This window comes from Apium graveolens, chromosome 8, assembly GCF_009905375.1.
Source record: "Apium graveolens cultivar Ventura chromosome 8, ASM990537v1, whole genome shotgun sequence".
NCBI classification, from domain to species: Eukaryota; Viridiplantae; Streptophyta; class Magnoliopsida; order Apiales; family Apiaceae; genus Apium; species Apium graveolens.
Window position 1 is genome coordinate 196957371 of NC_133654.1, and position 72089 is coordinate 197029459.

The following is a 72089-nucleotide window of genomic DNA, read 5'->3' on the forward strand; positions in this document are numbered from 1 at the left end:
ATCCATAGCTTCTCATACTGTTCTTGTATCAGAAGATAATGAAGCTGATGACTCTGTAAGTTCTGATGCTGCAAATGTTGATGCTACTGGTAATGCTGCTACAAATTTAGATGCTGATGCAGCTGGTCCTTCTGGACATGCACCTCTACAAACTCCTTCAAAAGCTGAGATAGTCAAAAGTTTGTTACAGGGGAAGCACCAGTACCTTGGAGAGAAACTCCTAGATGACAGGAGTGGACTAAGGAGTGGAACACAGTTACCTTTGTTCCAACTGAAAGAATTCTTGCTGAGCACTTGGCAAAAGCTGATGAGATGCTAGTTAATGATGATTTCAAGACACAACTGAGAGTTACTGCATTGAGTACTAGACACCTTCAAGGTCAACACTCAACAACTCATGTCGAGGTGCATAAAATTCAAGAAGCTTTACTCAAGAAAGAAATGACTATGAAACTTGAAAAGAAAAACTTTTTCAAACCTTCCTTTGACAGAATTGCCAATTTTGAGAAGACTTAAGAGAAGCAACAGTCTCAGATTGATGAAATTTTGAAAAATCAAGCTTCTCAGCAAACTCAACTCAATGAGATTCAATCCTCAGTGGAATTGCTTCTCTCTCTTCTTTTACCTGTTGATGCCAAAAAGGGGGAGAAAGTAATTAAGTCCAAATGCAAACCGACACTGAAGAAAAAGGATGATGGTAATGACCCGGGAAACTCTGGAATGGGTGGAGGTCGTGGTCAAGGTGGAGGTCTCTCATCAAGTAGAGCTGGAACTACAAGTCATAGAACAAGTTCTGATACTTGGAGAAGAATAACTTCTGATGCTGGTAAAAGGATAAGTTCTGATGAACTTTTGGATCTTGATGAAGAAATTTTAAGACAGTTATTTCTGAAAGAAAATCCAGGAATGGACTTTGAAAGTCTAATAGAAGAAGAAGCTAGACTTAAGTTAAAAAAGGCCAACTCCAAATCTGAAGCTTCTGTTGTTAAAAAGAAACTTCCTACGGCTAAAGGCATTATGATAAAAGAAAGGACAAATCCTGTGGCAACAAAGGCCAAATCACAATTGCAGATAGGTCCAAGGTCCAAGGGCAAAGAAAAAGTTGGTGAACTGATAAGTGGCATTTTATACCACTTAGAACATCTTAAAATGGCTTAAATTGGTGCCTTGAAATCAAGTATTTTGTGTATTTAATGCGTTTTTCTAGTGTTTATGCATTTCAGGGTATTAGTTGCATTTCGGAGGAGTAATCATCAAGAATAAGCCTTTGCATGTGTTCACCATTGAGACAGGAAAGAAAGGGGCAGATTACAGCGAAGAAACGGAGCAAACTCAGGATTTTTCCAGTAGGGTCCTGAGCGCCCGCTCAGCAATGCTGAGTGGCCGCGCAGAAAGCTGAGTGCCCGCTCAGCTATACTGAGCGGCCGCGCAGGGTCGGGAAATTAAATAGTTGTTTTTAGACTTCTACTTCTATTTGGCTTCCACTTCTATGTAATCTGAGTTTTATGTGTAATAACCCCCAAAATTTTGAACTTTTTGTAACCCTTGTGAATAGTGTTTTTGCTGAATGAGAAAACTTTTCATGCCACACTATGTAGGGGTTCTGTTATGGATATTCTGAGATTTTATTAGTACTCTAAATGGTATATAAGTGTATGTAAAGATCGTCAGAATCCAATTCCGAACACTTTAATTTTTCCCGGAAATCCACTAGATACGGAAAGAATTGAGTATAAGGTAACAGGATAAAAAGGATTTAAATTAAAGGATTATAACAGAGGATCATAAAAGGAATATAATATATTGAGAAAGGTTAAGGGAACCTAAGTAATAAGATCCCGGGTATGATCCCTCAAACGATAAACGAAAACGAAAGTTAAGCGAACCGTATAAAAGATCAGCGGTCATTAGGCAAACAATTAGGAAGTTAATCAAAGGGATTAGAGAGGATGATGTCACCCAACCAATGAGAAGAGGACAAGGAGGGAAAGATGACATCATAGCATGACATAAGCATGACATGGGAAGGAAGGAAATGTGGTGGAATATTAACCACACAAAATCAAGGGTAAATGGGTAATTGACCTAAAATAAAACAAATCTAATTTCATCCACCAAGCCAAACAAATCATTTCTCATCAAAACAAAATTTTATTCTTCATCACCAAGGCTTGCTCTCGGCTTTTGCCATTTCCAAGAGAAATAAATTTCAAAACTCAAGATCAAGGCTTCCTAAATTGGTAAGATAATTCCCTAGTCATCCTTATGCATAGTTATGGCTATCTTATGAGTTTAAGCCTTCAATTCTTTCTCAATCTTCTTCAAGAAATCAATGAAGAAGACAATGAATAGTGATTTCAAAGTTTTTAACTTGATTTTTTCTTGTTTTCCTTTAAGATCCAAGCATCCCTAAGACTTCTCAAGGCTTCTTAAGGCTTCCTAGCTACTCCCACTACTTCAAGGAAGGTATATCATCTCCAAACCCTAGATTCCTTTGTATAATAAGATGATTTTGATTGTTTGGTGATGAATTGGAGTGATATAAAATTTGGGTAATCGCGTAAACATAGCCGTCGTAATGTCCGATTTACCTTAGACTACTTTTGTTCATAACATTTGGACCCGAGAAACTCCCTGCTAGATTTTGACCATTGCCATGTTTAGATAGTTCATCTTACGAGCTTCGTTTTGATATGTAGTTCGTTCGATTCCGATGCACGGTTTAGGAGAAATGACCGTTTCAAGTAACGGCGTTTCGCGAACGAAACTTTTCCCCTCGCCTTACTTTGAAACATAGGTTAAAGACCAAAAAGGGTTAATTAATGTATGAAACAATTATGGTAAGTGTGTTAGGCAGTTGGTAAGACACCCGCGAAAGAATCGCCTTAAAACTCGTAATGGTTAATTTATTAAAAATGGTGGAGCCGAGGGTACTCGAGTGACTTAAGAGAATCAGTAAGCGCAAAACAAGCGTTAGAGTCTAAGTTAGTTAAAGTATAGATTTACAAGTGACTTTGGTTTAATTCCAACTTACTTGTTGTTTATAGGTTACCAGACTCATCCCAAGCCTTTTATCACCCCCAGTCGCTCAGGCAAGTTTTCTACCCGTTATAACTGTTGTTGTGATGTATATGTGTATATGCATGATCTTGCGATAAATGCATATTTGTTATTAGCAAATTCTTGCGATATATTGTAGCATGTGATATGGTACATATGCATGCCTGTTTCGTATTCTTGCCATATATATCTGTTGGTTCAGTTGATAATACCTATGCAAGAGGATAGCGGTAATTTGCATATACCCTTAGTATAGGGACCCCAAGGTGAAAACATTTTCTAAAACCGGGAGTCGAGGATCCCGAGTAGATTTTATATATATATATATTTATATATATATGGTTATAGTTTTCCAAACTATTAATCGAATAAGGTTTCTTCGATAAATTTATTTTATTTAATGAATATTATTTGAATATTCATTCGAGGACTTATGACTCTGTTTATTATATTTAATGATTATTAATTGGTTATTCATTGGAGGATGTATGACTCCGTTTATTTTATTTAATGAATATTATTTATAATATTCATTCGAGGTATTATGACTCCGCTTATTATTTAATAATATTCTTTATTTTATTAAAGAGTAATGTTTCGATAATCAAACTTATTTTCGATTATTCAAATAAAGATAGTACTTTCATATAAGTATATCTTTGGTTATTTAATATCCATTTCAAGTATAAGTTTTAAAACTTCTACTTCGATTATTTTTATAAGGATTATCTTTATGAGAATATTATTTAAATAATAATATTCAGATATTTTCTAATATATCGGGACTGATTTATTTTAATAAATCAGCAGTACTCCAAACATTCTTAAAAATGTTTTCGAGTCTTCAAAATGATTTTTAAAGTTAGAGTGGACCCCAAAACTCATTTTTTTATATTTAAGATCTTCCTTTCAAAGGGGATTTAAATACTCGCTCAAAACCTGGGGGATCCAGCTCTATGGTGCATTTTACATTCGCAACGTGGTTGCTGTTTTTAGAAAACAAATGAATTGATTACTTACCCAACGTTCGGGAAGTAAGCCCGTCTAATTGAGTCGGCATAAGCGACAGGCCGGGGTACGGTCTATCAAAGTGTAAGTGGCTGGGTGGCAGTCCATCAACGCGTAAGAGGCCGGGTGGCGGTCCAGCACAAGGTCCTTATGTGGCCAGGGTGATGACCGGTGGGGGATTCATCCATCTACTAGTAGAAAAGGTTACTTATTGGTATCTTTGCCTGATTAGCAAGATATCGGGTTTATGCCAAAATTCTTTTCCTTTCCAAAATTCATTGGATGTTACAAACTCTGTTCATACTTTACATAACAGAGGTTCCAGGAAATGTTTAAGAGATATATATGTGGATATATATCGGGACTAAATAAAGTATCTCGTAACTTTATTTCATTCAATAATATTTCAAAGATTGAATCTATTCAAGTCTTAACTTGTGGTCTCATCTATGGGATGACTTTTTTTTTTAAAACCTATAATACTTTGAACAGTGGTAGTTCAAGTAGCCTTATAAATGATATAAGTATAGTGAAGTATTTGGTAACTTCATCTTCCTTTAAGCTTATATCCAGTAAGTAATTATCTTACTTTTGATAAAGGTTTTCAGTAAGTTATCTATTAGATACTTGCATTATTGATTACACTATATATTATCTTGCGAGCTGTAATACTCACTCTTGCTTTATTTCTTCATCACACAACAACAGTTAGGAAGGATGGCCAGACTCAAGCAGACCCAGCGCAAGAGCGTGGGAAGCGCCCCACGCCTTCCCATTGAGATCATAGCTGCTATAGCTGCAGAGGTAGATCTATCTGTAGATCAGACCATCTACTTTTGAGAATCAATTATGTATAATTATAACTTGTGGCAGATAATGGCAATTAATTGTAAACTTATTAAGTAATCATTTTGGGTTGTAATAACTTTTAAATTGTTGATTCAAAGACTTGTACTTATTTCAATTTCATCTCTGAGACTATAACGGGTTGTGGTGTGTGTTAGTGTGGCGTCACAGCATGAGGTTAATTATTATTAATTAAGTGAAGTGATATTGTGGAAAGAAAGACCGTGACGACCCGGATCCCCGACCCCGGATCTGGGGGTGTTACATTATGGGACTATTATATAAGTAGATTTGGAGACGTTTTCACGAGAGAGGATCGTGGTATTAAGCAAGGAGTGAAGGAGATAAGGAAGAAGACCGTTTTAGCACACAGCAACGAAGAGGAAGCATATTTTCTTGTGATTCTTGTTCTGTTGTAACGTTGGATGCTAGTTTTCTTACTTCGAACCTATTTACTCTTGTGACGTACTCTGGTTTAATATAATTAGTTTAGTTATTATTTTCTTGTGTTTGCTTATCATGATTTCATATGAACCCAGAGGAGTCAGAGATAGAGGTCATTGCTATTCCAGATGAGGAGGACCCGGATGAGGTCCCAGTAGCTGAGGAGCGTGTCGGACCTATGGTAGTGTATGCTGGTACCCCTTTACCCACACTTTCGGTGATCAGAGCTCCTACCCCTCCACCACTATCTTGGATCCCTTATGATGACAGCTCAGAGACCCATACTTCCGAGCCTAGGCAGACTGAGGAGGCACCCCCAGCGGCTCCGGATTCACCACCTCTTGACCCTGCCCACAGGCAGTCTTCGTTAGCCCATGGCTATGTTCAGGATGTACTGAGGACCCGATTGGCTGTTGCTGAGGCCCGACTGGATGAGGCCAGGAGGGAGTTGGATGCGGAGAGGGCGGGTAGGCGTACCCGAGCTTATGAGACTAGGGCTGCTATACCCCAATCCTTGAGGAGGGAGCTGACGGGGATAGAGCTCACGTCCTGAGCGAGACTCAGATCTCTCCAGGGGGACAGGCATGGTAGGATCTCCAGGCGGCAGGCCGACTATATCTTCCGTCGTGCGATGGAAAGGGTATGGGAGCTGACCCGCTCCGGTGTGTGATTCAGGACCGACGATGGGATAGTCTAGCTGTCTAGTTAGCCGAGGCCTTAGTAAGAGCCAATTTTCCGGGATAGTTGACTTGTATATAGCATCCCTTTTTATGACTAGACAGATAGACTCTTGTGTATCACTTTTGGGACAGATGGCTGTAACACTGTTGTACTTTTGACCAGATCAAACTATGTATTTCTCGCATTATGTATATATTTGTTTCCTTTCGGTTGAGTTCCTTAGTGACGAGGTCAGTGTTTTTATCATTATTATTACTGCACTTCTTATTAGAACTGTGATAATGTAATAGAATTGTGAGATGCGTTCTCCCCATTATAGAGCTGTGCAAGGCACAATGTTGTATATGATTGTGACCTAATGTTGAATTTCCCAATAATTTTTTTTTATTATCAGTATCATGCCGCCAAGAAAGATTGGAACTAGGGCGAACCCTGGATCTGAGGACCAGGGAAGCCATAACCAGGATGATAGGAACCAGGAACACAGTGAAGAGGAAGACGAGGATTATGTAGAACAGGATGACTCCCTGTATGAAGAGGAAGAGGAAACATATGATGTTGAGGGATTTGAGATAGAGGCTGAAGAAGGAGAAACTGAGGTTGAGCAACCAGTACCAAACCCAGGCATGGATCCCATGGGCCAGTTCATGCAACTCCTAAGGCAGATCTTGGAACGTCAACCCAACCCACCCCCTCAAGGAAATAACAATGCCGTGGCAAACTCTTTCAGGGCTTTTAAGTCCCTTAAGCCCCCTGAGTTCCACGGATCAGCCGACCCAGTTGAGGCAAGGGCATGGTTAAAGGAAATGGAGAAATCCTTTGAGATTCTGAGTATCGATGAGGCACAGAAGACTGTATTTGCTACCTACCTTCTGAAAGGAGAAGCTAACTACTGGTGGGAGGCCAAGAAAAACATGGAGACAGATGCTATTATAACCTGGGAGAGATTCAGTCAGTTGTTTCTGGGAAAGTATTTCCCGAGGTTTATGGAAAACTAGATGGAGCTCAAGTTCTTGGAGCTAAAGCAGAATAACTTGTCTGTAGCAGAGTACGAAGTGAAATTTACTGAGTTATCAAGGTTTGTGCCGGAGTTTGTGAGCACCGAGGAAAAGAAAGCTAGGAGGTTTCAGCAGGGACTGAAACCGTGGATTCAGAATAGGGTGGCAATCTTTGAGCTTACGGATTATGCCACTCTGGTGCAAAAGGCAACAATTGTAGAAGCTGGAAGTGAACAGATGCAGAAGGAAAGAGAAAAGAAGGGAATAAAGAGGAAAAATATGAGCATGGGTGGGGGTTCAGCAGGAAGGAGCTTCCCAACTAGATTTAATCGAGGAGCAGTGTCCCTACCGGGAAAGAACACTGGGTTTAAGCGGCCCATGAGCGTGAATGTGAGCCAGAGTGGCTAGAAGTCAAGAATGTCCTATTCCAACCAGTCTCGACCCCCATTGCCAGCCTGTAACACTTGTGGAAGGATGCATTCTGGGGAGTGTAAAGGAAAGCCGATAATCTGCTTCAAGTGTGGTCGAGAGGGTCATTATTCGGACAAGTGCACTTCGCCAACCCCCATTACCCGCCCAACCACCACTTGTCATCAGTGTGGACGCCCGAGTCATTGGAAGAGGGAATGCCCAATGAACAAACCAGCAGCTTCGGGAGCAAGCAGGGCTGCTTCTAATAAGCCACCTAATGCAAGGACTTTCAACATGACAGTCCAGGATGCTATGAAAGATTCAGATGTGATAGCAGGTACCCTTTCTCTAAATTCAGTCAGTGCAAACGTTTTATTTGATTCGGGAGCAACTAAATCTTTTATATCAAGGGACTTTGTGCGTAAATTAAGACTTAAAGCTGAACCTTTGATAGAACCCTTACAAGTAGAAATAGCCAACCATGAAGTTATTCTTGTTAATCTGATTCACCCCGCCTGTGAGTTAGGCATAGGGGGACAATCTTTCAGTGTTGATCTGATTCCTTTTAAGTTAGGGGAATTTGATATAATTTTGGGAATGGACTGGCTATCTAGCAATGATGCTCAGATAGACTGTAAAGGGAAGAAAGTTAAGTTAAATATCCCAGGGAAGAAAGAAGTTATATTTAGAGGAAAGAGGCAGACGCAGAAATTTTTGACTATGGCCCAGGCCAGAAGGATGCTACGAAAAGGAAATGAGGCCTACCTAGCCTATGTGGTGGACACGCAGAAGGAGGTGCCCAACTTACAAGATATTCCAGTAGTCAACGAATTTGAAGATGTATTCCCACAATACCTTCCGGGATTACCACCCGATAGAGTGATTGAATTTGCTATTGAATTGGCCCCCGGGACGGCGCCAGTTTCAAAAGCACCTTACCGGTTAGCCCCATTAGAAATGAAGAAATTAGCTATCCAATTGCAGGAACTCTTGGATAAGGGTATGATAAGACCCAGTGTGTCTCCGTGGGGAGCACCAGTTTTATTTGTTAAGAAGAAAGATGGGAGCATGAGGCTGTGCATCGACTATCGGGAGTTGAACAAGCTAACCATAAAGAACAGGTACCCATTACCTAGAATAGACGATCTGTTCGACCAGCTAAAGGATGCTGTTTATTTTTCCAAAATTGACCTGAGAACTGGATATCACCAACTAAAGATTAAACCCGAAGATATTTCCAAGACAGCGTTCCGTACCAGGTATGGGCATTATGAGTTCTTGGTAATGTCCTTTGGATTAACCAACGCCCCAGCGGCTTTCATGGATTTAATGAATAGAGTATTTAAGAAGTACTTGGACAAGTGTGTGATAGTTTTTATCGATGATATTTTGATCTACTCAAGGATTGAGGAAGAAAATGCAGAGCATTTGAGGATAGCTCTAGGAATACTCAGAGAGGAACAGTTGTATGCCAAATTCTCGAAGTGTGAATTCTGGCGGAATGAAGTACAATTTTTAGGACATGTGATCAATAAAGAAGGAGTATTGGTCGACCCCTCCAAGATAGAGGCGGTCTCGAATTGGGAAAGGCCAACCACACCCACAGAGGTAAGGAGTTTCATAGGATTGGCCGGCTACTATCGTAGATTTGTACAGGACTTTGCGAAGATCGCAGCCCCTTTGACACGACTTACTCGTAAGACAAAGAAGTTTGAATGGGCGGAGAAATGCGAGAACAGTTTTCAGGAATTAAAGAAAAGGTTGGTAACGGCCCCGGTGTTGGCATTGCCGGATGGAAAAGGAGATTTTGTGATATATAGTGACGCGTCGCACAAAGGATTAGGGTGTGTGCTTATGCAGCACAGTAGAGTGATTGCGTATGCATCGAGACAACTGAAGGAATACGAGATTAGATATCCTACTCATGACCTTGAGCTTGCGGCAATAGTATTTGCCTTTAAAATTTGGAGGCACTACTTGTATGGAGAGAAGTGCGAGATTTTCACAGACCATAAGAGCCTCAAGTACATATTTACGCAGAAAGAGCTCAACATGCGCCAGAGGAGATGGTTAGAACTAATCAAAGACTATGATTGTGAGATTCTCTATCATCCGGGGAAAGCCAATGTGGTGGCTGATGCCCTTAGTAGAAAGGAAAGACTCAGAATGATAACGACTTCAGAGGAGTTAATCAGGGATTTTGAAAGAATGGAAATAGAAGTAAAGATAACCGGAACCGGAACTGAAAAGCTTTTTGAGATCTCAATGCAGCCATAGTTATTGGAAAAGATCCGATTGTGCCAAGAGAAAATAATGAATGAAGGCAGAAAGTCAATGACTGGAGAGGAGATCCATACTGAGAAAGATGATAAAGGGATAATGAGGTACTCTTACCGGATTTGGGTTTTGAATGTTCAAGAGCTTAAAGATGAGATTTTGGATGAAAGCCATAGTTCAAGGTATTCCATTCACCCGGGAAGTACCAAGATGTATAGGGATTTGAAGGAATATTACTGGTGGCCCAACCTGAAGAGGGACGTAGCAGAATGGGTAAGCAAATGTTTGACTTTCCAAAGAGTAAAGGCAGAGCACCAGAGACCCAGTGGACTTTTACGACCCCTGGAGATTCCCGAGTGGAAATGGGAACATATAGCGATGGATTTTGTTGTAGGCTTGCCAAGGACGAAAGCCAATCATGACGCCATATGGGTGATTATAGACCGACTGACAAAGTCAGCCCATTTCATTCCTATCAATGAGAGATACACAGTCGATAGACTGGTGGACATTTACCTTAAGGAAATAGTGATGCGACATGGAGTCCCAGCGTCCATTGTCTCAGACCGAGACCCCAGGTTCAACTCCAGATTTTGGAGGAGCTTTCAAGAATGTGCGGGGACCAAGTTAAATATGAGTACCGCGTACCATCCCCAGACGGATGGGCAGAGTGAAAGGACCATCCAGACACTAGAGGATATGTTGAGAGTCTGTGCAATAGACCTTAAAGGAAGTTGGGATGACCACTTGCCGTTGATCGAGTTTTCTTATAACAATAGCTTTCATGCTAGCATCGGAATGCCGCCTTATGAGGCCCTGTATAGAAGAAGGTGTCGATCTCCCTTATACTGGGATGAAGTAGGAGAGCGGAAGATGCTCGGACCCGAAGTGGTCCAAAGGACCAAAGACATAGTGGATCTTATCAGAGGACGGCTTGTAGCAGCCCAAGACAGACATAAGAAATATGCATACCTAGCCCGAAAGGACAAGGAATATGAAGTCGGGGAATTAGTACTGCTAAAGGTATCCCCTTGGAAGGGATTAATGAGGTTCGGAAAGAAAGGAAAACTAAGCCCAAGGTTCATTGGACCTTTTGAGATATTAAGACGGATTGGAAAGTTAGCTTACGAGCTAGCCTTACCCCCTAACTTGCAACAAGTTCATAATGTGTTCCATGTGTCAATGCCAAGGAAGTATCATCGGGATGCCAGACACATAGTGGAGTACGAGCAGGTGGATATGCAACCAGATCTGACTTACGTGGAGAAGCCAGTAAGGATTATAGATAAGAAGGAGCAGGTGCTTCGGAATAAAGTGATCAAGCTAGTCAGAGTACTGTGGCAAAATCATAATGTAGAAGAATCAACTTGGGAACAAGAGAGCGCAATGCTAGAAAAGTACCCCCATTTGTTTTCTATTTGATTCCGGGACAGAATCCTTTTAAGGAGGGGAGACTGTAATAACCCCCAAAATTTTGAACTTTTTGTAACCCTTATGAATAGTGTTTTTGCTGAATGAGAAAACTTTTCATGCCACACTATGTAGGTGTTCTGTTATGGATATTCTGAGATTTTATTAGTACTCTATATGGTATATAAGTGTATGTAAAGATCGTCAGAATCCAATTCCGAACACTTTGATTTTTCCCGGAAATCCACTAGATACGGAAAGAATTGAGTATAAGGTAACAGGATAAAAAGGATTTAAATTAAAGGATTATAAGAGAGGATTAGAGAGGATGATGTCACCCAACCAATGAGAAGAGGACAAGGAGGGAAAAATGACATCATGGCATGACATAAGCATGATATGGGAAGGAAGGAAATGTGGTGGAATATTAACCACACAAAATCAAGGGTAAATGGGTAATTGACCTAAAATAAAACAAATCTAATTTCATCCACCAAGCCAAACGGATCATTTCTCATCAAAACAAAATTTTATTCTTCATCACCAAGGCTTGCTCTCGGCTTTTGCCATTTCCAAGAGAAACAAATTTCAAAACTCAAGATCAAGGCTTCCTAAATTGGTAAGATAATTCCCTAGTCATCCTTATGCATAGTTATGGCTATCTTATGAGTTTAAGCCTTCAATTCTTTCTCAATCTTCTTCAAGAAATCAATGAAGAAAACAATGAATAGTGATTTCAAAGTTTTTAACTTGATTTTTTCTTGTTTTCCTTTAAGATCCAAGCATCCCTAAGACTTCTCAAGGCTTCTTAAGGCTTCCTAGCTACTCCCGCCAATTCAAGGAAGGTATATCATCTCCAAACCCTAGATTCCTTTGTATAATAAGATGATTTTGATTGTTTGGTGATGAATTGGAGTGATATAAAATTTGGGTAATCGCGTAAACATAGCCGTCGTAATGTCCGATTTACTTTAGACTACTTTAGACTACTTTTGTTCATAACATTTGGACCCGAGAACTCCCTGCTAGATTTTGACCATTGCCATGTTTAGATAGTTCATGTTACGAGCTTCGTTTTGATATGTAGTTCGTTCGATTCCGATGCACGGTTTAGGAGAAACGACCGTTTCAAGTAACGGCGTTTCGCGAACGAAACTTTTCCCCTCGCCTTACTTTGAAACATAGGTTAAAGACCAAAAAGGGTTAATTAATGTATGAAACAATTATGATAAGTGTGTTAGGCAGTTGGTAAGACACCCGCGAAAGAATCGCCTTAAAACCCGTAATGGTTAATTTATTAAAAATGGTGGAGCCGAGGGTACTCGAGTGACTTAAGAGAATCAGTAAGCGCAAAACAAGCGTTAGAGTCTAAGTTAGTTAAATATAGATTTACAAGTGACTTTGGTTTAATTCCAACTTACTTGTTGTTTATAGGTTACCAGACTCGTCCCGAGCCTTTTATCACCCCCAGTCGCTCAGGCAAGTTTTCTACCCGTTATAACTGTTGTTGTGATGTATATGTGTATATGCATGATCTTGCGATAAATGCATATTTGTTATTAGCAAATTCTTGCGATATATTGTAGCATGTGATATGGTACATATGCATGCCTGTTTCCTATTCTTGCCATATATATCTGTTGGTTCAGTTGATAATACCTATGCTAGAGGATAGCGGTAATTTGCATATACCCTTAGTATAGGGACCCAAAGGTGAAAACATTTTCTAAAACCGGGAGTCGAGGATCCCGAGTAGATTTTTTATATATATTTATATATATATGGTTATAGTTTTCCAAACTATTAATCGAATAAGGTTTATTCGATAACTTTATTTTATTTAATGAATATTATTTGAATATTCATTCGAGGACTTATGACTCTGTTTATTATATTTAATGATTATTAATTGGTTATTCATTAGAGGATGTATGACTCCGTTTATTTTATTTAATGAATATTATTTATAATTTTCATTCGAGGTATTATGACTCCGCTTATTATTTAATAATATTCTTTATTTTATTAAAGAATAATGTTTCGATAATCAAACCTATTTTCGATTATTCAAATAAAGATAGTACTTTCATATAAGTATATCTTTGGTTATTTAATATCCATTTCAAGTATAAGTTTTAAAACTTCTACTTCGATTATTTTTATAAGGATTATCTTTATGAGAATATTATTTAAATAATAATATTCAGATATTTTCTAATATATCGGGACTGATTTATTTTAATAAATCAGCAGTACTCCAAACATTCTTAAAAATATTTTCGAGTCTTCAAAATGATTTTTAAAGTTAGAGTGGACCCCAAAACTCATTTTTTTATATTTAAGATCTTCCTTTCAAAGGGGATTTAAATACTCGCTCAAAACCTGGGGGATCCAGCTCTTTGGTGCATTTTACATTCGCAACGTGGTTGCTATTTTGAGAAAACAAATGAATTGATTACTTACCCAACGTTCGGGAAGTAAGCCCATCTAATTGAGTCGGCATAAGCGACAGGCCGGGGTACGGTCTATCAAAGTGTAAGTGGCTGGGTGGCAGTCCATCAACGCGTAAGAGGCCGGGTGGTGGTCCAGCACAAGGTCCTTATGTGGCCAGGGTGATGACCGGTGGGGGATTCATCCATCTACTAGTAGAAAAGGTTACTTATTGGTATCTTTGCATGAACAGCAAGATATCGGGTTTATGCCAAAATTCTTTTCCTTTTCAAAATTCATTGGATGTTACAAACTCTGTTCATATTTTACATAACAGAGGTTCCAGGAAATGTTTAAGAGATATATATGTGGATATATATCGGGACTAAATAAAGTATCTCGTAACTTTATTTCATTCAATAATATTTCAAAGATTGAATCTATTCAAGTCTTAACTTGTGGTCTCATCTATGGGATGACTTTTTTTTTAAAACCTATAATACTTTGAACAGTGGTAGTTCAAGTAGCCTTATAAATGATATAAGTATAGTGAAGTATTTGGTAACTTCATCTTCCTTTAAGCTTATATCCAGTAAGTAATTATCTTACTTTTGATAAAGGTTTTCAGTAAGTTATCTATTAGATACTTGCATTATTGATTACACTATATATTATCTTGCGAGCTGTAATGCTCACTCTTGCTTTATTTCTTCATCACACAACAACAGTTAGGAAGGATGGCCAGATTCAAGCAGACCCAGCGCAAGAGCGTGGGAAGCGCCCCGCGCCTTCCCGTTGAGATCATAGTTGCTATAGCTGTAGAGGTAGATCTATCTGTAGATCAGACCATCTACTTTTTAAAATCAATTATGTATAATTATAACTTGTGGCAGATAATGGCAATTAATTGTAAACTTATTAAGTAATCATTTTGGGTTGTAATAACTTTTAAATTGTGGATTCAAAGACTTGTACTTATTTCAATTTCATCTCTGAGACTATAGCGGGTTGTGGTGTGTGTTAGTGTGGGGTCACAGCATGAGGTTAATTATTATTAATTAAGTGAAGTGATATTGTGGAAAGAAAGACCGTGACGACCCGGATCCCCGACCCCGGATCTCGGGGTGTTACATTACGGGACTATTATATAAGTAGATTTGGAGACGTTTTCACGAGAGAGGATCGTGGTATTAAGTAAGGAGTGAAGGAGATAAGGAAGAAGACCGTTTTAGCACACAGCAACGAAGAGGAAGCATATTTTCTTGTGATTCTTGTTCTGTTGTAACGTTGGATGCTAGTTTTTTACTTCGAACCTATTTACTCTTGTGACGTACTCTGGTTTAATATAATTAGTTTAGTTATTATTTTCTTGTGTTTGCTTATCATGATTTCATATGAACCCATAGGAGTCAGAGACAGAGGTCATTGCTATTCCAGATGAGGAGGACCCGGATGAGGTCCCAGTAGCTGAGGAGCGTGTCGGACCTATGGTAGTGTATGCTGGTACCCCTTTACCCACACTTCCGGTGGTCAGAGCTCCTACCCCTCCACCACTATCTTGGATCCCTTATGATGACAGCTCAGAGACCCATACTTCCGAGCCTAGGCAGACTGAGGAGGCACCCTCAGCGGCTCCGGATTCACCACCTCTTGACCCTGCCCACAGGCAGTCTTCGTTAGCCCATGGCTATGTTCAGGATGTACTGAGGACCCGATTGGCTGTTGCTGAGGCCCGACTGGATGAGGCCAGGAGGGAGTTGGATGCGGAGAGGGCGGGTAGGCGTACCCGAGCTTATGAGACTAGGGCTGCTATACCCCGATCCTTGAGGAGGAAGCTGACGGGGATAGAGCTCACGTCCCGAGCGAGACTCAGATCTCTCCAGGGGGACAGGCATGGTAGGATCTCCAGGCGGCAGGCCGACTATATCTTCCGTCGTGCGATGGAAAGGGTATGGGAGCTGACCCGCTCCGGTGTGTGATTCAGGACCGACGATGGGATAGTCTAGCTGTCTAGTTAGCCGAGGCCTTAGTAAGAGCCAATTTTCCGGGATAGTTGACTTGTATATAGCATCCCTTTTTCTGACTAGACCGATAGACTCTTGTGTATCACTTTTGGGACAGATGGCTATAGCACTATTATACTTTTGACCAGATCAAACTATGTATTTCTCGCATTATGTATATATTTGTTTCCTTTCGGTTCAGTTCCTTAGTGACGAGGTCACTGTTTTTATCATTATTATTACTGCACTTCTTATTAGAACTGTGATAATGTAATAAAATTGTGAGATACGTTCTCCCCATTATAGAGCTGTGCAAGGCACAATGTTGTATATGATTGTGACCTAACGTTGAATTTCCCAATAATTTTTTTTTATTATCAGTATCATACCGCCAAGAAAGATTGGAACTAGGGCGAACCCTGGATCTGAGGACCAGGGAAGCCATAACCAGGATGATAGGAACCAGGAACACAGTGAAGAGGAAAACGAGGATTATGTGGAACAGGATGACTCCCTGTATGAAGAGGAAGAGGAAACATATGATGTTGAGGGGTTTGAGATAGAGGCTGAAGAAGGAGAAACTGAGGTTGAGCAACCAGTACCAAACCCAGGCATGGATCCCATGGGCCAGTTTATGTAACTCCTAAGGCAGAACTTGGAACGTCAACCCAACCCACCCCCTCAAGGAAATAACAATGTTGTGGCAAACTCTTTCAGGGCTTTTAAGTCCCTTAAGCCCCCTGAGTTCCACGGATCAGCCGACCCAGTTGAGGCAAGGGCATGGTTAAAGGAAATGGAGAAATCCTTTGAGATTCTGAGTATCGATGAGGCACAGAAGACTGTATTTGCTACCTACCTTCTGAAAGGAGAAGCTAACTACTTTAGTGTGTGATGATTGTATGATATCTAGTATTGATTGTGCGTATTCGTCTTATGTGTGTCGCGAACATATAAGATAGGGTGTTAATCTCTTATGAAGCGACGGTGGATCTTGAGATTTAGAACTTGCCATTCTAGCATAGGTTCATGTATGATGTGCATGATTAGTGGGTAACTCTAACAGTTTTATTCGCCCTGTGTAATCAAAGGGAATAACTTGTACTTAAATCGTTGTGTTGTCAATTTCTGTAGACATATAGGAACTCAACATAATTGATGCCTATTCAACTTCTATCTTAATTGTGGATGTTTGGTAGAATGGTATTAGTACAATGAAAGTTGGCTTTTATCAGTTTCATGTTATTCGATTAATATCATCACTGTCACACGTTAAAGGTAATAACAATAACTATTGAAGGAAGTAGTAATGAAGTTGTGATCTCATGAGTGTTTTAATATTGATAATTGAAGTGTTAATTAAGTGATAAATTAAGTAATTAATTGTAGTTAATATTTAGTCAACAATTCTAAGTGTTAGTGTCTTAACATTGAGAAGTAATCATACATTGGTGCGTGAGTTTAATTAGACAAATATTAGTCTGAGTCTCTGTGGGAACGAACTAGAAAGTATTCTATATTACTTGCAAACGCGTATACTTGCGTGAATATTAGCGCGTGTTTTTGCCCTAACAAGTTTTTGGCGCCGCTGCCGGGGACTCGGCGTATTTGTTTAGTTTATGTACTTACCATCATTGGTCATTAGGACTCAATGATTAGGACGTAGTTGTTACTTATTGTTTCCTGTTGTGTTTCAGGTACTTAGCGAGCGTTTATGCAAACTCGTTCTCGTACTCGCAAGAGGACTTTAGATACAGCTGAGGAGACATACGAAGTTCTTGATATTCGGAGAAGTTAGATTTTGAAGATTCGAATTCAGGAACTGAGATGAAAGAACCAGTAATCATGGGTGATCGTATTGTTCAGGCTGATCCAGCTCTTATGGATTTTTCTCGGCCAAAAATTGATGACATTCAGTCAAGCATTCTTCATCCGGCTATTCAAGCTAACACCTTTGAAATCAAGCCGGGCACTATTCAGATGGTGCATAATTCTGTTTCTTTTGGAGGAGCTGCGACTGAAGACCCCAACATGCACATAAGGAATTTTGTCGAGATCTGCATCACCTTCAAGTATAATGGCGTCACTGATGAGGCTATCAAGCTGAGGCTTTTCCCATTCTCACTGAGGGACAAAGCTAAGGACTGGTTACATTCTGAACCAGCTGGGTCCATCACTACTTGGCAAGATCTTGCTTAAAAGTTTCTGGTGAAGTTTTATCCGATGGCAAAGACTGCTGCTATGAGGAGTGCTCTTACTCAGTTTGCGCAGCAACCTACAGAATCTATGTGCGAAGCTTGGGAACGCTACAAGGAAATGTTGAGGAAGTGTCCACATCATGGAATGCCCGATTGGATGGTGATCACTAGTTTCTATAATGGTTTGGGGGCCCAATCTCGGCCCATGCTCGATGCAGCAGCTGGAGGCGCCTTATGGGCTAAAAGCTATACTGAGGCTTATAATCTTATCGAGACTATGGCTGCAAATGAGCATCAAAACCCAACTCAGAGGATGATGCCTGGGAAGGTAGCAGGTATTCTGGAAGTCGATGCAGCCACCGCTATTGCAGCGCAGCTTCAAGCGCTGTCAATGAAGGTTGATTCTCTGGCTACATATGGAGTTAATCAAATAGCTATGGTTTGTGAGCTTTGTACAGGTTCTCATGCTATGGATCAGTGTTCTCTTATCAACGAATCTGTTCAGTATGTGAATAATTATCAGCGACAACAGCAGCCTGTGCCAGCTACTTATCATCCTAATAACAGAAATCATCCAAATTTCAGCTGGGGTAATAATCAGAATGCTATTCAGCCACCATATCAGCAAGGTGTGAGTAAACAGTTTAATCCACCTAGATTCCAGCAAACACGGCAGTATGCTCAAAGGCAATCATATCCTCAACAGGGAAGTGCAGCTGCACCTACTAGTTACTTCGGAACTCGATCACATGCTAATGTCTGATGCATTGGAAAAGGCCTTAGTGGGGGATTTTGACAGTGATGATGAAGATGGCAATGAGCAATTACAATATCTAAATGCTTCTCCCTGAAAGCGAAAGCTGGACATGCCGTTTGAATCTCTTGGTACTTCTGACCTCAAGAATGCTGAAGGAAAGCTCAAACCATCAATAGAGGAAGCACCTACCTTGGAGCTCAAGCCATTACCTGAACACTTGAGGTATGCTTTTTTAGGAGATGCATCTACTTTACCTGTTATTATTGCATCTGACCTTTCAGGTAGTGAGGAAGACAAGCTCTTAAGGATTTTGAGAGAATTCAAATCGGCTATTGGATGGACCATAGCAGATATCAAGGGGATCAGCCCTTCATATTGTATGCATAAAATTCTGCTAGAGGAAGGTAGTAAGCCGACTGTTGAACAACAGCGCAGACTTAATCCTATCATGAAGGAGGTGGTGAAGAAAGAAATTCTGAAATGGCTAGATGCAGGCATCATTTATCCTATTTCTGACAGTTCTTGGGTGAGCCCCGTACAATGTGTACCTAAGAAAGGAGGTATCACTGTGGTGGCAAATGAGAAGAATGAGCTCATCCCCACTCGAATAGTTACAGGATGGAGAGTATGCATGGATTATCGAAAGTTGAATAAAGCCACGAGGAAGGATCACTTCCCTCTTCCATTCATTGATCAGATGCTTGACAGGTTGGCTGGTCATGAGTATTATTGTCTTCTGGATGGCTATTCAGGGTATAATCAGATTTGTATTGCACCAGAGGATCAGGAAAAGACTACCTTCACTTGTCCATTTGGCACGTTTGCTTTTCACAGAGTTTCGTTTGGGTTATGTGGCGCCCCGGCCACTTTTCAGAGATGTATGATGGCTATATTCTCTGACATGATTGGAAATAATGTCGAGGTGTTCATGGACGACTTCTCCGTCTTTGGACATTCGTATGCTAAATGTTTGAATAATCTTCGCGCCGTACTCAAAAGGTGCGTGGAAACTAATTTGGTGCTCAATTGGGAGAAATATCATTTTATGGTGCGTGAAGGCATTATTCTTGGGCATAAGGTCTCTAGCAAGGGTCTGGAGGTGGACAAGGCCAAGGTGGGAGTCATTGAAAATTTTCCACCACCTATTTCTGTGAAGGGAATCCGTAGTTTTCTTGGTCATGCGGGTTTTTATCGGCGATTCATCAAGGACTTTTCAAAGATATCTAAGCCGTTGTGCAATTTGCTTGAGAAAGATGTGCCTTTCAAATTTGATGATGAATGTTTGGCGGCATTCGAGACTCTCAAGAAGAGTTTGATCACTGCACTAGTTATTACAACACCAGATTGGATAGAGCCGTTTGAGATGATGTGTGATGCGAGTGATTATGCGGTAGGTACAGTTCTGGGCCAGTGCAAGAATAATCTCTTTCATGTGGTCTACTATGCGAGTAAGACCTTAAATGGGGCCCAAATGAACTACACCACTACGGAGAAAGAGCTATTGGCTATAGTCTTTGGTTTCGAGAAATTTCGATCTTATCTGCTTGGGACTAAAGTAACAGTATTCACTGATCATGCGGCCATTCGCTATTTGGTTTCCAAGAAGGATTCGAAGCCGAGACTCATTCGTTGGGTGCTCTTACTTTAGGAATTTGAGTTAGAGATCAAAGATCGAAAAGGTACCGAGAATCAAGTAGCTGACCATCTCTCTAGGTTGGAGAATCCCGAGTCTGCTTCACAAGATAGGACATTAATCAATGAATCTTTTCCGGATGAGCAGTTGTTCACAGTTCAGGAGGAAGAGCCATGGTTTACAGATATTGTAAACTATCTTGTCAGCAATATAATGCCTCCTAACTTGACCTCAGCTCAAAAGAAGAAGTTTCTGCATGAGGTGAAGTGGTATAGGTGGTATGAACCATATTTGTTTAGACAGGGAGCTGACCAGATCATCAGGAGATGTATCCTGTTCTGTGAAGGGGATATTACGAGACTGCCACTCCACGGTTTATGGTGGACACTATGGTGGTGAGAAGACGACAGCTCGTATTCTGCAAGCAGGTTTTTTCTGGCCTACTTTATTTAAGGATGCTCATCAGTTTGTTTTAAGGTGTGATCATTGCCAAAGAGTGGGAAATTTGACGAGAAAGGATGAGATGCCGTTAAATGTGATGCTTGAAGTCGAGGTCTTTGATGTTTGGGGAATCGATTTTATGGAGCGTTTTGTCTCGTCCTGCAATAATCAGTACATCTTGCAGGCAGTCGATTATGTCTCAAAATGGGTAGAAGTCAAAGCTTTACCGAAAAATGATGCAAAGGCAATGCTGAATTTTCTTCATAAGCAGATTTTCACAAGGTTTGGAACACCTCGGGTAATCATAAGTGATGAAGGGTCGCATTTCTGCAACCGTAAGTTCACTTCTATGATGCAGCATTATAATGTGAATCATCGAGTTGCTACTGCCTATCATCCGCAAACAAATGGTCAAGCGGAAGTGTCTAACAGAGAGATCAAGCGCATTCTAGAGAAGGTTGTTTTTCCGTCAACGAAGGATTGGTCTTTAAAGCTCGATGAAGCTATTTGGGCTTACAGAACAGCATACAAAACTCCACTTGGTATGTCCCCGTTTCAGTTGGTGTACGGTAAGGGATGTCATTTACCTGCGGAGCTTGAACATAAGGCCTACTGGGCGTTGAAAAAGTTGAACCTGGATTTAGATGCAGCTGGTAAGAAAAGAATGCTTCAGCTTAATGAACTTGATGAATTTCTACGTCAAGCGTACGAGAATAGCAAAATGTACAAGGAAAAGGTGAAGAGGTGGCACGATAGGAAGCTACATCCTAAGTTATTCGTGTCGGGGCAACAAGTTCTCTTATTCAACTCTCGTCTCCGAATTTTTCCTGGGAAGTTGAAATCAAGGTGGTCTGGACCTTTTATTGTCAAAACTGTGTTTCCACATGGAGCGGTGGAAATTTTTGAGAATGATCCGGACCAAGCATTCAAGGTTAATGGTCAGCGTTTGAAGCACTACTATGGGGACATGGCAAACCGAGAAGTGGTTAGTGCCATTTTATTGACTACTTGAGAAAGGTACGCAACGCCAAGCTAATGACGAAAAAGAAGCGCTGCGTGGGAGGCAACCCATGATTTATTGTTACATGAACCCTTAGAAGTTAATAACCTATCCAAAAACACAAAAAAATCAGAAAAATAGGACTAAATTTTTTTTTTCCAGTGACCCCCTGAGCGCCCGCTCAGCTCTGCTGAGCGACCGCTCAGGGGTCGGCTGCCAGAATTTTTTTACAGTTCATAAAAATATAAAAAAAAATCAGTAAATAAAAAAAACCATCACAGCCCATAAACCCACAAATTCTTTTCCTATTACCCCATGATTTTATCCCTCAACCCCACTCCTAATCTAATTTAACATAATCCACACCCTATATATACATACACCTATCCTACATATCTCCCACAAACTTTCTACACTCAAACTCTCTCCCAAACACAAAAACTCAGTTCTTAAACACTTTTATTCAAGATTCAATGACACCCAAGAGGGCATGAACTATTGATAGAAGCAACACAGTCCCTACTGCTGATTCATCGAGGGGTACTGCTGCAAGGCCTCGGTTGAATGACAAAGCTGCGGAGGAGGAGTACACTAGGCTTTTGGGGAAGCCGATTTTGAAGGAGAGAGGGTTTTTACCATCGGGGAGGGATTGTGAGTTGCTACCCATGATTGCAGAGAAGGGGTGGATAGTTTTTTGTGAGTCGCCCGAAGCAGTGCCGATGAGCGTGGTTCGCGAGTTCTATATGAACACGAAGGCCGAAAAGAATGGGTTTTCTGTGGTCCGAGGGCTGACGGTTGATTATCACCCAGCGGCGATTCGCCGTGTGATTGGGCAGCGAGAGAGGAAGCCCGAGGAAGAGAACTGGAATGAGAAGACTGCTGAGGATTTTGACTTGGATTTGATTTGTGCTACTCTCTGTAGGCCGGGCACAGTTTGGACCTTCAAGACCGGCACTAATGAGTATCGTCACTTCCCGGCGATCGCTATGAACAGGTATGCCCGTGCATGGAATGTATTTATTTGTGCTAATATTTTGCCTTCTTCGCTTGCACACGAGGTCACAGTTGAGAGAGCACAGTTATTGTGGGGAATTCTCAATGAGGAGTACTATGTGGACCTTGGTGAGTTTATCTACCAAGGAATTCTAAAGTTTTTGAGGGGAGCTAAGCATATGAACATCCCTTATGCATCCACGGTTACGAAGCTTTGCCGAGCAATAGGATTGAACTGGCTGGCTCATGAGCAGTTGCAATTGTCGGCCGCTCCGATTGAGTCTGGGACTCTGAATGGGATGCAGGAGTGGACCGGTGGTGAGCCCGAGGAGCATGGGCTGGGTTATCATCTTCCAGGAGGGCGTCCAGCAAGAGGTGCTACTACGGCTAGGCCTAGGCGTGATGAGGCTGGTTTTTCGAGAGCTCAGGAGGGTGCTGGGATGGCTGATACCCAGTATAGGAGTCTTTCATGGCGGATGGATGCCATGTACGAGACGCAAAGCAGGTTTGCTCAGGAGCTCACCCTTGCGTTAGGGACTGCTTTTCGGGGCCTTGGAGCTGATATCCAGTGGCCAGTTTTTGGTAAGGACTCTGCATACCCGCCGCCTGATACTCCACCCATTGAGGGTGATGATGATGACTCTGAGTAGGTATACCCTGTGTTCCTTTCTACTACCTTCACTGGGGACAGTGAAGATTTTAAGTTTGGGGGTGGTAGTTAAGGAATATTTTATGTGTGTCATATAACTGCACATTCATGATAGTTTAGTTCATATAGTTGCATAATTTTTGCCATATAGTTTTTTTTTTATTTTATAGCTTTATTTGTTAATCATGTCATGTAGCTCATGCATATACCATGATCCCTTTTGCGATAATTTATCGACTGAATTGTGATATTGATGCGAGTGTAGTTATAACATTAAAGTGATATTGAGTCGTGTAGGTTGATATGCATGCTAGAAGCACTTGTAGTTTCACTATGTCTTAGAGAATGCTTAAGGGCTAGATTGTTGTTATGATCTGATTGTTTTCGAGGTTAATCTATTTATTATGCTTAGAATTCGATAATAGGTTCTTAGTGATAAAGGCATGAAAAAGAAAAAAAAATGGAGTAAAAATGGAATTTGTTGCTAGTTGTGGCTAGGCGTCAAATGGCTAGTAGCCGACTCGCATGTTATGCGAGTAGTCTAGGGTTGAGCAAGATGTAGCGAAACGCACTTGCTCAGAAATTTTGAAAAAAAAAAAGAAAAAAAAAAGAAGAAAAGAAAAAAAATTTGTGGTGTTATGCATAATTGATCACGAGTGGGCTCTTTGGTATTTGAGTTATTAAGTTCTTAAGGGACTTTGTGCCTAGTGACCTAAGGCTTTTAGAGTCTGGGATCCGCTAACCTAACGCTCGTTACATGGATTCCATTGTATAAGTCTTTTGTGGACCTCACTCATTGCACGGTCAAATAAGCATTGTTGTCGTAAATAAAAAACATGATTCCGTAATAAGCTCCAAAATTCTTGTAGTGTTATATGTCACTTTGTGCCTAGAATTTTTATTCTTTGTATAATCATGTGATTGCCTTGATCATAATTGAGTCATAATAATTGGTCTAGTTCCGAAGCATATCTGTTAAGCATCTGACACACCATGTTTCTGGCTGTATGTTCGTTTGCATGAGTTTATTGATCTTTAGTCGCCTAACTGCATTTGTTGAGATGTTGCAATTTGGTTGGTTTGTTCGTAGTAAGGGGGATCGCTGCATTTTCATATAGATTGCATTCATGCATGTTTTTATTTGTTTTTGAGTCTGTGACGCTTGAGGACAAGCATCGATTTAAGTTTGGGGGTGTGATAAGTGGCATTTTATACCACTTAGAACATCTTAAAATGGCTTAAATTGGTGCCTTGAAATCAAGTATTTTGTGTATTTGATGCGTTTTTCTAGTGTTTATGCATTTCAGGGTATTAGTTGCATTTCGGAGGAGTAATCATCAAGAATAAGCCTTGGCATGTGTTCACCATTGAGAGAGGAAAGAAAGGGGCAGATTACAGCGAAGAAACAGAGCAAACTCTGGATTTTTCCAGTAGGGTCCTGAGCGCCCGCTCAGCAATACTGAGCGGCCGCGCAGAAAGCTGAGTGCCTGCTCAGCTATGCTGAGCGGCCGCGTAGGGTCGGGAAATTAAATAGTTGTTTTTAGACTTCTACTTCTGTTTGGCTTCCACTTCTATGTAATCTGAGTTTTATGGGACTATTATATAAGTAGATTTGGAGACGTTTTCACGAGAGAGGATCGTGGTATTAAGCAAGGAGCGAAGGAGATAAGGAAGAAGTCCGTTTTAGCACACAGCAACGAAGAGGAAGCATATTTTCTTGTGATTCTTGTTCTGTTGTAACGTTGGATGCTAGTTTTCTTACTTCGAACCTATTTACTCTTGTGACGTACTCTGGTTTAATATAATTAGTTTAGTTATTATTTTCTTGTGTTTGCTTATCATGATTTCATATGAACCCATGATGAGGATAAGTGCTATTATGGGCTAATCGTGATCGTGGGGTTGCAACAGATTTACTATGGAATTCTTTAGTTAATTGTTTAATACTTTAGTGTGTGATGATTGTATGATATCTAGTATTGGTTGTGCGTATTCGTCTTATGTGCGTCGCGAACATATAAGATAGGGTGTTAATCTCTTGTGAAGCGACGGTGGATCTTGAGATTTAGAACTTGCCATTCTAGCATAGGTTCATGTATGATGTGCATGATTAGTGGGTAACTCTAACAGTTTTATTCGCCATGTGTAATTAAAAGGAATAACTTGTGCTTAAATCGTTGTGTTGTCAATTTCTGTAGACATATAGGAACTCAACATAATTGATGCCTATTCAACTTCTATCTTAATTGTGGATGTTTGGTAGAATGGTATTAGTACAATGAAAGTTGGCTTTTATCAGTTTCGTGTTATTCGATTAATATCATCACTGTCACACGTTAAAGGTAATAACAATAACTATTGAAGGAAGTAGTAATGAAGTTGTGATCTCATGAGTGTTTTAATATTGATAATTGAAGTGTTAATTAAGTGATAAATTAAGTAATTAATTGTAGTTAAAATTTAGTCAATAATTCTAAGTGTTAGTGTCTTAACATTGAGAAGTAATCATACATTGGTGCGTGAGTTTAATTAGACAATAATTAGTCTGAGTCTCTGTGGGAACGAACTAGAAAGTATTCTATATTACTTGCGAACGCGTATACTTGCGTGAATATTAGCGCGTGTTTTCGCCCTAACAAGTTTTTGGCGCCGCTGCCGAGGACTCGGCATATTTGTTTAGTTTATGTACTTACCATCATTGGTCATTAGGACTCAGTGATTAGGACGTAGTTGTTACTTATTGTTTCCTGTTGTGTTTCAGGTACTTTAGCGAGCGTTTATGCAAACTCGTTCTCGTACTCGTAAGAGGACTTTAGATACAGCTGAGGAGACAGACGAAGTTCTTGATATTCCGTAGAAGTTAGATTTTGAAGATTCGGATTCAGGAACTGAGCGAAAAGAACCAGTAATCATGGGTGATCGTATTGTTCAGGCTGATCCAGCTCTTATGGATTTTTCTCGGCCAAAAATTGATGACATTCAGTCAAACATTCTTCATCCGGCTATTCAAGCTAACACCTTTAAAATCAAGCCGGGCACTATTCAGATGGTGCAGAATTCTGTTTCTTTTGGAGGAGCTGCGACTGAAGACCCCAACATGCACATAAGGAATTTTGTCGAGATCTGCAGCACTTTCAAGTATAATGGCGTGACTGATGAGGCTATCAAGCTGAGGCTTTTCCCATTCTCACTGAGGGACAAAGCTAAGGACTGGTTACATTCTGAACCAGCTGGGTCCATCACTACTTGGCAAGATCTTGCGTAAAAGTTTCTGGTGAAGTTTTATCCGATGGCAAAGACTGCTGCTATGAGGAGTGCTCTTACTCAGTTTGCGCAGCAACCTACAGAATCTATGTGCGAAGCTTGGGAATGCTACAAGGAAATGTTGAGGAAGTGTCCACATCATGGAATACCCGATTGGATGGTGATCACTGGTTTCTATAATGGTTTGGGGGCCCAATCTCGGCCCATGCTCGATGCAGCAGCTGGAGGCGCCTTATGGGCTAAAAGCTATACTGAGGCTTATAATCTTATCGAGACTATGGCTGCAAATGAGCATCAAAACCCAACTCAGAGGATGATGCCTGTCTCAAGTTATTCAGAGTCAAGATATAGTTAGTTCTGATATAACAATGAAGCAAGCAACCTCTGACATAGCTCAAGTTGACTTGATATCAGAAGATAAGTCAAAGGAAACCTCTGACATTGCTCATGTTAAATCCTCAAAGTTACTCCTACCAGGATTCACTAAATCCAAACAGACTCAACCTTTGAAGACTGCAGCAAGTGGTTTTGAAGCAAGAGTGGTTACTGGAAAGGAAGAAAGAGATAAATCTGGATTGGGTAGTGCTGATGAAAGAGTGCAGAACACAACCAATGATCTAACTTCCTTAAGTGAACCAGGTGTTGGAGCAACTCCTGAAAGATTGAATCAACTAGAATATGTATGGTCTACCATACCTTCTTGAAAGAACACATCTTGTTATATTTCATGACAGATGGAAGGGTTTACCATATAAGGGAAAATGCTATACCACTGAAGTATTTTGAGGAACTAGAACATGTTTTATTCTTACTTCAAGTGAATGACAGAATAACATAAAGTGCTGCAAACTATTTGAAGACTCAAATTCAGAGACAGGAAAAGGCTTTATTCTATAAAGTCTGACATCACATACTGTCCCAAGTACAGAGATCACAAGGGTGATATTGTTAATATGAAGCCTAATACTGCAAAGATCAGAACATATCTTGGTATTAAGGGACTTGAATTCAATCTAGAGTCTGACAAAGCCTAAGTCATAAGACTAGATCAGGACTTGAGAAAAGCAAAAATTAATGATCTCGAATATGCTATCTTCCAAACTGGTGAAGATACTGCAGAACACAAAGATGCTAAAAGGAGGATGATTGATGAACTCAGATATGCTGAGAGATGTTTGTTAAAGAACTATCTCAGAACAACTCCTGACATAAAAGAGATCAGAAAGTGAAGCCAAGTCAAGATCTACAACTGCTCAAATTCTGATATGTATACAGACTGAAGTTGTTATCAGAAGTTAAATTCAGTAAAGCTTTAAGGATTGTAAGTTGTAGTTATCTAGTTAAATTCTCATGCATTTGTACTTAATGTTTTTGACATCATCAAATATCTGTTAAACTTGTATATTATGCTAATTTACAAGTTGGGGGAGATTGTTAGATATATTTGATAATGTCATGACTAATATAATTTATGTTTAGTTTTCAGATCTTACTTAAATAGGACAAATCAGTACTTAACTGAAATCAGCACTTATACTGAAGTCAGAACTTAAGTTATCAGTACTTAAGATTCAGGAGATAATATCAGGACTTAAAGGAAACTTTCAGATAAGGAAGACGGCTGATTGAAAGGAAAGAAGATCAAGACAAACGTAAGAAGAGATATGCATGAAGAAGGAATTCTGTGAAGAATGGAATACTTGGAAGAAAAGATAACTGATTGATATATTTTAGGAAGCAGAATTATATTCCATATCAATTAGCGATTATCTTGTAACTGTGTGATATATAAACACAGACATAAGGTTTACACTATAAGTGTTATCATTATCGAGAATATTATTCATTATAACCCTAGCAGCTCTCGTGATATTTGTTCATCACTGAGAGAGGACAGTTCCATATTGTAACAGATTTTATTATATTGAATAAAGTTTGTTTTCTGTTACTTGAGTTCTTTAATTTGATTTGATTGTGATAAACACTGTATTCAACCCCCTTCTACAGTGTGTGTGACCTAACAAGTGGTATCAGAGCCTATCTGTTAACACACAAACAATTTAAGATCCAAAAACAATCATGTCTGAAGCAGAAACTCCAACCAAGCCCACCAAAACTGAAGAACCCCCAAAGACTCAAATCCATAGTCGATATGAGGCTATTAGAGTTCCCATACTGAAACCATCTGAATATCCCATATGGAAGGTGAGGATGACTATGTTTCTGAAAGCTACAAATCCAGAATATCTTGACAGAATCAATGAAGGACCTCACAAGCCAACAAAGCTCGTTGTTGTAGTTGCAGGTGAAGCAGCAAAGTCTGTACCAAAGGAGAAGAGTGATTACACTGCTGAAGATATAACATCAATTGCTAAGGATGCTAAGGTACGACACTTGCTGCATAGTGCCATTGATAACGTAATGTCAAACAGGGTAATTAACTACAAGACTGCAAAGGAGATATGGGATGCCTTGGAGACAAGGTGCCAGGGAACTGATTCGATTAAGAAGAACAGGAAGACAATACTCACTCAAGAGTATGAACACTTTGACTCAAAGCCTAATGAGTCATTGACTGATTTATATGACAGATTTGTCAAACTCTTGAATGATTTGTCACTAGTTAATAAGGAGTATGATCTTGAAGATTCAAACCTTAAATTCCTGTTAGCTCTTCCTGAAAGTTGGGATTTGAAGGCAAAAATTATGAGAGACAACTATAATCTTGATGAAACAACTCTTGATGAAATTTATGGGATGCTCAAGACTCATGAACTTGTGATGGAACAAAGAAGTAAGAGGAAAGGAGGAAAATCAAGGACAGTTGCTCTTAAGGTTGAAGAAGAATTCCCCAAGGCAGCTACCTCAAGGAAAGGCAAGGGAAAAGCGCTCATCACAAAGTCTGATACTGAGTCATCAAGTTCTGATAGTGATGATGACTCAGAAACTGGAAGCTTGCCTGAGATGGATGCTGATGAAGAGATGATGAAGCTGTGTGCTCTTATGGTGAAAGGAATCACAAGGATTGCATACAGAAAGTTCAGGAAGGGAAAGAAGTTTTCCAGGAAAGGTGCAAGTTCTGATAAGAAGAGTTTCAGAAAATCTGAAGGCAAAGGAGGGAAGTCTGACAGAGGAGATTACACAAATGTCAAATGCTACAACTGTGGTGAGAAAGGACACATATCTCCTGATTGCAAGAAAGTGAAGAGTGACAAAGGCAAGTCTCTTGTCACAAAGAAGAAAAGCTGGACAGACACTTCAAATTCTGAAAGTGAAGAGAACTATGCCTTGATGGCAAATGCTTATATGGCAAATGCTGATAGCAGTTCTGAAGCTGCTGAGTTAAAGGTACCTCAAACTACTTATGCCTTTCATACTGATGATATTAATGAGTTGAGAAGATATCTTAAAACCATGTTCATTAGTTATAGAGATCAAACTTTAACATGAGAAAGATTAACTTCTGAAAATCTTGCACGGAAAAGAGTTGGGATGGATCAAAAATTGGTATCAATGATAATAACCAATCATTGGTGTCGCTGATAACACTTGAAGCATCTTTCTTGTTAAAGAATCAAGGCACAAATCCTCTTATCAAACAGTTCTGCATCAAAGGATAAAATGTCAATTCAATGAAGGATTAGTGTCTCATCTGAAGCAGGAAGGTTGAAAAGCTTGCTCTTCTTAGAGTAAGGGAAGAATATGCTCGTAGCTAAGCTGAAATCTCAAGAAAGGTGAAGTCAATGGTTTCTACTGTAAAGCTTCATCTGACAAAAGTTTAGCTATGGCATTAGAAGCTCTCACCCTTGAACATCAACTCAAGGAAATTGATAAGTGGCATTTTATACCACTTAGAGCGTCTTATAATAGCTTGAATTGGTGTCTTGAAATCAAGTATTTTGTGTATTTGATGCGTTTTTCTAGTGTTTGTGCATTTTAGGGTATTAGTTGCATTTCAGGAGAGAATTCATCAATAATAAGCCTTGGCATGTGTTTAGCATTGCAAGTGGGAAGATAGGAGCAGATTGCAGTGAAGAAACGGAGGAAAAATAGATCAGTTTCCAGAAGGGGGCTGAGCGCCCGCTCAGCTCTGCTGAGCGACCGCTCAGGAAGCTGAGCGCCCGCTCAGGAATGCTGAGCGGCCGCGCAGGGTCGTAATTTCATATTAATTATTTTAGACTCCTATTTCTATTTGGCTTCCAACTTCTGAGTTATCTGGGTTTATGAGACTCCTATATAAGTAGATTTCAGAGACGTTTTACAAAGGTTGGATCGTAGTATTAATTAAAGAGCGAGGAGATAAGGAAGAAGACCGTTTTAGCACACCGCAATGAAGAGGAAGCATATTTTCTTGTAATTCTTTATTTCATTATAACGTTGGATGCTAGTTTTCTTTACTTTGAACCTATTTACTCTTGTGACGTACTCTGGTTTAATATAAGTAGTTTTAGTTATTATTCTCGTGTGTTATTATCATGTTTTCATATGAACCCATGATGACGATGAGTACTATCATGGGCTAATCGTGATCATGGGGTCGTAATGGATTTACTATGGAGTTCTTTAGTTAATTTTTTAATACCGTAGTATGTGATGATTTTATAATATCTAGTATTGGTTGTGCGTATTCGTCTTATGTGCGTCACGAACATATAAGATAGGGTGTTAATCTCTTGTGAAGTGACGGTGGATCTTGAGATTTAGAACTTGCCATGCTAGCATAGGTTCATGTACGAGTATGCATGATTAGTGGGTAACTCGAACCGTTTTATTCGCCCTGTGTAATCAAAAAGAAAAACTTGTGCTTAAATCGTTATGTTGTCAATTTCTGTAGACATATAGGGACTCAACATAATTGATGCCTATTCAACTTCTATCTTAATTGTGGATGTTTGGTAGAATGGTATTAGTACAATGAAAGTTGGCTTTTATCAGTTTCGTGTTATTTGATTAATATCATCACTGTTGCATGCTAAGGGTAATAACAATAGCTATTGAAGGAAGTAGTAATGAAGTTGTTATCTCATGAGTGTTTTAATATTGTTAATTCAAGTGTTAATTAAGTGCGTAATTCTAGTAGTTAATTGTAGTTAATAATTAGTTAATCAAATCTAAGTGTTATAGTCTTAACATTGAGAAGTAATCATACATTGGTGAGTGAGTTTAATTGAACATAATTAGTCCGAGTCTCTGTGGGAACGAACTAGAAAGTATTCTATATTACTTGCGAACGCGTATACTTGCGTGTGTTATTAGCGCTTTTTTTCGCCTTAACAAGTTTTTGGCGCCGCTGCCGGGGACTCGGCATATTTGTTTTGTTTATGTACTTACCATCATTGGTCATTAGGACTCAGTGATTAAGACGTGTTACTTATTGTTTCCGGTTGTGTTTCAGGTACTTTAGTGAGCGTTTTTGCAAACTCGTTCTCGTGCTCGCAAGAGGACTTTAGATATGGCTGAGGAGACAGACGAAGTTCTTGATATTCCGGAGAAGATAGATTTTAAAGATTCGGATTCAGGAAGTGAGCAGAAAGAGCCAGTAACCATGGGTGATCGTTTAGTTCCGGCAGAACCAGCTCTTATGGACTTTTCTCGGCCCAAAATTGATGACATTCAGTCTAGCATCATGCACCCGGCTATTGAGGCCAATAACTTTGAAATCAAGCCGGGCACTATTTAGATGGTACAGAATTCTGTTTCTTTCGGAGGTGTTGCGACTGAAGACCCCAACATGCACATAAGGAATTTTGTCGAGATCTGCAGTACTTTCAAATATAATGGTGTGACTGATGAGGCTATCAAGCTGAGGCTTTTCCCATTCTCTCTGAGGGATAAAGCTAAGGACTGGTTATATTCTGAACCAGCTGGGTCTATCACTACTTGGCAAGATCTTGCACAAAAGTTTCTGGTGAAGTTTTATCCAATGGCGAAGACTGTTGCTATGAGGAGTGCTCTTACTCAGTTTGCGCAACAACCTACAGAATCTATTTGTGAAGCTTGGGAGCGCTACAAGGAGATGTTGAGAAAGTGTCCACATCATAGAATGCCTGATTGGATGGTGATCACTGGTTTCTATAATGGCTTGGGGGCCCAATCTCGGCCCATGCTTGATGCAGCAGCTGGAGGCGCCTTGTGGGCCAAAAGCTATACTGAGGCTTATAATCTTATTGAGACTATGGCTGCAAATGAGCATCAAAACCCAACTCAAAGGATGATGCTTGGGAAGGTAGCAGGTATTCTGGAAGTCGATGCAGCTACAGCTATTACAGCGCAGCTCCAAGCGCTGTCTATGAAGGTCGATTCTCTAGCCACCTATGGGGTCAATCAGATAACTATGGTCTGTGAGCTTTGTGCAGGTTCTCATGCTATGGATCAGTGTTCTCTTGTTAATGAATCTGTTCAGTATGTGAACAATTATCAGCGACAACAGCAGCCTGTGCCAGCTACTTATCATCCTAATAATAGAAATCATCCAAATTTTAGCTGGAGTAATAATCAAAATGCTATTCAGCAACCATATCAGCAAGGCGTAAGTAAACAGTTCAATCCACCTGGATTCCAGCAACCACAGCATTATGCTCAAAGGCAATCATATCCTCAACAAGGAGGTGCAGCTCCACCCTCTAGTGCTGATTTTGAGAAACTTAAGCTGTTGTGCAAAAGCCAGGCAGTTTCTATCAAGACCTTGGAAAATCAAATCGGTTAATTAGCCAATGCAGTGCTCAATCGTCAACCTGGCACACTTCCCAGCGACACTGAAGTGCCAGGAAGGAAGGAAGCTAAAGAGCAAGTCAAGGCTATTACTTTAAGGTCTGGAAAAGTTGCTGATGCTGAAAAAGCAAAAGAAGGAGAAGCTGAAGTTGGAGATGAAGAAGCTAAGCAAAAGGAGAAAGCGGCGGAATCAAGGAAGACTACTGTTGAACACACTCTGCCTGAGGGTAATACAGGGGAGAAACAGCTCTATCCTCCACCACCTTTCCCTAAGTGATTGCAACAACAAAAGCTGGATAAGCAGTTCGGTAAGTTTCTGGAGGTGTTCAAGAAACTTCACATCAATATACCTTTCGCTGAGGCTCTGGAGCAAATGCCTAGTTATGCGAAATTTATGAAGAGTATTCTTTCAAGGAAGGTGAAACTGGATGAACTTGAGACAGATGCTCTAACGGAAGAATGCAGTGCTGTACTACAGCAAAAGTTACCTCCAAAGCTTAAAGATCCAGGTAGCTTCACCATTTCTTGCACCATTGGCAAGTTGTCTTTTGATAAGTGCCTTTGTGATTTGGGAGCAAGCATCAATCTGATGCCGTTGTCGATCTTTAAAAAGTTGAATTTGCCTGATCTAAAGCCCACCTACATGTCTCTACAATTGGTTGATCGTTCTATTACTTGCCCAAGAGGCATAGTGGAGGATGTTCTAGTAAAGGTGGATAAGCTCTTCTTTCCTGCAGACTTTGTTATTCTGGATTTCGAGGAAGATAAGAAGATTCCCATAATCTTGGGAAGACCTTTCTTGGCTACAGGTCATACCTTGATAGATGTGCAGAAAGGTGAACTTACTATGCGGGTGCAGGATCAGGATGTGACATTCAATGTATTCAAAGTAATGAAATTCCCTACAGAAGATGAGGAGTGCTTAAGAGTGGATTTGATTGATTCTGCGGTTACTTCAGAACTTGATCATATGCTAATGTCTGATGCATTAGAGAAGGCCTTAGTGGGGGATTTTGACAGTGATGATGAGGATGGCAATGAGCAACTACAATATCTAAATGCTTCTCCCTGGAGGCGAAAACTAGACATGCCATTTGAATCTCTTGGTACTTCTGACCTCAAAAATGTTGAAGGAAAGCTCAAACCATCGATTGAGGAAGCACCTACCTTGGAGCTTAAACCATTGCCTGAACACTTGAGGTATACTTTTTTAGGTGATGCATCTACTTTACCTGTTATTATTGCATCTGACCTTTCAGGTAGTGAGGAGAACAAGCTCTTAAGGATCTTGAGAGAATTCAAATCGGCTATCGGATGGATTATAGCAGACATAAAAGGGATCAGCCCCTCATACTGCATGCATAAGATTCTTCTAGAAGAGGGTAGTAAGCCACCTGTTGAGCAACAGCGCAGACTTAATCCTATCATGAAAGAAATGGTGAAGAAAGAAATTCTGAAGTGGCTGGATGCAGGAATCATTTATCCTATTTCTGACAGTTCTTGAGTGAGCCCCGTGCAATGTGTACCTAAGAAAGGAGGTATCACTGTGGTAGCAAATGAGAAGAATGAGCTCATCCCCACTCGAACAGTCACAGGATGGAAAGTATGCACGGACTACAGAAAGTTGAACAAGGCCATGAGGAAGGATCACTTCCCTCTTCCGTTTATTGATCAGATGCTTGATAGGTTGGCTGGTCATGAGTATTATTGTCTTCTGGATGGCTATTCAGGGTATAATCAGATTTGTATTGCACCAGAGGATCAATAAAGGATTACCTTCACTTGTCCATTTGGCACGTTTGCTTTTCGCAGAGTTTCTTTTGGGTTATGTGGCGCGCTGACCACTTTTCAGAGATGTATGATGGCTATATTCTCTGACATGATTGGAAATAATGTCGAGGTGTTCATGGACGACTTCTCCGTCTTTGAACATTCGTATGATGAATGTTTGAATAATCTTTGTGCAGTACTCAAAAGGTATGTGGAAACTAATTTGGTGCTCAATTGGGAAAAATGTCATTTTATGGTGCGTGAAGGCATTATTCTTGGGCATAAGGTCTCTAGCAAGGGTCTTGAGGTGGACAAAGCCAAGGTGGGAGTCATTGAAAATCTTCCACCACCTATTTCAGTGAAAGGAATTCGTAGTTTTCTTGGTCATGCGGGTTTTTATCGGCATTTCATCAAGGACTTTTGGAAGATATCTAAGCCGTTGTGTAACTTGCTTGAGAAGGATGTGCCTTTTAAATTTGATGATGACTGCTTAACGGCATTTGAGACTCTTAAGAAGAGTTTCATAACTGCACCAGTTATTACAGCACCCGATTGGACAGAGCCTTTTGAGATGATGTGTGATGCAAGTGATTATGCGGTGGGTGCAGTTCTTGGGCAGCGCAAGAATAACCTCTTTCATGTGGTCTACTATGCTAGAAAGACCTTAAATGGGGCCCAAATAAACTACACCACTACTGAGAAAGAGCTCTTGGCTATAGTCTTTGGTTTCGAAAAATTTCGATCTTATTTGCTTGGGACAAAGGTGACAGTGTTCACTGATCATGCGGCCATTCGCTATTTAGTTTCCAAGAAGGATTCGAAGCCGAGACTCATTCATTAGGTGCTCTTACTACAGGAATTTGAGTTAGAGATCAAGGATCGAAAAGGTACTAAGAATCAAGTAGCTGACCATCTCTCTAGATTGGAGAATCCCGAGTCTACTTCACATGATACGACATTGATCAACGAATCTTTTCCAGATGAGCAGTTGTTCGCAGTTCAGGAGGAAGAGCCATGGTTTGCAGATATTTTGAATTATCTTGTCAGCAATATAATGCCTCCTAATTTGACCACAGCTCAAAAGAAGAAGTTTCTGCATGAGGTGAAGTGGTATATGTGGGATGAACCGTATTTGTTTAGACAGGAAGCTGACCAGATCATCAGGAGATGTATCCCATTCTGTGAGACGGAGGGGATATTACGAGACTGCCACTCCACAGTTTATGGTGGACACTATGGTGGTGAGAAGACGGCAGCTCGTATTCTGCAAGCAGGTTTATTCTGGCCTACTTTGTTTAAGGATGCTCATCAGTTCGGTTTAAGGTGTGATCATTGCCAAAGAGTGGAAATCTTACGAGAAAGGATGAGATGCCGTTAAATGTGATGCTTGAAGTCGAGGTCTTTGATGTCTGGGGAATCAATTTCATGGGGCCTTTTGTCTCGTCCTGCAATAATCAGTACATCTTGCTGGCAGTCGATTATGTCTCAAAATGGGTAGAAGTCAAAGCTCTATCGACGAATGATGCAAAGGCAGTGTTGAATTTTCTTCATAAGCAGATTTTCACAAGGTTTAGAACGCCACGAGTAATCATAAGTGATGAAGGGTCGCATTTCTGCAACCGTAAGTTTACTTCTATGATGCAGCACTACAATCTGAATCATCGAGTTGCTACTGCCTATCATCCGCAAACAAATGGTCAAACAGAAGTGTCTAACAGAGAGATCAAGCGCATTTTAGAGAAGGTTGTTTGTCTGTCAAGGAAGGATTGGTCTTTAAAGCCCGATGAAGCTGTTTGGGCTTATAAAACAGCATATAAGACTCTACTTGGGATGTCCCCGTTTCAACTTGTGTATGGTAAGGGATGTCATTTACCTTCGGAGCTTGAGCATAAGGCCTATTGGGCGTTGAAGAAGTTGAACCTGGATCTAGATGCAGCTGGAAAGAAGCGAATGCTTCAGCTTAATGAACTTGATGAATTTCGACTCTAAGCATACGAAAACAACAAAATGTACAAGGAAAAAGTGAAAAGGTGGCACGACAGGAAGCTACATCCTAAGTTATTCGTGCCGGGGTAGCAAGTTCTTTTATTCAACTCTCGTCTCTGACTTTTTCCTGGGAAGTTGAAATCAAGGTGGTCGGGACATTTTATTGTCAAAACTGTGTTTCCACACGGAGCGGTGGAGATTTTTGAGAATGATCTGGACCAAGCATTCAAGGTTAATGGTCAGCGTTTGAAGCACTACTATGGGGACACGGCAAATCGGGAAGTGGTTAGTGCCGTTTTATTTTCAACTTGAGTAAGGTACGCTATGTCAAGCTAATGACGAAAAAGAAGCGCTTCGTGGGAGGCAACCCATGATTTATTGTTACAGGAACCCTTAGAAGTTAGTAACCTATCTAAAAGCACAAAAAAATCAGAAAAATAGGGCAAGGAAAAAAAAATTCCAGAAGACCCCTGAGCGCCCGCTCAGGGGCCGACTGGGAGAAATTTTTTAAGTCCAATAAAAATCCAAAAAAATCTGAAAAATAAAAAAATAAAATACAGCCCATTACCCACGACCTATTTCCCCATTATCCCATGTTTTTAACCCTCAAACCCACTCCTAATCAAATTTTACCCTAATCCCTACCCTATATATACATACACCTATTCCATATACTCCCCATACACTTTCAAACCTTAAACTCTCTCCTGAACCCAAAAACATAAATCTTTAACACTTTTACTCAGTTTCAATGGCACCCAAGAGATCCAGGACTATCGGTAGTAGCAGCACTGTCCCTACTGCTGATTCTTCGAGGGTACTGCTGTGAGGCCTCGTTTGAATGATAGGGCTGCTGAGGAGGAGTACACTAGGCTTCTGGGGAAGCCAATTTTGAAGGAGAGGGGGTTCTTACCATCGGGGAGGGATGGTGAGTTGTTGCCTATGATAGATGAGAAGGGTTGGATTGCTTTTTGTGAGTCTCCTGAAGGAGTGCCGATGAGCGTGGTTCGCGAGTTCTATGCGAACATGAAGGCTGTGAAGAATGGGTATTCTGTGGTCCGGGGGATGATGGTTGATTATCACCCTGCGGCGATTCGCCGTGTGATTGGGCAGCGACAGAGGAAGCCCACGAAGGAGAATTGGAAGGAGAAGACTGCTGAGGATTTTGACTTGGATTTGATTTGTGCCACTCTCTGTAGGCCGGGCACAAATTGGACCTTCAAGAATGGGACTAACGAGTATCGTCACTTTTCGGCGATCGTGATGAATAGGTATGCCCGTGCATGGACTGCTTTTATTTGTGCTAATATTCTGCCTACTTCGCATGCACATGAGGTCACAGTTGAGAGAGCACAGTTGTTATGGGGAATTTTGAATGAGGAGTACTATGTGGACCTTGGTGAGTTCATCTACCAAGGAATTCTGAAGTTTTTGAGGAGAGCTAAGCAAATGAACATCCCTTATGCATTCACAGTTACAAAGCTTTGCCGAGCAGTGGGAGTTCAGTGGCCGTCTCATGAGCAGTTGCAGTTGTCGGCTGCTCTTATTGACTCCGGAACTCTGCATGCGATGCAGGAGTGGACCGGTGGTGAGCCCGAGGAGCATGGGCTGGGTTATCGTCTTCCAGGAGGGCGTCCACCACGAGGTGCTACCATGGCGAGGCCAAGGTGAGATGAGGCTGGTTCTTCTAGAGCTCAGGAGGGTGCTGGGATGGCTGATGCCCAGTATAGGAGACTGTCAAGAAGGATGGACGCTATGTACGAGACACATAGCAGGTTTGCTCAGGAGCTCACCCTTGCACTTGGGACTGCTTTTCGAGGTTGGAGTTGACATCCAGTGGCCAGTTTTTGGTGAGGACTCTGCATATCCGCCTCCTGATACACCACCCTCTGAGGGTGATGATGATGATGATCTCTCCGATTAGGTATACCCTGTGTTCCTTTCTACTACCTTCACTGGGGACAGTGAAGATTTTAAGTTTGGGGGTGGTAGTTAAGGAATATTTTGTGTGTGTGTCATATAGTTGAATATTCATGATAATTTAGTTCATATAATTGCATTTTTTTTTGCCATTTAGTTTTTATGTAGCTTTATTTATTTATCATGTCATGTAGCTCATGCATATACCATGATCCCTTTTGCGCTGATTTACCAATTGATTTGTGATGTTGATGCGAGTATAGTGATAGCGTTAAAGTGATATTGAGTCGTGTTGGTTGATATGCATGCTAGAAACACATGTAATTTCACTAAGTCTTAGAGAATGCTTAAGGACTAGATTGTTGTTATGGTTTAATGGTTTTCGAGGTTAATCTATTGATTATGCTTAGAATTTTATAATAGGTTCTTAGTGATAAAAGGCATGAAAAGAAAAAAATAGAGTGAAAAATGGCATTCATTGCTAATTGTGGCTAGGCGTCAAATGTCTAGTAGCCGGCTCGTATTTTTATGCGAGTAGTCTAGGGTTGAGCAAGATGGAGCGAAACACACTTGCTCAGAAAGTTTAAAAAAAGAAGAAGAAAAATATAGAAAAATAAAAGAAGAAAAAAAGAAAGAAAAAAAAGAGAAAAAAATACAGAATTAATGCATAATTGATCACGAGTGGGCTCTTTGGTATTCGAGTTATTAAGTTCTTAGGGGACTTTGTGCCTAGTGACCTAAGGCTTTTTATAGTTTGGGATCCGCTAACCTAACGCTCGCGACATGGATGCCATTGTATAAGTCTTTTGTGGACCTCACTCATTGCACGATCAAATAAGCATTGTTGTTGTAAATAAAAGCATGATTCTGTAATAAGCTCCATATTCTTGAAGTGTTATAAGTCACTTTGTGCCTAGAATTTTTATTCTTCGTATAATCATGCGATTGCCTTGAGGATGGTTGAGTTATGATAATTGATCTAGTTTCGAAACATATTTGTTAAGCATCTGCACACACCACATTTTTGGCTGTATGTTAGTTTGTATGATTTGATTGATCTTTATTCACCTAATTGCATTTGTTGAGATGTCGTAAGTTGGTTGGTTTGGTCGTAGTAAGAGGGATCGATGCATTTCATATAGATTGCATTCATGCATGTTTTTGTTTTGTTTTTGAGTCTGTGACGCTTGAGGACAAACATCGATTTAAGTTTGGGGGTGTGATAAGCGGCATTTTATACCACTTAAAACGTCTTATAATAGCTTGAATTGGTATCTTGAAATCAAGTATCTTGTGTATTTGATGCGTTTTTCTAGTGTTTGTGCATTTCAGGGTATTAGTTGCATTTCGGGAGAGAATTCATCAATAATAAGCTTGGCATGTGTTTAGCATTGCAAGTGGGAAGATAGGAGCAGATTGCAGCGAAGAAACGGAGGAAAAACAGATCAGTTTCCAGAAGGGGGCTGAGCGCCCGCTCAGCTCTGCTGAGCGACCACTCAGGAAGCTGAGCGCCCGCTCAGGAATGCTGAGCGGCCGCGCAGGGTCGTAATTTCATATTAATTATTTTAGACTCCTATTTCTGTTTGGCTTCCAACTTTTGAGTTATCTGGGTTTTATGGGATTCCTATATAAGTAGATTTCAGAGATGTTTTACAAAGGTTTGATCGTAGTATTAATCAAAGAGTGAGGAGATAAGGAAGAAGACCGTTTTAGCACACCGCAACGAAGAAAGCATATTTTCTTGTGATTCTCTATTTCATTGTAACGTTGGATGTTAGTTTTCTTTACTTTGAACCTATTTACTCTTGTGACGTACTCTGGTTTAATATAAGTAGTTTTAGTTATTATTCTCGTGTGTTATTATCATGTTTTCATATGAACCCATGATGACGATGAGTACTATCATGGGCTAATCGTGATCATGGGGTCGTAACGGATTTACTATGGAGTTCTTTAGTTAATTGTTTAATACCGTAGTATGTGATGATTGTATGATATCTAGTATTGGTTGTGCGTATTCGTCTAATGTGCGTCACGAACATATAAGATAGGGTGTTAATCTCTTGTGAAGCGACGGTGGATCTTGAGATTTAGAACTTGCCATGCTAGCATAGGTTCATGTACGAGTATGCATGATTAGTGGGCAACTCTAACCGTTTTATTCGCCCTGTGTAATCAAAAAGAAAAACTTGTGCTTAAATCGTTATATTGTCAATTTCTGTAGACATATAGGGACTCAACATAATTGATGCCTATTCAACTTCTATCTTAATTGTGGATGTTTGGTAGAATAGTATTAGTACAATGAAAGTTGGCTTTTATCAATTTTGTGTTATTCGATTAATATCATCATTGTTGCATGGTAAGGGTAATAACAATAGCTATTGAACGAAGTAGTAATGAAGTTGTGATCTCATGAGTGTTTTAATATTGTTAATTCAAGTGTTAATTAAGTGCGTAATTCTAGTAGTTAATTGTAGTTAATAATTAGTTAATCAAATCTAAGTGTTATTGTCTTAACATTGAGAAGTAATCATACATTGGTGAGTGAGTTTAATTGAACATAATTAGTCTGAGTCTCTGTTGGAACGAACTAGAAATTATTCTATATTACTTGCGAACGTGTATACTTGCGTGTGTTATTAGCGCGTGTTTTCTCCTTAACAGAAATCTTTTGTGAAAAGGGGTTAATGAGAGGACTGCCTCATCGGGAATTCAGAAGATGATGAATGTGAGGCATGTCAGGAAGAGAAGTCAAAGACTACATCACATCAAAGTTAAAATATACCTTAGTGATGGTGGATGACTACTCTTAATAAACAAAGTTGTTGTTTGTGCGTTCTCAAGAAAAGACATCATAGATGGTTATTGATCATATCAGAGAAGATCAAGCTGGAAGCAACTGTAACATAAATGATCTTATGAACATATAATGGGACTGAATTCAAGAAGCAATTCTGATTAATATCTGTAACATCAAGAATATTCTGAGACATATTCAGCACTGGGAACTCTGTGTCAGAATGTAGTGGTACAAAGAAAGAACCGAAACTTGAATAAAGCTACAAGGGCAATATCAAGCTAATCAAGACTTTTTAAAAACCAAAGGGCTGGAGCAGTCAACACAGTTTGCAACAAGTAAGATCAAGCCTTGATCAGGATGTATACAGGAAGGTTCTGAAGTCAACCCAACAGCTCTGTCTCCTACAAAGTTGAGTAGTATAAAAAATAAGACAACTGCTAACCCCCCATACATCTTCTCAAAAGATATAATGGTTGAAAAGGCACAAAAACAGTTACTAGATTCATCCTCTCAACAGGGTGCGTCTATTAAAATTCTCTTGTCATCCAGGGTATCCGATGTAGTGTCACCACCTCAAACATAAACAATTCTTGATGCACAAGGATAGGTTACACACACAAAGGAAGAGTTGACGGAAACAAGAGTTTCGACCATTTTAAGGTCAGATTCGATTGTTCAAGGTTCTTTTATGGACCAATTGCCTTTACATGTATTAGGAGAGGATACTGATCCAATAGCCATATGTCAGTGGTCAGTGTCTACCTCCCCAGGATTAAATCCCCTGGATGTATCTGCGGATAGTGGATCTGACATAGGTGCAGATCGGCAACTTGTTGACAATAATTCAGATCTTACCTGATGAGTCACAAGGAAATGTCTTCACAGACATTAGAAGGGAAATTTGAGCTTTATGCTAAATTCTTTGGATCATTGTTTACCTTCCCAGAGTTCAAATCTGGAACCCTAAAGGGAAACTAGCAACTTGTTATTTATGACTCAGATTCATCTAACGAGTCTAACAAGGATGGGGATTTGCGAACTCCCATTGCACCACATGTGACCTCCTTGAGGATGGCTAAGGTGATTTTCCTTGCAGGTACAGCTGGATTTTGGAGCTATGAGATGAGTGATACACTTTTGAGAATAAGTGTAAACATGAGCGGAGAGAAGAGTGAAACACTTGTGAGGTACACAAAACAGAATCACACACTCACAGTGAGGAAGAAAGAGAAACACCGTGTCCCATTCCCTATCCCTAAACATGGTTCTTGATACTCCGGGTCTCGAATTTGTTTATAATTGGAACCTAACTCTCAGGGACCTAACATTTACAGATTAGATTAGAATTCTTCGGGACCTAACAAGTTGGGAGCTAACAATTGGTAACAATTGGTGATCTCACAGTTGGGAGGTATAAGGAGTTGAGAAGATTAGTGAACATGATGATCAATAGTGAAGTCATTCTTGCAGCATTTAAAGGGACATGGTTGATCAGACTCTGACTTGTTATTTTTTCCAATTAAGTGAAATATGAGAACTCCTTCAGACAATGGCATACATCCCTTCTCTAACGGGGAGATAAAAGCTTAAGTAATAGTTTGGAGGATTTCTCAACCAAGGGGGAGAAATAGCAGGCAGGAGGAAAAAGGTAAAGCACATGTACACTACACCACACCATTGTTGTTTGTAACTACGGATCCTATTGTACGGGAGAGGTGGTAAACACGAAGGTGATTTCCTAGTGATCAGAAGAAGTTATTTGGTTCATCACTATTCTTCATAATGGGAGAAGCTGTTTTCCAAAAAGGAGAGTACCACTGGTTTTTATCTGCGGATCCTATTATACGGGAGAGGTGGTAAACGAATGTGATCTCCTTTAAGCAGTTGATTCTCATAGGGGGAGAAGCAAGAGAGATATTGTTAGGGCGAAAACACGCGTTAATAACACACACAAGTATACGCGTTCGCAAGTAATATATAATAATTTCTAGTTCGTTCCCACAGAGACTCAGACTAATTATGTTCAATTAAACTCACTCACCAGTGTATGATTACTTCTCAATGTTAAAATAATAACACTTAGATTTTATTAACTAATTATTAACTACAATTAAGCACTAGAATTACACACTTAATTAACACTTAAATTAACAATATTAAAACAATCATGAGATCACAACTTCATTACTACTTCCTTCAATAGCTATTGTTATTACCCTTAGCATGCAACAGTGATGATATTAATTGAATAACACGAAACTGATAAAAGCCAACTTTCATTATACTAATACCATTCTACCAAACATCCACAATTAAGATAGAAGTTGAATAGGCATCAATTATGTTGAGTCCCTATATGTCTACAGAAATTGACAACATAACGATTTAAGCACAAGTTTTTCTTTTTGATTACACAGGGCGAATAAAACGGTTAGAGTTGCCCACTAATCATGCATACTCGTACATGAACCTATGCTAGCATGGCAAGTTCTAAATCTCAAGATCCACCGTCGCTTCACAAGAGATTAACACCCTATCTTATATGTTCGCGACGCACATAAGACGAATACGCACAATCAATACTAGATATCATACAATCATCACACACTAAGGTATTAAACAACTAACTAAAGAACTCCATAGTAAATCTGTTATGACCCCATGATCACGATTAGCCTATGACAACACTCATTGTCATCATAGGTTCATATGAAAACATGATAATAACACACGAGAATAATAACTAAAACTACTTATATTAACCAGAGTACGTCACAAGAGTAAATAGGTTCAAAGTAAAGAAAACTAGCATCTAACGTTACAACGAAATAAAGAATCACAAGAAAATATGCTTCCTCTTCGTTGCGGTGTGCTAAAACGGTCTTCTTCCTTATCTCCTTCGCTCCTTGATTAATACTACGATCCAACCTTTGTGAAACGTCTCTGTAATCTACTTATATAGGAGTCCCATAAAACCCATATAACTCAGAAGTTGGAAGCCAAACAGAAATAGGAGTCTAAAATAATTATTCTAATAATACGACCCTGCGCGGTCGCTCAGCATTCCTGAGCGGGCGCTCAGCTTCCTGAGCGGTCGCTCAGCAGAGCTGAGCGGGCGCTCAGCTCCCTACTGGAAAATGCTCTATTTTTGCTCCATTTCTTCGCTGCAATCTGCTCCTATCTTCCCACTTGTAATACTAAACACATGCCAAGGCTTATTATTGATGAATTCTCTCCCGAAATACAACTAATACCCTGAAATGCACAAACACTAGAAAAACGCATCAAATACACAAAATACTTGATTTCAAGACACCAATTTAAGCTATTATAAGACGTTCTAAGTGGTATAAAATGCCACTTATCAGATATGTGCTTCTCAACAGAAAATATGGTTGTACAAAAGAAGCTGTTGATGATTACTTCAATATTGAGAAGTGTTATCTGGCAGAGATTTGAAGAACCAAGGAAATGAAGATGAAACTACTTGATATCACTTCAGTGCTAGAGGAACAAGCATCTTTCATTTCAGTTACTCAAAAAATCTGGAAATGCAGTATTTGATCCAGAAAACCAGCAGCATTATTTACAAGTCCTGGTACTTTACTTTTTCCAAGTTGTTAGTCGGGTTATCCTCTCTATTTAATTTGTTTGTTAGGTTTAACAATCAAATAGGGGGAGATTGTTGGTGAGACTGCGTAGTTGTATGAACAGTTACGTGATAACTCAATATGAGAACAACACTAGAACAAGACAGGTTAATAATAACACGAGTACGCAAGAAATCAAAAGAAATAAAGACAAGGCAAATACAAAGAATCAAGATTAGAAGAAAGCTTGAAGTCTATTTACAGGTCACTGAAAGAAGCTCATTAATATGTTCATGCCTCGGTGAAGAATAAAGGTTAAAGACTTTCAGTGTTTCAGAAATGATGAAGATTCAGTGTATAAGTGTCACAGGAATATTTCAGTGTATTGGCATTGATTGAAGATAGACAGTGTATGAAGCATAGAAATCTGAAGAATTGAAGATAGAGTATAGACAGAGGTTAAAGAAGACAGTTGCAGTCTTGAAGTTATACTCACTGATAGGAGTTCATTTATATGTTCAAGCGTCGGTGAAGAATAGTGAATCGAGTATTCAAGATTGTAGTAGCAATGAGAATGTTATCTAAAGTACCAGAAATGATTCCAGTGAAAGTACATTTGTTTATTGACAATCAGTGTTTAAAGCGATAAAGTTGTTGCAAGCTTAACAATGTAATCAAGGCCATAATACGAAGACCTAAATCGGGGTTAATCGTCTGTGAACCAGACCAGTTGCACTAGGCGTCAACCGCTCGTGAAAGGAATCTGGGTATTATTTTTAAAAGGATTGTTAAGTTGAGGAACGTACTTGGATTGAACGTTTATCTGATAAAGTACGAGAAGAGGTGCGCATGGTATACAGCTGAATGACTCGAGGAATTGGCCTAGTTCAAAGTTTAATTATTAAATTAAATTAATTTATTTAATGGACTTTAATATAATTAAATTAATAAACTTAAAATAATTTATTTTATAAACATTAAATAAGTTTATTTGATAAATCTAAATTTGTTTATTTTATATAAGTTATATTTAAGTTTAGTTTATAAATTAATTTAGTTACAGTTTAAACTTAAATAAAAACAAGAAAAACAAAAACAAAAAAAGAAAATCAAAAAACAAGGTGGCGTTTGTTTTATGTGCAAAAGAAACCACATGATACATATTTTGTTTAAGTACAAGTGGTTGTACATGTACTATTAGAGTCGCAAGTACGTTATACTTGCAAAGGGAGGTTGTAAGTAACTCACTAGAGTTACTTGGTCGCAGGTAATAGGAGCTGAAAATTCTAAGGCAACTTACACTCCTACATCCCGGTCGCAAGTAACTCTTGTTAGAAAATAAACTAAGTATAATTATTCCCTCTGTGTGCGCAAGTAAGTGATAAAAGCCCTGGACGCAACTCTCTCCTCAACCACACATTATTGATATAAAATCTACACAAAGCAGCAAAAGCACTAAGAAATTTTAATTTAGTTATTCTGTTCATCTTCTTCTCTCCCAAAGAGCTGAAGATTTGCAGCAAAGAGATACAGAGGAGATATACACACAAATCCATACCAATTATTCTTCTCACCGGAGTAATGTTATAATGCCCAATTTAACTTTTGTATATTCATAGGGGCATTATAATCTTTACCCGATAATTAAATCCTTAGACAAACAAAAGCTAGATTATTGTATAGGATTTGATTTGTAAATCTTTGTAGAAGCTAGGAACTTTATTGTTCTTAGATTGTAGCCGGTTAATTTATTAACCGGAGTGTAGCAACACCCCTCGCAGATTTATATATGAATATTTATATTTCCCCAAATATCTTGTTTTCCTCGTTTTACTGTCCCAAACACTATTCAGCTCAAGAACACGGAACCACCAACTGAACACTAAATTTTATATCCGTAAAATATTCGAAAGAATTTTTTAATTTAGTGATTATTGTATTCAACCCCCTTCTACGATAATTCGGGACCTAACAAAAGGAATGTGGCAGCCTGTAATCAGGATTATGAAGATCAAGAAGCATTTCTAATTCCCTGCAAAACAGGGACGTTCAAAGATGCCATATCTATCTGGATTGCATTGGACTGAGAAATGAAGAAACATGTGATTAGACTTAGATAATAGACTTATGTTTTGTCTTACTACATATATAACTTTGTGATATATAAACCAAGTGTAGAAAAGAGTTAATTATCAATTGACACAGTAAAAAACAAGCAAGAACTAGAGAGCATTTGTAAGCTGTATCTTTTAGAACTCTCAAGTTTAAGTTTGTAAAAATTCTTGTAAGCATCTGTGTGCTTTTGCATCACAGAGATCTTCTATATTTATATATATCTCTGGTGGAAATAACAATCCACCAGAAAGTTTTAAACATCCTTGTTTATTTACTTTATGTTTGAATACTTGAATATTTCTTATCCGCAATTAGCCTATTCAAACATTGTTATATTTATATTTGTAAGAAGTTTTAAAATCGAAAAGAAATCAGAATTCCATTCAACCTCCTTCTGTAATTCAGTAGTTAGATTGTCTAGGAATAATAACCCTTCCAGGAGTGGTCGCCGTCTAGGCGATCACGGCTGAAAAACCTTCAATTATTATAAATCAGTTTTCTTTGAAGTTCAGTTCAAAATTTCCTAATTTGTTTTCTTAATTAGGGAGATTAGCGTTGTTAATTTTAATCAAAAATGAACACTTGATTTTGGATTTAATTAAGCGTACTCGGGACTGTCTCCATGAATTCAGCTATTGTTCTCCGACTTATTATTCAAATAGAGCTTTTACTCGTTATTTATACGCTTTTTCAACTTTCCTTGAGTAGTTTTAGTCGTCTGTCGGCATTCAACCTGTAAACAACCTACAAACGCGAACCGGCCTGAGTTATGACCCACTTTAGCAAGTCACCCTTTTCCTATAAAAGAAGGGAGAAGCATTCATTTTCATTCACCCCTTACTTTCTATTTCTCAAGTTCTCTCTAGTTTTATCTTCTTCAAGCTTTTTAAGATTTCACCAAGCTCTTCTCGAAGATGTCTGAAGGACACAGCGACCCTTCGTATGATGGCAACAACGGGAATGATGGCGGGAACAACTGTCTTTCTCCCTCCGTGTCCGAGATGCTTGCTCGTCGAGCCAAGGAAAATTCACAGTGAGGTATGCTTCTCAACTGCTCTATGTCTTTGAAACCTTGTTCGACAGGTTTTAGTTCGACAAATATGTTCCAAGAATTCGCTGAAGAATTCTGGTCTAGTGTTCACCTTGATGCTTTTAGCCACTCTAGTAAACTCAAAAAGAAGAAATTTAGGAATATCAAGCAAACATAAAGCTTCCCTCCCGGGATGAGAGTTCGTTTGGAACGCGAAAATGACCGGACTTGTCACTGGAGTCCAACTCGTCTATGTGTGTTTAAGAGCTCTATCCTCACTGGACTAAGATTTCCCGTCCATCCTTTTATCGTGAAGCTACTTTCAGAGATAAGAGCTCATCCTTGTCAACTTTATCCAAATGCATGGACTTTGATCATCATTTTCATATTGAGATTCCATGAACTCGGGGTTCCTTTAGGCACCACCATCTTCAAGAGCATTTTCTTATTCAAGAACTTCCCCTTGGTGAGGGTTGGATGGGTTCAAATTAGTCACCGACCTGGTGTAACACCCCCAGATCCGGGGTCGGGGATCCGGGTCGTCACGGTCTTTCTTTCCATAATATCACTTCACTTAATTAATAATAAATAACCTTATGCTGTGACCCCACACTAACACACACCACAACCCATTATAGTCTCAGAGATGAAATTGAGATAAGTACAAGTCTTTGAATCCACAATTTAAAAGTTATTACCACCCAAAATGATTACTTGATAATTTATAGTTAATTGCCATTATCTGCCACAAGTTATAATTATACATAATTGATTCTCAAAAGTAGATGGTCTGATCTACAATAGATCTACCTCTGCAGCTATAGCAGCTACAACATCATCGGGAAGACGCGGGACGCTTCCCCCGCGCTTGCGCTGGGTATGCTGGAGTCTGACCATCTTTCCTAACTGTTGTTGTGTGATGAAGAAATAAAGCAAGAGTGAGCCTTACAGCTCGCAAGATAGTATAAAGTGATAACAATAATATAAGTATCTAAATGGATACTTATTAGAATCTTTTATCATGTGTAAGATAATTACTTACTAGATATAAGTAAAAACAAGGGATGAAGTTACCAAATACTTCACTACACTTATATCATTTATAAAGCTACTTGAACTACCACTGTTCAAAGTATAATGAGCTTTTACCAGTTCATCACATAGATGAGACTACAAGACAAGATTTGAATAGATTAAACCTTTGAAATATTATTAAAGGAAATGAAGTTATGATATACTTCATTAAGTTCTGATATGTATATATATCCACATATACATCTTCTTTATACATTTCCTGAAAACCTCTGTCATGTAAAGTATGAACAGAGTTTGAAACATCCAATAAATTTTGGGAAAGGAAAAGAATTTTGGCATAAACCAGGTATCTCGCTGATCAGGCAAAGATACCAATAAGTAACCTTTTCTACTAGTAGATGGACGAATTCCCCACTGGTCATCACCCTGGTCGTAATAGGATCTTATGCTCGACTACCACTCAGCCACTTATGCATTTGATGGACTCCCACTGAGCCACTTACACTATCATGGACGCCCACTGAGCCCATGTTGCTTATGCCGACTCAATAGATGGACTTACTTCCCGAACGTTGGGTAAGTAATCAATTCATTTACCAAAACTGCAACCTTGTTGCGAATATAAAATACACCACCGAGACGGATCACTCAGGTTTTGAGCGAGTATTTAAATCCCCTTAAAAAGGAAGGTCTTAAATATAAAAATGAGTTTTGGGATCCGCTCTAACTTTTAAAAATCATTTTGAAGACTCGAAAACACTTTACAGAGTGTTTGGAGTAAAGCTGATTTAATGAAGTAAATCAGTCCCCAGTATATTTAGAAAATGTCTGAATATTATTATTTAAATAATATTCCCATAAAGAATAATCTTTATAAAAATAATTGAAGTAGAAGTATTAAAACTTATACTTGAAACGAGTATTAAATAACCAAAGATATACTTATACGAAAGTACTATCTTTATTTAAATAATCGAAAATAAGTTTGATTATTGACACCTTATTCTTTATTAAATAAAGAATATATTGCAGTAATAAGCGGAGTCATAATACCTCGAATGAATATTATAAATAATATTCATAAAATAAAGGAGTCATACATCCTCAAATGAATATCCAAGTAATATCCAATAATAATATAAAAGAGTCATAAGCCCTCGAATAATATTCGAAATAATATTCAATAAATAATATAAAGAGTCATAAGCCCTCGAATGAATATTCAAATAATATTCATTTAATAAAATAAAGAAGTCATAAGCCCTCGAATGAATATTCATAATAATATTCATTAATAAAATAAAGTTATCGAATAAACCTTATTCGATTAATAGTTTTGAAAACTATAACCATATATATATATAAATATATATGTATATATATACATATATAGAAAATCTACTCGGGATCCTCGACTCCCGGTTTTAGAAAATGTTTTCACCTTTTGGGTCCTTATAATAAGGGTATATGCGAAATACTGCTATCCTCTAGCATAGGTATTATCAACTGAACCAACAGATATATATATGGCAAGAATACGAAATAGGCATGCATATGTACCATATAACATGCTACAATATATCGCAAGGATCTGCTATAACAAATATGCATTTAACGCAAGATCATGCATATACACAAATACATCACAACAACAGTTATAATGGGTAGAAAACTTGCCTGAGCGACTTGGGGTGATAAAAGGCTCGGGACGAGTCTGGTAACCTATAAACAACAAGTAAGTTGGAATTAAACCAAAGTCACTTGTAAATCTATAATTTAACTAACTTAGACTCTAACGCTTGTTTTGCGCTTACTGATTCTCTTAAGTCACTCGAGTACCCTCGGCTCCACCATTTTTAATAAATTAACCATTACGGGTTTTAAGGCGATTCTTTCGCGGGTGTCTTACCAACTGCCTAACACACTTACCATAAATGTTTCATACATTAATTAACCCTTTTTGGTCTTTAACCTATGTTTCAAAGTAAGGCGAGGGGAAAAGTTTCGTTCGCGAAATGCCGTTACTTGAAACGGTCGTTTCTCCTAAACCGTGCATCGGAATCGAACGAACTACTTATCAAAACGAAGCTCGTAACACGAGCTATCTAGAGATGGCAATGGTCATAATCTAGCAGGGGGTTCTAGGTCTTAATGTTATGCACAAAAACAGTCTAAAGAAAATCGGACGTTACGACAGCTATATTTACGCGATTTCCCAATTTAAAACCATTCAAAACCAACCCAATTCAACCTCAATCCAACATACAACCAACATCCATCCTTATCACATCATAACAACCCCAACCAATTCAATTTTAACATTCATACTTATGCCTAAGATTGAATTTAACTATACTACATTCTTTTAACCAAAACAACAAGATTTACCAATCCGATTCAATACCATTTCAATCCCAAACTCTAAATCACAAACATCAAGCTACAATATCACCCTACTAATCAAAATCATCTTATAATACATAGGAATCTAGGGTTTGGAGATGATATACCTTCCTTGAAGTGGTGGGAGGAGCTAGGAAGCCTTAAGAAGCTTTGAGAAGTCTTAGGAATGCTTGAATCTTCAAGGAAATCAAGAAAAATTTCAAGTTAAAAACTTGAAAACACTATTCATTGTCTTCTTATTTGATTAAATGAAGAATATTGAGAAGGAATTGATGGCTTAAACTCATGATATAGCCCTAACTAAGCATAAGGATGATTAGGGAATTAACTCACCAATTTAGGAAGCTTGGATCTTTGATTTTGAAATTCCTTGCCTTTAAAATGTTAAAAAGCCGAGAGCATGAAGAACAATGCCTTGGTTTCTTTTTTTTTGATTTTGATGAAAGTGATTTGCTTGGCTTGGTTGATTGGTTTTGTGTTTGATTTAGTTAATTACCTTGTTGCCCTTGATTTTGTGTGGTTAAAAAGCCACCACATCTCCTTCCTTCCCATGTCATGCCCATGTCATGTGGTGATGTCATCCTTCCCTCCTTGTCCTCTTCTCATTGGTTGGGTGACATCACTCTCTCTAATCCCTTTGATTAACTTCCTAATTGTTTGCCTAATGACCGCTGATCTGTTATACGGTTCGCTTAACTTTCGTTCTCGTTTATCGTTTGAAGGATCATACCCGGGATCTTATTACTTAGGTTCCCTTAACCTTTCTCAATACATTATATTCCTTTTTATGATCCTCTATTATAATCCTTTAATTTAAATCCTTTTTATCCTGTTACCTTATACTCAATTCTCTCCGTATCTAGTGGATTTCCGGGAAAAACCAAAGTGTTCGGAATTGGATTCTGACGATCTTTACATACACTCATATACTGTATAGAGTACTAATAAAATCTCATAATATCCATAACAGAACCCCTACATAGTGTGGCATGAAAAGTTTTCTCATTCAGCAAAAACACTATTCACAAGGGTTACAAAAAGTTGAAAATTTTGGGGGTTATTACAATCTCCCCTCCTTAAAAGGATTCCGTCCCGGAATCAAACAGAAAACAAATGGGGGTACTTTTCTAGCATTGTGCTCTCTAGTTCCCAAGTTGATTCTTCCACATTATGATTCTGCCATAGTACTCTGACTAGCTTGATTACTTTGTTCCGAAGCACCTGTTCCTTCTTATCTATAATCCTTACTGGCTTCTCCACGTAAGTTAGATCTGGCTGCATATCCACCTGCTCGTACTCCACTATGTGTCTGGCATCCCGATGATACTTCCTTAGCATTGACACATGGAACACATTATGAACTTGTTGCAAATTAGGGGGTAAGGCTAGCTCGTAAGCTAACTTTCCAATCCGTCTTAATATCTCAAAAGGTCCAATGTATCTTGGGCTTAGTTTTCCTTTCCTTCCGAACCTCATTAATCCCTTCCAAGGGGATACCTTTAGCAGTACTAAGTCCCCGACTTCATATTCCTTGTCCTTTCGGGCTAGGTCTGCATATTTCTTCTGTCTGTCTTGGGCTGCTACAAGCCGTCCTCTGATGAGATCCACTATATCTTTGGTCCTTTGGACCACTTCGGGTCCGAGCATCTTCCGCTCTCCTACTTCATCCCAGTATAAGGGAGATCGACACCTTCTTCCGTACAGGGCCTCATAAGGCGGCATTCCGATGCTAGCATGAAAGCTATTGTTATAAGAAAACTCGATCAACGGCAAGTGATCATCCCAACTCCCTTTAAAGTCTATTGCACAGACTCTCAACATATCCTCTAGTGTCTGGATGGTCCTTTCACTCTGCCCATCCATCTGGGGATGGTACGCGGTACTCATATTTAACTTGGTCCCCGCACATTCCTGAAAGCTCCTCCAAAATCTGGAGTTGAACCTGGGGTCTCGGTCTGAGATAATGGACGCTGGGACTCCATGTCGCGTCACTACTTCCTTAAGGTAAATATCCACCAGTCTATCGACTGTGTATCTCTCATTGATAGGAATGAAATGAGCTGACTTTGTCAGTCGGTCTATAATTACCCAAATGGCGTCGTGATTCGCATTCGTCCTTGGCAAGCCTACAACAAAATCCATCGCTATCTGTTCCCATTTCCATTCGGGAATCTCCAGGGGTCGTAAGAGTCAACTGGGTCTCTGGTGCTCTGCCTTTACCCTTTGGCAAGTCAAACATTTGCTTACCCATTCTGCTACGTCCCTCTTCATGTTGGGCCACCAGTAATATTCCTTCAAATCCCTATACATCTTGGTACTTCCCGGGTGAATGGAATACCTTGAACTATGGCTTTCATCCAATATCTCATCTTTAAGCTCTTGAACATTCGGAACCCAAATCCGGTAGGAGTACCTCATTATCCCTTTATCATCTTTCTCAGTATGGATCTCCTCTCCAGTCATTGACTCTCTACCTTCATTCATTATTTTCTCCTGGCACAATCTGATCTTTTCCAATAACTCTGGCTGCATTGAGATCTCAAAAAGCTTTTCAGTTCCGGTTCCGGTTACCTTTACTTCTATTTCCATTTTCTCAAAATCCCTTATCAATTCTTCCGAACTCGTTATCATTCTGAGTCTTTCCTTTCTACTAAGGGCATCAGCCACCACATTGGCTTTCCCTGGATGATAAAGAATCTCACAATCATAGTCCTTGATTAGTTCTAACCATCTCCTCTGGCGCATGTTGAGCTCTTTCTGCGTAAATATGTACTTGAGGCTTTTATGGTCTGTGAAAATCTCGCACTTCTCTCCATACAAGTAGTGCCTCCAAATTTTTAAGGCAAATACTATTGCCGCGAGCTCAAGGTCATGAGTAGGATATCTAACCTCGTATTCCTTCAGTTGTCTCGACGCATACACAATCACTTTACCGTGCTGCATAAGCACACACCCTAGTCCTTTGTGCGACGCGTCACTATATATCACAAAATCTCCTTTTCCGTCCGGCAATGCCAACACCGGAGCCGTTATCAACCTTTTCTTTAATTCTTGAAAACTGTTCTCGCATTTCTCCGTCCATTCAAACTTCTCTGTCTTACGAGTAAGTCGTGTCAAAGGGGCTGTGATCTTCGCAAAGTCCTGTACAAATCTACGATAGTAGCCGGCCAATCCTATGAAACTCCTTACCTCTGTGGGTGTTTTTGGCCTTTCCCAATTTGAGACCGCCTCTATCTTGGAGGGGTCGACCAATACTCCTTCTTTATTGATCACATGTCCTAAAAACTGTACTTCATTCCGCCAGAATTCACACTTCGAGAATTTGGAATACAACTGCTCCTCTCTGAGTATTCCTAGAGCTATCCTCAAATGCTCTGCATGTTCTGTCTCAGTCCTTGAGTAGATCAAAATATCATCAATAAAAACTATCACACATTTATCCAAGTACTTCTTAAATACTCTATTCATTAAATCCATGAAAGCCGCTGGGGCGTTGGTTAATCCAAAGGACATTACCAAGAACTCATAATGCCCATACCTGGTACGGAACGCTGTCTTGGAAATATCTTCGGGTTTAATCTTTAGTTGGTGATATCCAGTTCTCAGGTCGATCTTGGAAAAATAAACAGCATCCTTTAGCTGGTCGAACGGATCGTTTATTCTAGGTAATGGGTACCTGTTCTTTATGGTTAGCTTGTTCAACTCTCGATAGTCGATGCACAGCCTCATGCTCCCATCTTTCTTCTTAACAAATAAAACTGGTGCTCCCCACGGAGACACACTGGGTCTTATCATACCCTTATCCAAGAGTTCCTGCAATTGGATAGCTAATTCCTTCATTTCTAACGGGGCTAACCGGTAAGGTGCTTTTGAAACTGGCGCCGTCCCTGGGGCGAACTCAATAGCAAATTCAATCACTCTATCGGGTGGTAATCCCACAAGGTCTTGTGGGAATACATCTTCAAATTCGTTGACTACTGGAATATCTTGTAAGTTGGGCACCTCCTTCTGCGTGTCCACCACATAGGCTAGGTAGGCCTCATTTCCTTTTCGTAGCATCCTTCTGGCCTGGGCCATGGTCAAAAATTTCCGCGTCTGCCTCTTTCCTCTAAATATAACTTCCTTCTTCCCTGGGATATTTAGCTTAACTTTCTTCCCTTTACAGTCTATCTGAGCATCATTGCTAGATAGCCAGTCCATTCCCAAAATTACATCAAACTCCCCTAATTTAAAAGGAATCAGATCAACACTAAAAGATTGCTCCCCTATGCCTATCTCACAAATGGGGTGAATCTGGTAAACAGGAATAATTTCATGATTGGCTATTTCTACTTGTAAGGGTTCTATCAAGGGTTCAGCCTTAAGTCTTAACTTACGCGCAAGGTCCTTTGATATAAAAGATTTAGTTGCTCCCGAATCAAATAAAACGTTTGCACTGACTGAATTTAGAGAAAGGGTACCTGCTATCACATCTGAATCTTTCATAGCATCCTGGACTGTCATGTTGAAAGTCCTCGCAGTAGGTGGCTTATTAGAAGCAGCCCTGCTTGCTCCCGAAGCTGCTGGTTTGTTCATTGGGCATTCCCTCTTCCAATGACCTGGGCGTCCACACTGATGACAAGTGGTGGTTGGAATGACGGCAGAGGTTGATGATGGGCACTTAGTTGAATAGTGACCTTCCCGACCACACTTAAAGCAGGTTACTGGCTTTCCTTTACACTCCCCATTATGATTCCTTCCACATATGTTACAGGCTGGCAATGGGGGTCGAGACTGGTTGGAATAGGACATTCTTGATTTCTGGCCGCCCTGGCTCACACTCACACTCATTGGCCGCCTAAACCCAGTGTTCCTTCCTGGTAGGGACACTGCTCCTCGATTAAATCTAGTTGGGAAGCTCCTTCCTGCGGAACCTCCACCGATGCTCATACTTTTCCTCTTTATTCCTTTCTTCTCTCTTTTCTTCTGCATCTGTTCACTTCCGACTTTTACAATCGTTGCCTTTTGCACCAGAGTGGCATAATCCGTAAGCTCAAGGATTGCCACCCTATTCTGAATCCACGATTTCAGTCCCTGCTGAAACCTCCTAGCTTTCTTTTCCTCGGTGCTCACAAACTCCGGCACAAACCTTGATAACTCAGTAAATTTCGCTTCGTACTCTGCTACAGACAAGTTATTCTACTTTAGCTCCAAGAACTTGAGCTCTATCTGGTTTTCCATAAACCTCGGGAAATACTTTCCCAGAAACAACTGACTAAATCTCTCCCACGTTATAATAGCATCTGTCTCCATATTTTTCTTGGCCTCCCACCAGTAGTTAGCTTCTCCTTTCAAAAGGTAGGTAGCAAATACAGTCTTCTGTGCCTAATCGGTACTCAAAATCTCAAAAGATTTCTCCATTTCCTTTAACCATGCCCTTGCCTCAACTGGGTCGGCTGATCCGTGGAACTCAGGGGGCTTAAGGGACTTGAAAGCCCTGAAAGAGTTTGCCACAGCATTGTTATTTCCTTGAGGGGGTGGGTTGGGTTGACGTTTCAAGTTCTGCCTTAGGAGTTGCATGAACTGGCCCATGGGATCCATGCCCGGGTTTGGTACTGGTTGCTCAACCTCGGTTTCTCCTTCTTCAGCCTCTATCTCAAATCCCTCAACATCATATGTTTCCTCTTCCTCTTCATACAGGGAGTCATCCTGTTCCACATAATCCTCATCTTCCTCTTCACTGTGTTCCTGGTTCCTATCATCCTGGTTATGGCTTCCCTGGTCCTCAGATCCAGGGTTCGCCCTAGTTCCAATCTTTCTTGGCGGCATGATTCTGATAATAAAAAAATTATTGGGAAATTCAACGTTAGGTCACAATCATATACAACATGGTGCCTTGCACAGCTCTTATAATGGGGAAAACGTATATCGCAATTCTATTATTTTAAGAAAGTTCTAATACGAAGTGCAGTAATAATAATGATAAAAACAGTGACCTCGTCACTAAGGAACTGAACCGAAAGGAAACAAATATATACATAATGTGAGAAATACATAGTTTGATCTGGTCAAAAGTACAACAGTGCTACAGTCATCTGTCCCAAAAGTGATACACAAGAGTCTATCTGTCTAGTCAGAAAAAGGGATGCTATATACAAGTTAACTATCCCGGAAAATTGGCTCTTACTAAGGCCTCGGCTAACTAGACAACTAGACTATTCCATCGTCAATCCTGAATCATACACCGGAGCGGGTCAGCTCCCATACCCTTTCCATCACACGACGGAAGATATAGTCAGCCTGCCGCCTGGAGATCCTACCATGCCTGTCCCCCTGGAGCGATCTGAGCCTCGCTCGGGACGTGAGCTCTATCCCCGTAAGCTCCCTCCTCAAGGATCGGGGTATAGAAGCCCTAGTCTCATAAGCTCGGGTACGCCTACCCACCCTCTCTGCATCCAACTCCCTCCTGGCCTCATCCAGTCGGGCCTCGGCAACCGCCACTCGGGTCCTCAGAACATCCTGAACATATCCATGAGCTAACGAAGACTGCCTGTGGGCAGGGTCAAGAGGTGGTGAATCCGGAGCCGCTGAGGGTGCCTCCTCGGTCTGCCTAGGCTCAGAAGTATGGGTCTCTGAGCTGTCATCATCGGGAATCCAAGATAGTGGTGGAGGGGTAGGAGCTCTGACCACCGGAAGTGTGGGTAAAGGGGTACCAGCATACACTACCATAGGTCCGACACGCTCCTCAGCTACTGGGACCTCATCCGGGTCCTCCTCCTCTGGAATAGCAATGAGCTCTGTCTCTGACTCCTCTGAGGGGTCCTCCTCATCTGAAATAGCAATAACCTCTATCTCTGACTCCTCTGAGGGGTCCTCCTTATCCTCCTCCATCTCAGGCTCCTCCTGATCCTCAACATCTAGCAGTGCCTCATCATGCTCACGCTCGAACATCTCAGGGTCCTCTATCTCAGGCGCCTACACATTAAACGAGCTAAGTTACTATCATGATACTTATAAGGGTTCCCGTAAGGGTTTTAACTGTCAGCACTACTTTAAGTAGTACGACCATGAACTTGGCAAGAGTTCTTATTATCTTTGTGAGTTTATTATTATATCGTCGCATCATCTCTGAGGTTTATAACGCTTAGCTCTAATACCATTTCTGTAACACCCCCAGATTCGGGGTCGGGGATCCGGGTCGTCACGGTCTTTCTTTCCATAATATCACTTCACTTAATTAATAATAAATAACCTTATGCTGTGACCCCACACTAACACACACCACAACCAGTTATAGTCTCAGAGATGAAATTGAGATAAGTACAAGTCTTTGAATCCACAATTTAAAAGTTATTACAACCCAAAATGATTACATGATAATTTACAGTTAATTGCCATTATCTGCCACAAGTTATAATTATACATAATTGATTCTCAAAAGTAGATGGTCTGATCTACAATAGATCTACCTCTGCAGCTATAGCAGCTACAACATCACCGGGAAGACGCAGGACGCTTCCCCCGCGCTTGCGCTGGGTCTGCTGGAGTCTGGCCATCTTTCCTAACTGTTGTTGTGTGATGAAGAAATAAAGCAAGAGTGTGCCTTACAGCTCGCAAGATAGTATAAAGTGATAACAATAATATAAGTATCTAAATGGATACTTACTAGAATCTTTTATCATGTGTAAGATAATTACTTACTAGATATAAGTAAAAACAAGGGATGAAGTTACCAAATACTTCACTACACTTATATCATTTATAAAGCTACTTGAACTACCACTGTTCAAAGTATAATGAGCTTTTACCAGTTCATCACATAGATGAGACTACAAGACAAGATTTGAATAGATTAAACCTTTGAAATATTATTAAAGGAAATGAAGTTATGATATACTTCATTAAGTTCTGATATGTATATATATCCACATATACATCTTCTTTATACATTTCCTGAAAACCTCTGTCATGTAAAGTATGAACAGAGTTTGAAACATCCAATAAATTTTGGGAAAGGAAAAGAATTTTGGCATAAACCAGGTATCTCGCTGATCAGGCAAAGATACCAATAAGTAACCTTTTCTACTAGTAGATGGACGAATTCCCCACTGGTCATCACCCTGGTCGTAATAGGATCTTATGCTGGACTGCCACTCAGCCACTTATGCATTTGATGGACTCCCACTGAGCCACTTACACTATCATGGACGCCCACTGAGCCCATGTTGCTTATGCCGACTCAATAGATGGACTTACTTCCCGAACGTTGGGTAAGTAATCAATTCATTTACCAAAACTGCAACCTTGTTGCGAATATAAAATACACCACCGAGCCGGATCCCTCAGGTTTTGAGCGAGTATTTAAATCCCCTTAAAAAGGAAGGTCTTAAATATAAAAATGAGTTTTGGGATCCGCTCTAACTTTTAAAAATCATTTTGAAGACTCGAAAATACTTTACAGAGTGTTTAGAGTAAAGCTGGTTTAATGAAGTAAATCAGTCCCCAGTATATTTAGAAAATGTCTGAATATTATTATTTAAATAATATTCCCATAAAGAATAATCTTTATAAAAATAATTGAAGTAGAAGTATTAAAACTTATACTTGAAACGAGTATTAAATAACCAAAGATATACTTATACGAAAGTACTATCTTTATTTAAATAATCGAAAATAAGTTTGATTATTGACACCTTATTCTTTATTAAATAAAGAATATATTGCAGTAATAAGCGGAGTCATAATACCTCGAATGAATATTATAAATAATATTCATAAAATAAAGGAGTCATACATCCTCAAATGAATATCCAAGTAATATCCAATAATAATATAAAAGAGTCATAAGCCCTCGAATAATATTCGAAATAATATTCAATAAATAATATAAAGAGTCATAAGCCCTCGAATGAATATTCAAATAATATTCATTTAATAAAATAAAGAAGTCATAAGCCCTCGAATGAATATTCATAATAATATTCATTAATAAAATAAAGTTATCGAATAAACCTTATTCGATTAATAGTTTTGAAAACTATAACCATATATATATATATATATATAAATATATATGTATATATATACATATATAGAAAATCTACTCGGGATCCTCGACTCCCGGTTTTAGAAAATGTTTTCACCTTTTGGGTCCTTATAATAAGGGTATATGCGAAATACTGCTATCCTCTAGCATAGGTATTATCAACTGAACCAACAGATATATATATGGCAAGAATACGAAACAGGCATGCATATGTACCATATAACATGCTACAATATATCGCAAGGATCTGCTATAACAAATATGCATTTAACGCAAGATCATGCATATACACAAATACATCACAACAACAGTTATAATGGGTAGAAAACTTGCCTGAGCGACTTGGGGTGATAAAAGGCTCGGGACGAGTCTGGTAACCTATAAACAACAAGTAAGTTGGAATTAAACCAAAGTCACTTGTAAATCTATACTTTAACTAACTTAGACTCTAACGCTTGTTTTGCGCTTACTGATTCTCTTAAGTCACTCGAGTACCCTCGGCTCCACCATTTTTAATAAATTAACCATTACGGGTTTTAAGGCGATTCTTTCGCGGGTGTCTTACCAACTGCCTAACACACTTACCATAAATGTTTCATACATTAATTAACCCTTTTTGGTCTTTAACCTATGTTTCAAAGTAAGGCGAGGGGAAAAGTTTCGTTCGCGAAACGCCGTTACTTGAAACGGTCGTTTCTCCTAAACCGTGCATCGGAATCGAATGAACTACATATCAAAACGAAGCTCGTAACACGAGCTATCTAGACATGGCAATGGTCATAATCTAGCAGGGGGTTCTCGGGTCCTAATGTTATGCACAAAAACAGTCTAAAGAAAATCGGACGTTATGACGGCTATATTTACGCGATTTCCCAATTTAAAACCATTCAAAACCAACCCAATTCAACCTCAATCCAACATACAACCAACATCCATCCTTATCACATCATAACAACCCCAACCAATTCAATTTTAACATTCATACTTATGCCTAAGATTGAAGTTAACTATACTACATTCTTTTAACCAAAACAACAAGATTTACCAATCCGATTCAATACCATTTCAATCCCAAACTCTAAATCACAAACATCAAGCTACAATATCACCCTACTAATCAAAATCATCTTATAATACATAGGAATCTAGGGTTTGGAGATGATATACCTTCCTTGAAGTGGTGGGAGGAGCTAGGAAGCCTTAAGAAGCTTTGAGAAGTCTTAGGAATGCTTGAATCTTCAAGGAAATCAAGAAAAATTTCAAGTTAAAAACTTGAAAACACTATTCATTGTCTTCTTCTTTGATTAAATGAAGAATATTGAGAAGGAATTGATGGCTTAAACTCATGATATAGCCCTAACTAAGCATAAGGATGATTAGGGAATTAACTCACCAATTTAGGAAGCTTGGATCTTTGATTTTGAAATTCCTTGCCTTTAAAATGTTAAAAAGCCGAGAGCATGAAGAACAATGCCTTGGTTTCTTTTTTTTTTGATTTTGATGAAAGTGATTTGCTTGGCTTGGTTGATTGGTTTTGTGTTTGATTTAGTTAATTACCTTGTTGCCCTTGATTTTGTGTGGTTAAAAAGCCACCACATCTCCTTCCTTCCCATGTCATGCCCATGTCATGTGGTGATGTCATCCTTCCCTCCTTGTCCTCTTCTCATTGGTTGGGTGACATCACTCTCTCTAATCCCTTTGATTAACTTCCTAATTGTTTGCCTAATGACCCCTGATCTGTTATACGGTTCGCTTAACTTTCGTTCTCGTTTATCGTTTGAAGGATCATACCCGGGATCTTATTACTTTGGTTCCCTTAACCTTTCTCAATACATTATATTCATTTTTATGATCCTCTATTATAATCCTTTAATTTAAATCATTTTTATCCTGTTACCTTATACTCAATTCTCTCCGTATCTAGTGGATTTCCGGGAAAAACTAAAGTGTTCGGAATTGGATTCTGACGATCTTTACATACACTCATATACCGTATAGAGTACTAATAAAATCTCATAATATCCATAACAGAACCCCTACATAGTGTGGCATGAAAAGTTTTCTCATTCAGCAAAAACACTATTCACAAGGGTTACAAAAAGTTGAAAATTTTGGGGGTTATTACACCTGGAGTAGACAACATTGTCAACTCACTTTCACTTCCGGTTTCTTATCATGGCTGGAACAAGAAGTTCTTCATCCTTGAATTAGAAGATGGTGACTGGGGCGATATTTTCCTGCCTAGCTTTAGCAATGTAGTTGATCATCCAAATCATATTTTAAAACTTACTATCCCCGAATGTTATGCACGAGATGCTCTTATTAGCGACAAGGGGCAGACTCACCTTCGACATGTTTTAACCGAGAGAGCGCTTGTCGAAGCCGGACTTAGTGGTCTTTCACTTGAGGGTATTTTTACTTATTCATTCTTTAACTTCGAACAAGTTTGTTCTTATACCAATATTTTTCTTGTTTTGTATTAGCTGCTGATGTCATAGACGCTAAGTTCGCTAAGAAAGGGACAAGCCTAATCGGAGAATGCTCAATCAAGCTACCAAGGAAACAAGCCGTCTTCCCCCCAAGGTCCCCATCTTCTTGGAGGAGTCCTCCGGAGGGAAGAAAAGGGTCATGGGTTCCGACGGGAATAACAAGACTTCCTTTGAACCTGGTTGGGGAATAAGTGTCCAAGACTCTGTGATCGGTAGTCCCGAACTTGCTCTAGACTGGTCTAGGTTTTCCATTACCGCCCTTATTTGATCGAGGTCACCACACCCGACAAGCTTCTGGAGGCAGAAATGCTGGGGGCTCATGCCTTATACCAGGCACACTAAAATTCTTTTAGCGCATTTAAACTTTCCTAGTCTGTTTTTCGGGATCTTCTTGAGCTTACTCTAATTGGTACAATCGGCCTTACTAACTCTTTGACACTTTCCTATTATTTTTCAGGTCAATGCTCATTTCAATGCCTTAGCTCTTCAAAGATGCAATATGATGACATAGAACATTACCGTGAGATATCAAAGAACAAGTAGGAGAAGGAATCTCAAGAGTGGGAGTCACGAGCGATGGTGGCTGAGGACAGCAAAGCTGCGCTCCAACAACAATATGACAACCTTGCTAGGAGGAAAAAGATGGAGTGGAACATGATGGTTAATCTCTACCATCAGATAGATGACTTTCTCCAACTAATGAATCAGCATGACAATAAGATGCGTCCGGTGAACATGTCCCTTGGTTAGAATTCGGCCATTGCTAAATTCCATGGTGTCTATCCTGATGTTTTTCAGCCAGAAGATTTTCCCAGTCCTTGGGCTTCATCCGACACTACCATAGTCGCCCAAACACCTAACTCAGGGCCAATCATGGCTTCTCATCACTTCGGCTCCAGCTCAGGCCGTTCTGGCTCCAGGGGAAAGCGCCCGTTCGTGACAAGGCTAAAGGTAAAGCTCCTGCTCGAGGAAGCCTAAGTGGCAAAGCGCCATCCAAAGGTCCCCTGTATGGAAAGATTCGTGAGCCTATTCAAGGGAAGAGTGTAATAAATCGAATTTTTGAGACCTTGTAAAATGTTTAAATGAATAGTAACCCTGAGGGACAGGAAAAACTTTTGAGCCCACACTATGTAGTGCTTGAGAAAATGAGTTTCGGAGTTGATATTAAGATTATACGTACCAAATGAGTGTATGTAAATGCTATTAGTTTTCGAAGAAAATGAACTTTGAAAAACGACCGTAGTTACGACTCATCGAGGATTACGAGAATCACAATATAATTACGAGATTAAAACCCTACGGATTTATATTCAAGTAGGATAAATAAAAATATAAGGAATAAATATGAAAGGAATTACGTCGCGAAACATTTACGAGTAAGGATTACGAAAACGTTTAAGCAACCGAGCGAACGCATAAACGATTAAATAAACATAACGCACTAACTAAACCATGGTAAGGAAGTAACCATGGTTACTTCATCAAATAGTGAGCTAACCATAGGATAATCAAGCTAGCTAGCAAAATAGTGTGCTAAGGAAGCTAACCATGTAGTTTAGCTTGTAACCTAGCAAGCTATTAAGATTTGTCCCTAAGATTTGCAACCAAGAATCAACCTAGAATGTTATACTAGGAAGAACAAAATCAAGGGCAAGATATCACCCCATCTTCCTAAAATAAACCTAGAAAATCAACCAAGCTAAGCAACCAAGAGGAGTATAAATACCCCCCCATCACAATTGCTTCCATTCGACAATTTGAAGAAAAAAAAGGGGAATTCAAATTCAAAAACTCAAGTTCTAGCTCTTGTAAAATCATCCAATTAATTATCAAGCCTCCTATCAATTAAACTAAGGTAAGAAAATTCTTTCATCTCTTTTTATCAAGGTTTGATGGGTGAAATAAAATCAAGAAACTCACTAGTGAATAGTATGAATAGTAATCTCTCTTTGGTTTCTTGATTTCAATGGTGGTTTTAGGTTCCAAAAATCACACCAAGCACTTCCAAGCCATCACCATCCTCAAGAACACATCTCAAGCTTTCAAGAAAGGTAAAAATCTTTGGCCCAACTTTATTTAAGATTCATTTTTAAGATCCATTTAGTATGTGGTAGTAAACCTAGTGTAATGAGTGTTATTGATGAAATCTTGATGATTAAGTTAAGTAGATTTGAGGTTGGTTGTTGTTGACTCAAGAACATGATGTTCTTGAGAGGAGTTTGTGTGTTGATGATGATATGATGATTTTTAGTGGTTGTGTTAAGAGTTAGGGTGTAAACAAAACCCCGATCGTAAACGTAACTTCGTTAAAACCAACAAATCGTAACTTTAAGTTTCTGCAGAAAGTTCTGAAGTTTTAAACTGTAGTTCCTTGAAAATTAACCCTTGTTTATGATAGAAAATGTTATAAGGATTGTTTAGGCACTTGAATCGTTAATTCCGATTTACGGATCAAAGGTTATGGTCGTTTTACTAAAAGTGATTTACTCGACAAAAACTGCTACGAATCACGAACTTTGAAAATATAAAGGATAGACTTAAAAGTGTTCATAAATCATGAAATTTTACAGAGAGTAACATATTGAGCTTCCTAACTGCCATAAAAATTTCAAGTGAAAATAATGATTTCTCAATTTTATAAAAATATCGGAGCCGAGACCGCGCGAGTAGAAACCGTAAGAATCCATAAGCGGAGACGACGGCGATAATAAGAATGAACCTAAGATGCTTAGGAAAATGAATCGACCATAATGTGAATATGACTTAAAGGAATGATAAGGGTAGTATAAGTTGAGAGGGTGCATAATAAGTAGCGCATGAGTGCGAGTTGCCGTAAATTAGAATGAAACCTAACGAAATGAAATGTGTTTATGGTTATAGATTTCCGAGCGGAACCTAGAGCATCCTCCACCCTGAGATACCCAGGCAAGTTTACGAACCCAACTCCATTTTTACTGTTGTGTTGTGAAAGGATTGTTTTACTATCTTCGCATAAATACCATGCTTGCCATGGTACGTAGTTGTTGAAATTTCGCATAATGTAGCGATGTTGTATGATAAAGTATATACCGTGAAATGTTATTTCGCTTTAAGCGTGACGTATTATATAAGACCGAGAGTCGGTCGGGATTTAAGTTAAAACCCGGGAATCATTCCGGCGATATTATAGGACGGTTATAAGTCCATAGTAGTACATTTTAAAGGGACTCAACGTCCACTTACGAAATATTAAAACACCTCGAACTTTTATTAAAACGATTTCCCAACGATCATATTCCCTCATCTATATTTTATTATTCGAATAATAAATACTATATACTTATTCCTTATAATGGGAGTAGTATACTCCAATGATTATTTATTTCAAACCCGATTAATCACTATAGATTATTAATTATGGAGACACAAACCAGTTGAGGAATATTATTTTAAATATTCTTTTAGAGAGTAAACCCATTCGAGGTTTAATTATTTATCGACTATTTTTTAATTAATTAGTATTCTTAAAGGGTTTATTATTGATTTAAAAATCATAGATCCTGATTTAAAATATACTTTCTGATTTCAGAATATCATTCGAATAATTTCAGATCGTCGGTGAATATTATCCTGACTTATTTAATATTTTGAATATAGTTTCAAGGAGAAACTTTTCCCTCTTATTAATTATCTGTTGACTACGGTCAACTCACATCCTTAGTACTTCCTCCGAAATTCTCGGAAGTACGTATATACATATATATCCACTTATATCTTAGAGAGATAAGCTGTTTCTATCAACAAGCAAAATGCTTGGGGAACTTCGATGTGGTTCGAGTTCTCGAGATTGATAGAATTCTTTTAAAGGAAAAGGGAGGGGTAGACTCTGGTACTATGTGTGCTAGATGGACTACCAAAGGTACCGTAGGTGAAGGTACTCTGTGTACTCAGGAACTTGTGAAGTATGTGTATACCCGAAAATGGGACACGTAGCCCAAATGCGGCAAGGGTGATAACCGGGATACGAAGGTGTCGTCCTTCTACTAGTAGAAAAGGTTACTATTATCGTATTATGACTGATCATCGTATACGGTGGCTCCAACGAGTGTCCTAATTCTTCCAATTGGAATTGAGATACAATACCGTAACCCAAGCCTAGGTGCTAGGATTACTATTAAGGTATTCGCAGGATATTAAAATCCCCTAAAGAATTGTTTTCGTAAGAAGGTGTGTATCACAAAGGAAAACTATTTTCAAATAAAACATAATTATCATATATGATGTTATTATACAGTCATTTTCTTACTGTACATTATTATGCTGGGCATTATAGCTCACACTTGTTTTCTTAAATTGACATAACATAACAGTGAATCAAAATGCCTGCCATGAGAACCACAGCCAGGAAACGGGTAGGAAATTGCCATCTGTTCCGTAGATTGTTTGGTGATGTACCACAGGTAGTCAGAATAAGCTGGATTCGTTTTGAGTTGTTTATAGTTCGGCTTATTTATAAGTATGACTTATGTAAGCTAAGAAACAAGAAATGTTTATTTGGCCGGCGGACTAGCCTTACCTAAAGGTCACTCCCCGGTAAGATTAACTACTTTTGGGTTGTAATAAATATCACTTGATGGTTGACAATTATTCTAGTTATGATGGTTCGTTTCCAAGACAATAACCTGTAAGTGTGTGTGTGTGTGATAAGTGTGGGGTCGTGAAGTGTGAGTATTTATATATTATAGTGTGAGTTGTGTGAGTTTAGATGGCGTGGCCTCCGAGACTCCTGACCCCCGGTTTTGGGGCGCCACGGAAATGGTATCAGAGCCTTAGGTTATCAAATCTTGGAAATGATAGGACATAAAATACGTAGATATAATAATAATAAAATAAACAATTAGAGCTCAAGTCGAGTTCGTCATCGGGCTACACTGGTAGTCTTGACCGTTTTACCCTCAAGGGAATTCCAACTCTAAGTTAGTAACACCTTGCCTATTGTGTCAGGTACCAGTGGAGCCTAGGAGGGAGGTTGATCCTGTTGATGATGTCATGATTCCTGAGCGTGACCCTATTCCCGAGCCAGAGAGCCCACCCATTGATGATTCAGACGATGACCCTACTGAGGATGTCCTAGAGGAGGAGACTAACCTTCCTGTCCCCATAGCTAATGGCGTAGTATGGAGGGATGTAGAGATGTACCCTCACCAGGCTATTCGCTCTCCTACACCACCCCAGGGATCCAGAGCCCTATGCCCTATACTGATGATGATGATGAGGAGGCGATACGTGCACAGTTCCATGAGGTTCATGACATATCCTCTAGCGACCCATATTCTCCTCTACCACCACCGGCGACCATGCATGTAGCCGTACATGACTGGATAGTGGGTCAGCTTAACGCTGAGATCATTGCGGCATCTGCTCGCATTACGGAGTTATGCCAGGAACTGACAGCTGAGAGAGCCACCCGACTAGGATACCCAGGAGATTTCAGAGCTGCTTCCCCAGCCATAGCCCACAGAGAGATCGATGGGATCGAGCTCCGTACCAGGGTTCAGATGAGGATGACAACAATGGGATGATACATCCCGGTAGTTGATGCAGAGCTGATGATTGCAGGAGCGATGAGGAGGGTGCGTGACCTCACTCGTAGTGATAGTGACTGAGATACTAGTGACTAGATATGGACCTTGAAGAAGGCTGGGTGACTTGTCACCAATTTTGATAGGATAGCTAGTAGTAGATAGCGTTCCTAGCCCTTCAGGGTACACGGCTTATGTATTTTCATTTCAGTATTCAGAACTAGTAGTGAAAGATTATAATCAGGCATGTATGAACTCGGCTAGTTGTTTCATCCCCAGGATATAAGTGGGAGATCTTATTAATATATATTTAAGCAGTTATTAAGAAATGATGTCTATATTATTGCACTTTATAAAAACCTGCTAGATAATAAATGACATGCTTACATATGAATAAAATAATCCAACTGTTATAATTACAACTATGTTGACCAATTTTCAATATCAGAACAATGCCACCCCGTAGAAGAGGAACCAGGGCACAACCCGCAGAATCTGTTAACCAACAACTAGGTGAACCTGACCCTGTAGTGAATGAGGAAAGTGAAGAAGACCTAGACTATAATGAATATGATGAGGAAGAATATGTAGAAGAAGAGGCCGAGGATACCCATCAGGGAGGAAACCCCATGAATGAATTTATGGAACTGTTAAGAGCAAATTTGAACCAACAACCCATTCCACCACAGCCACATGCTGCCCAACAGACTGCAGCTACTGCCTTTAGAGCCTTCAAATCTCTCAAACCCCCAGAGTTTCTTGAATCTGCCGACCCCGTTGAAGCACGGGCCTGGCTCAAAGAGATAAAAAGTCCTTCAAGATACTAGGTGTTGAGGAACGACATAAGACCATTTTTGCTTCTTACATGCTGAAAGGAGAAGCTAACTACTGGTGGGAGTCCAAACGAAACCTAGAGACTGATGCTGTGATCCCATGGGATAGATTTACCCGACTGTTCTTAGACAAGTACTTCCCTAGGTTTATGGAAACCCAGATGGAGATTAAGTTTCTGGAGTTGAAACAGGATAAGATGACTATGGCTGAATATGAGGCCAAATTTACTGAGTTGTCGAGATTTGTGCCTGAGTTCGTGAATACCGAAGAAAAGAAAGCATGAAGGTTTCAGCTTGGTCTGAAATAGTGGATACATAACCGAGTAGCAGTGTTAGAGCTGACAAACTATGCCACCTTAGTGTAAAAAGCCTCGATTGTTAAAGCTGGTAGTGAGCAGAGTGTGAAGGGAAAGGAAAATAGGAAAAGGAAGATAGGATGCGAAGGAATAGGAACCGGGAACAGGAGCCTTCTGAGCAGGTTCGACAGGGGAGCGGTGTCCCAACCTGCACGAGGCCCCGGATTCAGAAAGGCCCCAAACGAGAGTGTTGGCCAGGGCGGCGGACAATCTAGGGCAACATTTCATAGCCAATCATGTGCCCCAATACCAGAATGTCGAACCTGTAAGAAGAGACACCTTGGAGTATGTACCCAGACAAGAGCCCCTCTGAGATGTTACCGGTGTGACCAAATTGGACACCTTGCCAACAACTGCACCCGACCCAATGTAACGTGTTTTCAATATGGAAAGGTAGGACACATGAGATAGGATTGCCCAACGTTGAAGCCCCCAGTCACAGGGATGAGCAAAGCTACATCCAACCGACCCCCAGCTGCTAGGACCTTCAACATGACTGTTCAAGATACTGTTTGAAATACTGACGTGATAGCAGGTACCCTTTTGTTAAATTCCGAACATGCAAATGTCCTATTTAATTCTGGAGCAACCAAGTCTTTTATATCTCAAGATTTTGCTAAAAAGTTAAAACTTAATGCCATACCCTTATGTGAGATATTACGAGTGGAAATATCAAACAAAGAAGTAATTCCTGTAAATCAAGTACACCTTAAGTGCAAGTTGAAATTAGAAGGGAAGATCTTCGAGGTTGACCTAATCCCATTCGCGTTAGGAGAATTTGATGTAATCTTAGGAATGGATTGGTTATCCAGTAATGGAGCGCAAATAGATTGTGAACGGAAGAAAGTAAAGATAAGAGTGCAGAATGAAAAAGAAGTAGTGTTTAAAGGTCAATGGCAGAACCAGAAATTTCTAACCATGCTACAGGCAAAAAGATTGTTAGGGAAAGGTAACGAGGCCTATTTGGCTTATGTGATAGATACCAAGAAGGAAGCCCTTAATATACAGGACATGTTGGATTTTTAAACGCAGCGGGGTGTGGAAAAACACTTTTACACATATAAAATCCAAATAAAAGCATATAAATCGTGAATAAAAATTCGAGGGATCGAATCTAACCTTTAAAAATAATTCGGAGACAACGATCAGAGATCCTTAGCAGTTGCTCCTCAAGTGTGAAGCACTCCACCGGTATCCACCAAGAAAATGACTTTTAGGAGGAGGAGGTGGAGAGAATTTGGTTTTCTAAAACTTTTGGGTTTTGGGGTTAGAATAAAATAGGGTCTATAATAGTGTATTTATAGGCAAAATTTTCAGCTGAAATTTTCCCATAAATATTATTATTATTATTATCTCATTTATTATTCTCATTAATAATTAAAACACCTTTTAATTATTAATCCTTTTTCTAAACACTTTAGAAATAATTCTCTCTCTTGATTTAATTTCCAAAAAATTAAATCCTTAATTAATAATATTAAGAACTTTTCTTAATTAATTTATAATCAATTAAATCTCATTTAATCAATTATTAAATTTGCCAATTAATTATTTATTTCATTAATAAATAATTATTAGCCATTATTAATTAATTCCTCCACCATAAAATCATTCTCTTTTTATGGTGTGACCCTGTAGGTTCAATATTAAGCCGGTAGTAGAAATAAATAATAATAAAACTATTTTATCATTATTTATATAAATTCTCTAATTTATTAAATATGATTAATTAATTAATCACATTTATTCTACATCGTGAGTGATGCTTCTCAACATATCGCGACTATCCGGATAATATGAATTCACTGCTTTGAATACCAAGAACCTGTCAGTGAATAGTTACCGTATAATAAACTCCTTCTACCCTACAATGTCCCGATTAAATACAAGGCATGGATCTCGTGTCAAGCCTATCTAATTGTAATAACCCCAAATTTTGGGAAATTTTTGAAACCCTTATGA

At 39.4% G+C, this 72089-nt stretch overlaps 3 non-coding genes across 3 annotated transcripts; all 3 read right to left on the reverse strand.

The window, feature by feature from the left end:
- Positions 1-17803: 17803 nt before the first annotated feature.
- LOC141681648 (small nucleolar RNA R71) lies at positions 17804-17910 on the reverse strand. The gene has a single exon (XR_012559075.1). It is a non-coding gene; the product is annotated as a small nucleolar RNA R71 (small nucleolar RNA).
- An 8630-nt stretch (positions 17911-26540) lies between these two features.
- On the reverse strand, positions 26541-26647 carry LOC141681751 (small nucleolar RNA R71). The gene has a single exon (XR_012559174.1). It is a non-coding gene; the product is annotated as a small nucleolar RNA R71 (small nucleolar RNA).
- A 5791-nt stretch (positions 26648-32438) lies between these two features.
- LOC141681691 (small nucleolar RNA R71) lies at positions 32439-32545 on the reverse strand. The gene has a single exon (XR_012559118.1). It is a non-coding gene; the product is annotated as a small nucleolar RNA R71 (small nucleolar RNA).
- Positions 32546-72089: the final 39544 nt, after the last annotated feature.